The sequence below is a fragment of the Trachypithecus francoisi genome, unplaced genomic scaffold (genome assembly GCF_009764315.1).
Source record: "Trachypithecus francoisi isolate TF-2019V2 unplaced genomic scaffold, Tfra_2.0 Lachesis_group9, whole genome shotgun sequence".
In the NCBI taxonomy this organism is placed as follows: Eukaryota; Metazoa; Chordata; class Mammalia; order Primates; family Cercopithecidae; genus Trachypithecus; species Trachypithecus francoisi.
In genome coordinates, this window is record NW_022681474.1 from 5,387,559 (window position 1) to 5,458,461 (window position 70,903).

General features: G+C 48.6%; 1 protein-coding gene and 1 long non-coding RNA gene across 3 annotated transcripts; both read right to left on the reverse strand.

The window, feature by feature from the left end:
• Nucleotides 1-8,604: 8,604 nt before the first annotated feature.
• Nucleotides 8,605-22,058, reverse strand: LOC117082762. The gene is made up of 3 exons (XR_004436767.1): nucleotides 21,961-22,058; nucleotides 21,809-21,844; nucleotides 8,605-8,620 (listed from the first exon to the last, which is right to left on the reverse strand). It is a non-coding gene; the product is annotated as an uncharacterized LOC117082762 (long non-coding RNA).
• Nucleotides 22,059-44,359: 22,301 nt separating this feature from the next.
• ECHDC3 (enoyl-CoA hydratase domain containing 3) lies at nucleotides 44,360-67,540 on the reverse strand. Of its 2 annotated transcripts, none has more exons than XM_033208791.1 (5): nucleotides 67,153-67,540; nucleotides 61,488-61,609; nucleotides 59,380-59,477; nucleotides 52,775-52,975; nucleotides 44,360-45,217 (listed from the first exon to the last, which is right to left on the reverse strand). In XM_033208791.1, exons 1-5 carry the CDS (start codon nucleotides 67,320-67,322, stop codon nucleotides 44,897-44,899), a joined length of 912 nt encoding a protein of 303 aa, XP_033064682.1. In that variant the 5' UTR covers nucleotides 67,323-67,540; the 3' UTR covers nucleotides 44,360-44,896. The 2 variants fall into 2 exon arrangements, with proteins under 2 accessions (XP_033064682.1, XP_033064681.1); XM_033208790.1 differs by lacking the exon at nucleotides 67,153-67,540 and adding an exon at nucleotides 63,810-64,784.
• Nucleotides 67,541-70,903: the final 3,363 nt, after the last annotated feature.

The following is a 70,903-nucleotide window of genomic DNA, read 5'->3' on the forward strand; positions in this document are numbered from 1 at the left end:
GCCCAGGGCCGTCCTGACCTAGGGGTATGGCTGGTGGCCAGTCCACCCTGTTGAGATGACCAGTGCCACTCAGACCACTCAGCACGGGACTGAGTGGGGCAGCGGACAGCACTGGTTGGCGGAGACGTTTCTCTGGGCAGTTCTCCAGCTCTAATAGATGCACTTCTCACTTATTTTTAGAAATTTCCAGAAAAGGAGGTCTCATTCTTTTCTTGCATGGGGAAAGGGAGAGAGCATGGGTTAGCAAAGGGTGCGTCTGGGAAACTCTGGAAACTGTTTTTTGGGAGGGCCCTGATGTGAAGAAGGCGTCCTGGAGGGCTGCTCCGTCCTGGTTCTGCAGGCGTCGGGCAGGAAAAGGGGGAAGGGACACTCCAGCTTGCTGCGGCCACCAAGGGCAGGTGATCGCGTGCATAGGGTACCCCGCGCTTTCTGGACTCTGAGAAAAGCCCAGTGTCGAGGGTGGTGGGTGAGGAACGGGGTGGGGTGTTGCAGGGGGCAGCGGGGACGTCTCCCATTTCAGCGCTGAGGGCTGAACTCTGCGGTTCCCAGAATCAGGGTATAAGTCAGGTGGCTGGGGAAGGTTCCCAGAATGAGGCTGTAAGTCACAAGCCAGGGAAAGAGGGGATGGAAGGCCCTGCGTTGCCGCGGGGAGTGGGGCCTCGGAGTGACGCGTGTGGGGAGAGCCAGGAGGGTTCCGCACAGACCCTGACCACCGGCCACCCTTTCGGGAGGGTGCGCACGGCCGATGATGAAACCTGCGCGGGGGCCTGGGGGGCTGCCTGCATCACAGATGCCGCCACGGCTGCCAAGACCGGCCTTCTCCAACCCCCGGGATCCAGCCAGGAGAGGAAACAAGGACTTTGGTTTTGATGGCTGTGGGGGGTGTCATTTTTTCCCTTTAATTCTGAGATGCTTTAACTGAGAGTTGGCTGCACAGGTTGGCGGCTCCTCCCAGGGCCTGGAGTCGCTCAGGAAATCCAGGAGAAGTCCCTCCCGGGGGCCTTGCAAGGTGCCCCACTCTGCGCAGCAGAACCCATTCCCGCCCTCCAACATCGGACTCCAAGTTCTTCAGCTTTTGGACTCTTGGGCTTACACCAGCGATCTGCCGCGGGCTCTCGGGCCTTCAGCCACAGACTGAAGGCTGCACTATCAGCTTCCCTGCTTTTGGGGTTTGGGGACTGGGACTGGCTTCCTTGCTCCTCAGCTTGCAGACAGCCTATTGTGGGACTTCACCTTGTGATCGTGTGAGTCAGCGTCCTTAATATACTCCTCGATGAACATATATCTATCCTATTAGTTCTGCCCCTCTACAGAACCCTAATACAAGAATTACTAGGATATGTAAGATAGTTAGCAAATTTTCTGGTGACAGAATACACAATGTCAACTGTATTTCTCTATACCAGCAACCAACAGAAATTCAGTTTTTTATATATATACATATATATATATAAGTAACAATGAAAAAAATAGGGTACTAAGGATACATCTAAATAAAAGACCTTTATGGAGAAAATTATTAAATTATTTAATTAAATTAAAGAAAGCTCAAATAGATACCATGTTTATAAAAAGAAATACTTAATGTCATAAAGATATCCTTTCTTAACTGACTTATAGATTTAATATAATTTCTTTTGAAGTTTCAGTAAGAATTTTTTCTGACATTGGACAAGATGAATCTCAAATTTAAAATAGAAGGGAAAAGTGCCAAGAATAATCTAAACCAAGGGTCCCCAACCCCTGGTACTGCTCCATGGCCTGTTAGGGACCAGGCCTCACAGCAGGAGGTGAGTGGCAGGTGACTGGGTGAACCTTCCTTTGTACTCTCAGCCGTGCCTCATCACTCTCATCATCACCTGAGCTCCGCCTTCCCTCAGATCAGCAGCGGCATTAGATTCTCATAGGAGTGAGCCCTATTGTGAACTCTGTGTGCTGGAGATCTGGGTTGCAGGCTCCTTATGAGAATCTAATGCCTGATGATCTGTCACCGTCTCCCATCACACCCAGGTGGGACCATCTAGTTGCAGGAAAACAAACTCAGGGTCCCACTGATTCTACATTATGGCGAGTTGTATAATTATTTCCTCACATATTATAATGCAATAATAATGGAAATAAAGTGCACAATAAATGTAATGCACTGGAACCACCCCAAAACCATCCCCCACCCTCCTCCCTAGAAAAATTGTCTTCCGTGAAACTGGTCCCTGGTGCCAAAAATGTTGGGGACCACTGGTCTAGACCTCTTCTTCCGCAAAGGAAATACTCAGGCAGGGGCCACACTCTGGAGAACAAGACTTATGACAGAGCCGTAGTCAATTAGAGCTGTGGAATTAGCCAGGTGGTGCGGTGGCTCACACCTGTAATCCCCGCACTTTGGGAGGCCAAGGCAGGCGGATCTTTTGAGGTTAGGAGTTTGAGACCAGCCTGGCCAATATGGCGAAATCCCGTCTCTACTCAAGATACAAAAATTAGTCAGGCATGGTGGCGGGTGGCTATAATCCCAGTTACTCGGGAAGGTGAGGCAGGAGAGTCGCTGGAATCTGGGAGGCGGAGGTTGCAGTGAGCTGAGATCGCGCCACTGCACTCCTTCTGTTCATCAAAAAGTGCATAAAGAGGGCAAAAAGACTAGGCATGCACTTGGAGAAGATATTCGCAATACACGTACCTGTCAGTGGGTTAGAATCTAGGATATACGAACTCCTAAAAAGTAATGCAAAAGTCTCAAACAACATGCATAGGCATTTCTAAGAAGGAACACGAGTGACTCATAAACAAATGAATATACGATCTGTGATCAGCGTCATCAATAATCAGAAAAATGCAGCTTGAAACCACCATGAGAGACCTTTCACCTCCACCCAGTTGGCAAAAATGGACGAATCACTTGGAGAAGGTGCGGAGCCGCTGGAATGCATGTGGATTGCGGGAAGGAGATGGCTCAGTTTGGCTTAACTGCCACAACAAAGCACCTCGGACCACGTAACTTAAACAATAGATATGTGTTGTCTCACAGTTCTGGAAGCTAAGAAATCTGAGATGATGGTGTTGGCAGTGCTGGCTTCTCCTGAGGCCTCTCTCCTTCTGTAGTTGGCTGCCTTCGCCCTGTGACTTCCCGTGGCCTTCCCTCCGTGTCTGTGTTTTTTCAGGAGGACACTCGTCCTATTGGCTTAGGGCCACCCTAAGACCTCTCTTTAACTTAACGACCTCTTTATTAGGTTGGTGCAAAAGTAACTGCCGTTTTGACATTTTAAATGGCAATTACTTTTGCACCAACCCAATATTTTAGTACTTATTTATTTTTAAATGTTATTCTATTTATTGAATATATATTTTTTTATTTCAATAGCTTTTAGAATACAACTGGTTTCTGGTTACACAGGTGAACTGTCTCGTGGTGAAGTCTGAGATCTTAGTGCACCCATCACCTGAGGGGCATACATTGTACCCAGTAGATAGTTTGTTCACTCACCTCGCACGGTCCCTCCTTCTGAGTCTCCAGTGTCCACTGTCCCACTCCATAGGCCTTTGCGTTCCACGGCTTAGCTCCCACTTCTAAGTGAGAACGTGCGGTATTCGCTTTTCATTCCTGAGTTACTTCACTTAGAATAATGGGCTCCAGCTCCATCCAAGTTGCTGCAAAAGACATAATTTCATTCTTTTTCATGGCTGGGTAGTATTCCGTGGTGTTTATGTACCACATTTTCTTAACCCACTCATTGCATGATGGGCACTTTAGTTGGTTCCATATCTCTGCATCAATTACCTCTTTAAAGGCTTATCTCCAGCCGGGAGCCATGGTTCACACCTGTAATCCCAGTACTTTGGGAGGCCGAGGCGGGTGGATCACCTGAAATGTGGAGCTTGAGACCAGCCTGACCAACATGGTGAAACCCGGTCTCTACTAAAAATTCAAAATTAGCCGGGCATGGTGATGCATGCCTGTAATCCCAGCTACTTGGGAGGCTGAGGCAGGAGAATCGCTTGGACCTGGGAGGCAGAGGTTATAGTGAGCCAAGATCGCGCCATTGCACACCAGCCTGTCGACAAGAGTGAAACTCATCTCAAAAAAAAAAAAAAGGTCACATCCCGAGGTCCTGGGAGTGAGGGTTTCAACATATGACTTTTGGGGAGACTAATTCCACCCACAAGAGGAGGGTACATTTGTACTGTCACTTTGGACTTTTGGGCATTAGCTATAAAACTGAGCCCTAGGAACTCCATTCCCACAGAAGTCTTGCCTTGTGGACCAGGACACATTCAAACTACCTTTATGGCACTATTATTTATAATAATAAGGGGGAAAAGCTAGAAATGGGAACAGATAAACTGACTTATGTTCATAAATACAATACTACAGGAGTGGAAATGAACCGCAGCTGCACGCTTCAATACGGGTGAAACATAATTCTCAAAAACTTAAGAATTGATTGTAGGCCGGGCGCGGTGGCTCAAGCCTGTAATCCCAGCACTTTGGGAGGCCGAGACGGGCGGATCACGAGGTCAGGAGATCGAGACCATCCTGGCTAACATGGTGAAACCCCGTCTCTACTAAAAATACAAAAAACTAGCCGGGCGAGGTGGCGGGCGCCTGTAGTCCCAGCTACTCTGGAGGCTGAGGCAGGAGAATGGCGTGAACCCGGGAGGCGGAGCTTGCAGTGAGCCGAGATTGCGCCACTGCACTCCAGTCTGGGCGACAGAGCGAGACTCTGCCTCAAAAAAAAAAAAAAAAAAAAAAAAAATTGATTGTATATAGAAGTTAGAGAAAAATGAACACAATATCATTCCAGTTATAGAAAGTTCAAAAATAGGCAAGACTAAGAGCTGGGCATGGTGTGCAGGACTATAGTCCCAGCTACTCGGGAGGCTGGGGTGGGAGGATCACTTGAGCCCAGGAGTTCGAGTTTAACCTGGGCAGAGTGAGACCCTGCCTCTAAATAAAAAAGACCAGGCTCGGTGGCTCACATCTGTAATCCCAGCACTTTGGGAGGCTGAAGCAGGCCTCCTTCACGAAGTCAGGAGTTCAATACCAGCCTGGCCAACATAGTGAAACCCCGTCTCTACTAAAAATACAAAAAATTAGCTGGGCACGGTGGCAGGAGCCTGTAATCCCAGCTACTTGGGAGGCTGAGGCGGGAGAATCGCTTGAACCCGGGGGGTGGAGGCTGCAGTGAGCCAAAATCGGGCCACTGCATTGCAGCCTGGGTGACAGTGCAAGTCTCTATCAAAAAAAAAAAAAAAAAAGCAAGACTCAGTTCCTGCAGTAGGTGGATGTACAATGTAGAATTCAGGGAACACCCGTCAGTGTTTAGAGTAGCTTCGGTCAGCTTTACCATTGGTTATCCTATCAGTGACTGGTGGAAAAGAAAAAAAACAGTAAGGAAAATGGATGAAAACTTTATAATTACCAAGAGTCTTTCCTACAATGCCCCAAACATAGTGCCTCTGATACTTCAAAGGCAGCTGCCTCAAGTGGACCCATTTTGTATTGGATCAGGGAACGGTGCCACTGGGGGAGAGAAAATGGATGTGAGAGAAACTCTGAGAAGCACTCCTGGTGTGGTACGACTCAAATCGAGCTGCCACACTGCGGGCTTCGGCAAGCCTGTCCACAGCCAAAAGCACAGGCCTGGGCACACAGGGTGGTTGGCTGCGTTGGATTTTGTCTTCTCCAAAGTCCTTTCAGTGCTATAGAGTCCATCCTCTGCATCTGATGCCATCGTCCCTGCTGAGTGACTTGGGGGCTCATAAACACGGCAGTGGCATTGAGAGATGATAATAGTCACAGCCTGTGACTGTGGAATGTGAGAGTTGCCAGCCTGGGTGCTTGGTAACCCTGGTAACCTAGGTCTCTCCATCCTCTTGCTCCAGGCGGCATAAGCACATTAAGCATGAGGCCAGCCAGTTGAGGTGGCTCATGCCTGTAATCCCAGCACTCTGGGAGGCCCAGGTGTGGGGGGGGCCCGACAGCTTGAGCCTAGGAGTTGGAGAGCAGCCTGGGCAACACAGAGAAACCCCTCTCTACAAAAAATACAAAAATTAGCCGGGCATGGTGGCGCACGCCTGTAATCCCAGCTACAGGGAGGCTGAGGTAGGAGGATCACTTGAGCCCAGGAGGTTGAAGCTGAAAGACCCTGTTGGCCACTGGGCCCTGCCTCTTCTATCCTTGGCACAGGTGCCTGTCAGGCACGTTGCTACCTTAGCCCTGCTGGGGCTGCTTCTTGGTAAAATGCTTTAATTTCAAAATGAACACCAAACACAAATGTTTTGGGAGTTCAAATAAAAACGCTCACTCATCCTGGGTGGATTCCTTCTCCACCTTCCGAGAGAGAGCATAAGAAAGGCGCCCGCCCGAGAGAGCTTCAATAGCTCCTCCATGATCTCCGAGGGCCCTTCCTATGCAGGGATTAAGGACTCCCTGGAGGCACACAGGAAACATCCCCTGTACTTTTGCATTCAAATTAGCTAATGAGATAAGCCTCCTGCTTCAGCTTCCTGTCTTTGGTTATAATTGGTCTTGCAGGCTTGTTAATCATTTCCTGCAGTTTTTCCTTCTTTGGCTATGATAAATATGAATGCCTTTAATCTGCCATTACTTCTTCAGGCCTGGGATTCTGTTAAGAGTGACATTTTCTTGTTTTCTAGTCTGCCTTTCTTAGTGTGGAACCATTTTGTTTTCTTTTTTTTTTCTTTTAGTTTTTGAGACAGAGTCTCTCTCTCCCACCCAGGCTGGAATGCAGTGGCGTGATCTCGGCTCACTGCAACCTCCGTCTCCCAGGTTCAAGCGATTCTCCTGCCTCAGCCTCCCAAGTAGCTGGGATTACAGGCTCCCACCACCATGCCCGGCTAATTTTTTGTAGTTTAGTAGAGATGGTTTTCACCATTTTGGCTAGGCTGGTCTCAAACTCCTGATCTCAAGTGATCTGTCCACCTCGGTCTCCCAAAATGCTGGGATTACAGGTGTGAGCCACTGCACCCAGCTCCTTTTTGTTTTCTATAACACATTTGTAGGTCTAGTTTTTTTGTTTTGTTTTGTTTGAGACAGTGTCTTGCTTTGTTGCCTAGGCTGGGGTGCAGTGGTGCAATCTTGGCTTACTGCAGCCTTGAACTCCTGAGCTCAAGCGATCCTCCCACATCACCCTCCGGAGTAGCTGGGACTATAGGCATGCACCAGCACCACCGACTAATTTTTAAGTTTTGTGTTTTTTGTAGAGGCAGGTTCTTGATATGTTGCTCAGTCTGGTCTCGAACTCCTAGGCTCGAGTGATCCTCCTGCTTCGGCCTCCTAAAGTGCTGGGATTACAGGCGTGAGCCACCATGCTCAGCTGTAGGTCTAGTTTTTAATCCAAACGTTCACTTTTCTCCCTCTGACTGTTCTAAAAAGAATGAGAAGCCCACTGGCAGAGCCGAATCCTAGAATCCAAAGCTCCCTGTGGTCTCCTTTTCTGTGTTTGCCCTTGAGAGTCCTTAACGTGGGTTTCTGAGTGGTGCCGGTTCCCTGAGGTTGTGCACAGCATTTTGTATGTAGGGGAGAACGTGACTTTTTCCGAGATCAATGTCATAACTTTCATCAGGTTTTCAAAACAGTACACTAAAATAAATGTTAAAATATTCAGCTTCCCCATTCTGGGGATTAGCTGCTTTGGGACACTCTGGGTGTCCAAGCTTGCCCACACGTGGTAACATCAAAGGTCATCATATGGCTCGGCGCAGTGGCTTACATCTGTAATCCCAGCACTTTGGGAGGCCAAGGCGGGTGGATCACTTGGAACCAGCTTGGCCAAGATGGAGAAATCCCATCTCTACTAAAAATATAAAAATTAACTGGGTGTGGTAGCCTGCACCTGTAGTCCCAGCTACTTGGGAGGCTGAGGCAAGAGAATTGTTTGAACCCGGGAGGTGGAGGCTGCAGCGGGCCGAAATTGTGCCATTGCACTCCAGCCTGGGTGACAGTGAAACCGTGTCTCAAAAAAAAAAAAGATCATCATATCTTCTAGGGATCGTATGATGCAGCAAAAAGGTTACCTTCTGCTCCCTAAGAACACACAGTATTTGAACTAAAAACGATTTCCTCTTTCCCCACCTCTTCCTTATTCTTTTCTAAAAAATTTATTTAGTTATTTTAAAGACAGGGTCTGACTCCATTGTCCAGGCTGGAGTGCAGTCCTGCAATCACGGCTCATTGCAACCTTGAACTCCTGGGCTCAAGTAATCCTCCCGCCTCAACCTCTCAAGTAGCTGGGACTACAGGCACTTACCACCATACATACCAGTTAATTTACGTTTTGTACAGAGGGTGGGTGGTTGGGGGGGGGGTCTTGAAATGTTCCCCAGTCTGGTGTAACTATCCAACAGGTTCTTCCTGCCCACTGCACAAATAAAGACCATGGCATTGACGTAAAGAAAGAGTTTAATTGATGTGGGCCGGGAGATGGAGCTATTAATCAAATCAACTCACTGAAGGCTCGTAGGTTAGGTGTTTTTCAAAGGCAGTTTGGGGCTGGGTGTGGTGGCTCAGGCTTGTAATCCCAGCACTTTGAGAGCCCAAGGCAGGTGGATCGCTTGAGCTCAGGAGTCTGAGACCAGCCAGCCTAGGCAACATGGTGAGACCCCGTTTCTGAAAAAAAAAAAAAAAAAAAAAAAAAAAAAAATTAGCTGGCTGTTGGGGTGCACACCTGTGTCCCAGATCACCTTACCCCAGGGGCTGAAGGTTGCAGTGAGCTGTGACTGTGGCACTGTACTCCCTCCAGCCTGGGCAACAGAGTGAGACCCTATCACACACAAAAAATAAAAATACAAATAAAAGCAAAGGCAGTTTGGGGGAAGGGGTGAGAGTGGTTAGGCCTTGCTGCTGATTGGTTGGGGTGGAGATGAAATCATAGGGGTCAAAGCTGTCCTCCAACCTGGACCTCCCAAAGTGCTGAGATTACAGGCGTGAGCCACTACACTTGGCCTCACCTCTTCCTTATTGCACAGATGCAAAAGCTGATTTCTCAGAACGGTAGATGATCTGCTCAAAGTCAGGTAGCATCATCGTGGCAGTGCTAGGACCAAACCCCACGTCTTTGGGTTCTCCATCCAGTATTCTTTTCACTCTCTACCTTCAACCAACAAGATGCCGTCTAGCCGTCCAGAGCATTCCGCACCTCAAATTCTCTCTTTTGTAGGATGCACCTATTTATTTTCTCTAACGGAAGCGATTTCATTCCACGTGTTTAAGTACCTAATTCATGTTTAGTATTTGGAAAGGAACCTTCCAAGCCATTCGCAGGGTCTGTATGTATTCACCGGAAGAATCTCACCCTTCCCCACCCACAGAGAACACACGTGTGCCGACCACATGCTGCAGGCATTGCACTCAATTATGGCTATGTGTTCCCGCCCCTCATTTCCCCCAGGATTTCAGAGGCCTTGAAGACAAGGATCTTCTATGCTTTTCTCTGTGCGGGGATCTAGCACAAAGGCCTTGGAGAATGGTGGATGTTCGTGGAAGGATTCTCGCTAATTACAATTCCAGTACAGTTTTTTTTTTTTTTTTTTTTTTTTTGAGACGGAGTCTCGCTCTGTTGCCCGGGCTGGAGTGCAGTGGCGCGATCTCGGCTCACTGCAAGCTCCGCCTCCCGGGTTTACGCCATTCTCCTGCCTCAGCCTCCCGAGTAGCTGGGACTATAGGCGCCCGCCACCCCACCGAGCTAGTTTTTTATATATATATAGATTTTTAGTAGAGACAGGGTTTCTCCGGGTTAACCAGGATGATCTCGATCTCCTGACCTCGTGATCCGCCCGTCTCGGACTCCCAAAGTGCTGGGATTACAGGCTTGAGCCACCGCGCCCGGCCTCCAGTACAGTTTTTTTTTTTTTTTTTTTTTTTTGAGACGGAGTCTCGCTCTGTCGCCCGGGCTGGAGTGCAGTGGCCGGATCTCAGCTCACTGCAAGCTCCACCTCCCGGGTTTACGCCATTCTCCTGCCTCAGCCTCCCGAGTAGCTGGGACTACAGGCGCCCGCCACCTCGCCCGGCTAGTTTTTTGTAGTTTTTAGTAGAGACGGGGTTTCACACTGTTAGCCAGGATGGTCTCGATCTCCTGACCTCGTGATCCGCCCGTCTCGGCCTCCCAAAGTGCTGGGATTACAGGCTTGAGCCACCACGCCCGGCCAGTACAGTTTTAAGACCATGTCCTGGTGCTGTTCCTGTCCGCCGCGGTTCAGAAGCTCAAAAGCCTTCCAGGGCCAGGCAGGTAATGTACATTAAAGATGCAAGACAAGGGTAGTGCCAGAGGGGTGGTGGAAACAGTGAAAAACTGGGAAGTTCATGCCTGATCACATTAAAGAATGTAGAAAGCCCACCAGCTGCAGTGGCTCACACCTGTGACCCCAGTGCTTTGGGAGGCCAAGGCAGGAGGATCGCTGAAGCCCTGGAGTTCAAGACCAGCTTGGGCAACATAGTGAGACCCCATGTCTACAAAATGTTTTTAAAAAATTAGTTGGACATGGTGGTGCATGTCTGTGGTCCCAGCTACTCTGGAGGCTGAGGTGGGAGGATCACTTGAGCCCTGGAGGTTGAGGTTGCAGTGAGCTATGATCACGCCATTGCACTCCAGCCTGGGTGACAGCGTCAGACCTCTCCACCCTAAAATTAAAAAAAAACCCTTAGCAGCCAAATATATAGCTATGGAGACATGAAAATGTCAGCAAGTCCTTCCCCCTTCCCCAAAAAGACTAGGATCAAATTGCAAAAAAAAAAAAAAAAGTCAAAAACGACCATTTCAGGGTTTTGGAGATTGGCCAAAAGCAGAAAACAAATTGAGAAGCGTTTACTCATGAAAATGAGCTCAAGCTTCAGGCCGGGGCAGCAGGAGTCTGCAGCCTTTGCTCTGCTCTGTTCCTAGCCCCTCCCTCTTCCCCGGTTCTGGCAGTGGTTTTATTAGCAAGGGGCTGACCGGAAAAAAGTACCAACTTTGCTGCTGAAGGGGGCACATTGATTTGGGGCACAGTGTTGACAGTGAAAGAGAGGACTCAGTAGGAAACAAGTAGGAGGAGCCCATGGCTCTGGGAGTCTGCTCTTGTGGGGGTCAGTGGTTGGCCAGCCATACATTTAACAGAACCTCCTGGGATGAAGGGGCCTCCAGGGGACCGAGGGGGGCTCTCCCCACATCCCTGTGCGCTGGTACTGTTGTAACAGTGGTGGCTGGGGCTGCTAAAGAACTTAATTCCCAATATTCAAACTAGTTTTGAAGTTCAGCTCTTTTTTGGGGGGAGGGTGCGGGGATACAGTGTCTCATTCTGTTGCCCAGGCTGGATTGCAGTGGTAAGATCACAGCTCCCTGAAGCCTCCAACTCCTGGGCTCAAGCAATCCTCCTGCCTCAGCCTCCCCAGCAGGTGGAACCAGAGGCAAGCCACCACACCCGGCTAACTTTTTTGCACAGATGGGCTCTTCCTATGTTGCCCAGGCTGGTCTCAAACTCCTGGGCTCAAGTGATCCTCCCCGCTCAGCCTCCCAAAGGGCTGAGATGACAGGTGTGGGCCACCTTGCCTGGCCTCAGCTCTTTTCTTGAGTTCACTGAGCCATGGTAGAAATGAACAGGAGCCCATCACCTGAGTACCAAATTATTTCCCTGAAATGTGATGAAATTCCCTCGAGCAACTCTTAGTCATGGCCTGATCCCACCTACGTGCATCACTGACCTTCAGTTTGGTGTGATGTTGAGTACATATGTGTGAGCATCTGTGTGAGCATCTGTGTGTGTGTGTTGTGTGTGTATGTGGGCATGTAGGTGGGTGTGTATGTGTGAGCGTGTGTGGGTGCCTGTGTGCGTGCATATGGGTGCGCATCAGTGTGCACATATGTGAGTGCATGTGTGTGTATGTGGGTGTGTGTGCATATGTGGGTTTGTGTGTGCATGTGTGCGTATGTGGGTGTGTGTGCATATGTGGGTTTGTGTGTGCGTATGTGTGTGCGTATGTGGGTGTGTGTGCATATGTGGGTTCGTGTGTGTGCAGGTGGGTATGTGTGTATGTGGGTGCGTGTGTGCGTATGTGTGCGTGTATGTGGGTGCGTATGTGGGTGCATGTGTGCACGCCTGTGATGCGCATGTGTGCACGTGTATGCGCATGTGTGCGCGTGAGTATGTGTGGGTTTGTGTGTGTGCGTATGTGGGGATGTGTGTATGTGGGTATGTGTGTAAGTGGGTGCCTGTGTGTGTGCGTATGTGAGTGTATGTGTGCACGTGAGTGAGCACATGTGGGTGCGTGTGTGGGTGCGTCTGTGTGTGCATATGTGGGTGCATATGTGGGGTGAGTGGGCGGGAGGGAGTTATCTGCCAAGAGTAATCTGATTTCGGCCGGGCACGGTGGCTCAAGCCTGTAATCCCAGCACTTTGGGAGGCCGAGACAGGCGGATCACGAGGTCAGGAGATCGAGACCATCCTGGCTAACACGGTGAAACCCCGTCTCTACTAAAAATACAAAAACTAGCCGGGCGAGGTGGCGGGCGCCTGTGGTCCCAGCTACTCAGGAGGCTGAGGCAGGAGAATGGCGTGAACCCGGGAGGTGGAGCTTGCAGTGAGCTGAGATCCGGCCACTGCACTCCAGTCCGGGCGACAGAGCGAGACTCCGCCTCAAAAAAAAAAAAAAAAAAAAAAAAAACAAGAGTAATCTGATTTCATGACTAGATGAGCGATCTGCCTTGGAAGCTGAGAGATTGGGCATTTCACTGCCTTCCTAACCCTCAGTCCCATACAAACACAGCGATGACAGACCTGTAGAACCGGCTACATAATTTGTGGGGCCCAGTGCAAAATGAAAATGCTGAGCCTCTTGTTCAAAATTGATTACTGGCCGGGTGCAGTGTGGCGCATGCCCATAGTCCCAGCACTTTGGGAGGCCAAGGCGGAAGGATCACCTGAGGCCAGGAGTTGGAGCCCAGCCTGGGCAACATGGTGAGACCCCATCTCTGCAAATACTAAATAACTAGCCAGGTGTGGTGGTGTGCGCCTGTAGTCCCAGCTACTCGTGAGGCTGAGGCAGGAGAATAGTTTGAGCCTGGGAGGTCGAGGCTGTAGTGAGCTGTGATCACGCCACTGCACTCCAGCCTGGGTATCGAGCAAGACCCTGTGTTTAAAAACAAACAAAATGACTGATTACTTTAAGATGACAACAGCAGACTATTAAACCAAGCCTGAGGCCCTGTGACTGCGTGGGTCACAAGCCCCTGAAACCGGCCCTTGGAACCTGCTAGTGCCCCTCCAGGGCTAAGACTGAAGAGGACCTCTCTTGGTTAATTATCACCCCTCTCCTAGATGACTAACGAGTCTTCATTCACCTCTAGTTACCATCAAGCCTTTTCTCAACTGGCTTTGGCAGAGACTTCCTCCGTGCTCTCAGGGAGCTCCGACTTCAGGCTCTGCCATTATTCTTTTTTTTTTAAATTTTTGAGTTAGAGTCTTGCTCTTGTCGCTCAGGCTGGAGTGCAGTGGCGCGATCTCCACTCACTGCAACCCCTGCCTCCAGGGTTCAAGCAGATTCTCCTGCCTCAGTCTCCCAAGTAGCTGGGACTAAGGGTGCCCGCCACTATGCCCAGCTAATTTTTTTTTATTTTTAGTAAAGACAGGGTTTCACCATATTGGCCAGGCCAGGAGTCTCAAACTCCACCTGCCTCAGCCTGCCAAAGTGCTGCTGCCATTATTCTTGTCAGTTTGCCCAGCGCTGGGGAGGGACAGGGGAGGCTTGGCTCAGGGGTCACAGTTCACGCGCTCCGGCATCGCGTCTCCCACCTGGCTCTTCTCGGAGGCTCACAGCCTTCTTGGCCTCTGCTGGTTGTAGGACAGTGGTCAGTGACACCTCTGGAATGTTATCATTCCAGCAGGGAGGACAGTCATTCTCTCTGGAGGGAGAATGACTCTCAGGCACACCCACCAAGGCATGCAGGAATTCCTGGTGCACGTATCTTTAGTCGGAAGCCCCTTGCGTTTCCTCTTGAATTCATCCTTGTTGGCCTAGTGGGCTCTGAAGTGTGACGGAGGCGACTCAGCTGGGTGGTGCTGGATGCCAGCCCTTCGCTGCTCCTGGGAGCCCTGGCCTGTCCCGGCAGCCTCCCTGATCCTGGTATCAGACAGACCCACGGACGCCAGCGGCCCAGCCTGCCTTCCTCTTCCCATCCTGGTTCCTGTGTTTGCTGATTTCTGATCAACACAAGTGGTGGGGATTTGTACCAAGCCTTGGGGTTTGAAAGGAAAATAAATCTTGGACCCGTCATCACTAAGCCAAAGGGAAACGTCAAGCTGGGAACTGCAGTCAGGCAAACCTGCCTCTCATTTTATTCCTAAAGGAGGTAGCTACAAAAGAAGAAGAAGAAGAAGAAAGAAGAAGAAGAAAAAGCTGCCTACCTCTCTCACAATTTGCGCACTAGAAATCCCCTGTGGCCCTGAGGTCTTCACCCTGAAACAGTTGTTGCGTTTCACCCTGATCATGTAAATGGATAGCTTATCTACACAGGTGTGGGACAAAGGACTGAACTCAAAGTCATGCCCCTGCTCATCCGAGACAAACGCATATCTGATTGCTTCCTCTGCCCTGTTTATTTTATAATCTCTTATGTAAAAATGCAGATTCACTGAGCTAGATGAATGCCTAAGACTGTTCCTCTATCCCTCCTCACATGTGAACGGCTGACCAAAGACCCCCAAAAATGCAACCATTTGCCTCTTGTCTACCCACATTTCTTAAAAGTTCTTACTCTTTCCCCAGTATACACCCTTTTTCCTTTAAATATATATATGTTGAGACAGTCTTGCTCTGTCACCCAGGCTAGAGTGCAGTGGCATGATCTCGGCTCACTGCCTCCTGGGTTCAAGCTCTTCTCCTGCCTCAGCCTCCTGAGTAGCTGGGATTACAGGCACCCGCCAACACGCACAGCTAATTTTTGAATTTTTAGTAGAGGTGGGGTTTCACCATGTTGGCCAGGTTGGTCTGAAACTCCTGACGTCAAGTGATCTGCCTGCGTCGATCTCCCAAAGTGCTGGGATTACACATGTGAGCCACCTTGCCCGGCCCCCTTTAAATATTGAAACCCTCAAAATCATCTTTGGAGAAAGGCACAGTCCTGCTTCCTGAGCACGTGTCTTTAACCTCAGTAAAACAAACATGCAAACTGATTGAGACCTGTCTCAGACACTTTTTCATTTACAGGCTGCACTCAGGGACTCATGGACACTGGGGTGGTTCGTCCCCCCTTCCCTAGGTTCCCAAGAAGTCACCAGCAGGTGAGCGGCACTTCCTTCCTTCCTGGATAAAAAGTCTTCGCCCTAACCCTTCTCAGTGGATCACCAAGATGCACTCTGACCCCAAGGGGCAAACGCCCTGCCTTCTGAGGAGTTAGGTAATATGGGGCGGGGTGGGTGCTATGGAGTCTCTGGCGGTACATGCACTGCACACAATACCAAACCACCACTTCAAGGGGCGATTCTCTGCTGCTGTCTCTGAGCCACAGAGGTGACCTTGAACTCCGAGGGGCCCAAGACGACAAATGGGGCAGTGAGGACCTGAGAGCCGTAGGGATACCTGGGTTGGGGGCCAACAGACCTGGATTCTGGTTCTACGTGGTAAGCAGAGTAACGGTTCCCTGAAGATGCCGATGTCCTAATTCCCAAAACCCGTGAGTAGCTTGACTCACGTAGCCAAAGGCTCTCTGCACACGTGATTAAGTGAAGGCTCGTCAGCTGGGGGAAATTGCTTGGATTTGCCAGGTGAATTCAATGGAATCACCGGCGCCATTGCAAGAGGGAGGCAGAGAGCCAGAGAACAAGCAGCTGTGAGTGAGGAGAACACTGGCTGGGACCACAGGTCAAAACCACCTGGGCAGCAGCAGGAAGCTGGAAGAGACGAGGAAACAGGTTCTCCCCTCGAGCTTCCAGAAGGAATGCAGCCCCGCCAACACCTTGATTTTAGCCCATTTGGAGACCCATTTTGGATTTCTGTTTTTTGAGATGAGGTCTCACTCTTGTTGCCCAGGCTAGAGTGCGGTGGTGTAATCATAGCTCACTGCATCCTTGACCTCCTGGGCTCAAGTGATCTTCCCATCTCAGCCTCCCAGGTAGCTGGGACCATAGGCGTGCACCACCATACCTGCCTAATTTTTTGTAAAGCTGGAGTCTATGATGGTCAGGCTGGTCTTGAACTCCCGACCTCAGGTGATCTGCCCAGCTTGGCCTCCCAAAGTGCTGGGATTGCAGGCATGAGCCACTGAGCCTGGCCCCATTTTGGGCTTCTGATCTCCAAAGCTGTTAGGTACCACATCTGCGTTGCTGGAAGCCACTGCATGGGTGGTAATTTGTTACAAGAACCCTGGGAAGCTAACAAGTCCCACCTCTGACATGGATGAGCTGCGTGACCCCTGGGCAGGTCATTCTTCTTGGCCTAAGATACTCCTCTTTACTCTGGAAAGTGCTACACACAATGGCTTTCAAACTTTTCCTTTTATTTTTTTGAGCCGGAGTCTCGCTCTGCCGCCCAGGCTGGAGTGCAGTGGCCGGATCTCAGCTCACTGCAAGCTCCGCCTCCCAGGTTCACGCCATTCTCCTGCCTCAGCCTCCCGAGTAGCTGGGACTACAGGCGCCCGCCACCTCGCCCGGCTAGTTTTTTCTATTTTTTATAGAGACGGGGTTTCACTGTGTTCGCCAGGATGGTCTCCATCTCCTGACCTCGTGATCCGCCCACCTCAGCCTCCCAAAGTCCTGGGATTACAGGCGTGAGCCCCCGCGCCCGGCCTACTGTTCCTTCTTTTGAGACGGGTTCTCATCCCCATTGTCTAGGCTGGAGCGCAGTAGCACAACCATAGCTCACTGCAGCCTCTACCTCCCAGGCTCAAGCCATCCTCTTGCCTCATTTTTTGATTTTTTTGTAGAGACAAGGTCTCACTATGTTGCCCAGGCTGGTCTTGAAGTCCTGGGCTCAAGTGATCCTCTCACCTTGGCCTCCCAAAGTGCTGGGATTACAGGAATGAGCCACGGGACCTGGTTGGCTTTCAAATATTTAAGAATATTGAAAGCAGCAGGATGCTTCCATCAGCGGAAATCACTTGTGGAAGTCCAACGTGAAACAGAGGAAAGGGGGGGATTCGTTGAAGCTGGGGATCCGCTGCTGAGCAGAGCAGGCAGGGGCGGCACTGGCGGAGGTGGGGCTGGGTTCCCAGGCTATTGCTGCCAGCTTTCTTTTTGAGAGGGAAGGCGGGCACGGCGTATTTGATTGCTTGGCACCTTCTGGCCCACAAAGAGTCCATTGGAACGGAGTAGAATTTAATCTGCTGTTCTTAGGAATGAGGCTTTATCAGGGCATTTTATTTGGGGTGTTCTACACAACTCCTAGGAATGGACCTCATCTTCAAGACATTTATGTTGTTTCCGGGATGTTCTTTTCATGTCTCTTTGCCTCTGGGAGCTTAAGCAGGGAGGCAGCGTTCCTGTCTCTCGCGGACAGCCACGAATACCGCAAGCTGGTTTTAACATCTAGCAAGATCCAGATGTTATTGAAATTGACTTTCATAGCCTCCTTGAGACCTCAAAGTGTCCTTGGTGAAGGTCCTCTTTGCATGGACTTTTCCTTTTGATTTTCTCCTGTTGCTCTTGAAGTCTAGCCAGGGTGTAAACTCACGGGTCTCTACACAGCTCTGAGTTCAGATGTCTAAAGCTGGGGACATCCTAAGACATCCTGCTCACGTCATCCAAGGGTAAAATAAGGAGGGCGGCAGACACCCAGATTTTCTTATTGGCACTAAAATTCTCTGGGAGGATGCCAAGGGTAACATCAACCCAGCCTGCCTGAGAAATCAAAGCATCGTTTATAAAACAAATAAGCTCAATGGGCTAGGATCACTACTCCCTTATTAAAAGCAACTTTAGGACTAGACAAAACAAACTCAGAACTGGAGGAGGATTATTAAATGTGAATTTGTGCTGTACAGGAAAGTTTTTTTTCCTTGCTCACTTCGTGAAGGATTGCATAGAGCAAAATGAAAGGATATATATGTGTGTGTGTATATATACATATATATACTATATATCTATAGTTTCTCCTTAGTGCTAATATACTAAGCATCAAGGAAGAGCTTGTTAAAAATGCAAACGCCGGTATTTCTCCAAACCCAGAGATTCTACTGCAGCAGAGCAGGCCTGAGACTTTCCAGCTGGTTCTAATACGAATGGTTCCAGAGAGAAATTTTGAAAGGCACTGAGGCTTGTATTTGAGCTGCCAAAGTGAAGACAGGAGTATTCCAGGGACTTAATGCTTCTTTTTATTTTCTGCAATGCCTTCCCTCCACAAAGTTTTATGAAGTTAATACATAATCGTTCTCTCATCACAACAAAAGTAATTATTGTTAGTGTTGTGTAGTGTTATGTGGCGTTAGCTCTCAACATATTGTAATCCAATTAAATCATTTATTTCTGAAATTAATAAGCCCTCTGTTTTCTCTGCCTGTATCAAATTGCTTGAGGAGGGCTGGGCGTGATTGCTCATGCCTGTAATCCCAACACTTTGGAGGCCGAGGTGCGAGGGTTGCTTGCATTCAAAAGTTTGAGACCACCATGGGCAATATAGTAAAATCCTGTCTCTACAAAAAGTCAAAAAGTCAAAAAAAAAAAAGCCAGGTGTGGTGGCACATGCCTGTAGTCCTAGCTACTCAGGAGACTGAGGTGGGGGGATCATTAGGGTCTCGGAGGTTGAGGCTGCAGGGAGCTGTGATCGTGCCACTGTACTCCAGTGTGGGCAACAAAGTCAGACTCTCCAAAACGAATGAATAAAAATAAAAATTGCTTGAGGAGTCACAGGTTCACATATTTCTCAGATGCCAGCATAGGTGAGGTTGAGAGAACAGTCGGATTTTTTCACTTGTCCTTTGACTATTCCAGAGCCTCTCCTCCCATGGCTCCTTCATGTCCTCCCGCAGCCCACCCTACGCAGGGTGGCCGGAACTTGACCACTGGTGCACCAGGCTGCACGGGACACATTCTGAGTTTGCAGCAAGTGGCTTACGTTCTGGTAATAAACCTTGGTCTCTCCAGGCTTACGCCCCCTGCCCCCACATTACTCACCCTCTCCAGCCCGGGAGCTCTTTTCGTTCTGCGTCTTCTCTGGCTCCTCTTGCTGTCAGTCCCCCATGTCTGTGGGGTTCTCCATGTTGCTGGGTTACATGGAGGAAGCGGCTGGTGTTGCAGAGCTGACCCACTGGGCAAAGGCCCTGGTCTCGCGGCATTCCCTCCTCTGAGCAGGTGCAGCTCTGTGCCAGGGCGCCAGATTGGCTGGAGCGGCAGGTGGGACCTGTCTCTGTGTCCCTCTATCTCTGTCTCTCAGAGCCAGGTGCACCTGGGCAGGGCACACACCACACTGCCCCAGCCTTGCTGCCTCCCAGCCCTGTCCATGCACTCAGCCTCTTTCTCCGCAGTCTTTCTTACATTCTGTTGGAATAACTAATCAGTGGGCTGAGACTGAGGCTGCACCAGGGCCCTGGGTTCCTATGTCAGCAAACCCAAACCCAACTCAGCATTCAGGGCTGTGTTCTAGGCCCATCAGAAACTGCCTGCTGCCCCGTAACTAGGGACTGTGTGCTGGGACGCTTGTATAAGGCTCCGCTCTGCTGTGATCAATCAATATACTCTTTGCTTCTGTGTTCAACTCAGGGAACCTTTCCTGTGCGCTCCTTCCTCAGACCTCAAACCACTTGCCGTCTGGGGTTGCCCGATTCACGAATCACCATTTGCTCAAATAATCTCTTTAATATTTTCATGGGCCTCAGTTTACCTTCTGGTGGTTCCCATGCTAATCTGGGCTCGCTCCACCTTCCTGGTAGGAAAGAAACTCCCTTCTTCCCTGTGGATGGGCTCCTCATCCGGCCCTTCAACAAGGAGAAGGGGTTTTCTTCCCCACCTTGGGGTCCAGGAAAAGGGAACTGGGGTTCTCCCATCTTCATGATCACTTCGAAAGCATTCCTTTTATTTTTTATTTTTTTGAGATGGAGTCTCACTCTGTCACCCAGGCTGGAGAGCAGTGGCGCCATCCTGGAGTATTGCTTTGTCATTCCTTTTATATTAAAAAAAAAAAAAAATTGAACATCTTTCTTTGTAACATGTAGCTTTGGCATGTGATGAGATGCAGGAGGTCTCTGTCTTCCTCCTCTGCCTTCTCCCTGCAGGATGCTTCCTGCTTCACCCCAAGATTCTTCCGCCTGCTCAGCTGTCCATTTTTTTTTTTCTTTTTTTGAGACAGAGTGTTGCTCTGTTGCCCAGGCTGGAGTGCAGTGGCGCAATCTCTGCTCACTGCGAACTCCTCCTGGGTTCAAGCGATTCTCCTGCCTCAGCCTCCTGAGTAACTGGAATTACAAGCATGCGCCACCACACCCGGCTAATTTTTGTGTTTTTAGTAGAGATGGGGTTTCACCATGTTGGTCAGGCTGGTCTCGAACTCCTGACCTCGTGATCCCGCCCAGCTCAGCCTCCCAAAGTGCTGGGATTACAGGTGTGAGCCACCGCGCCTGGCCTATCAGCCGTCCTCTTTCATGGGGACCCGATTCATTCTTTCCACTTCTGCTCCTGCCATAGTCCTAGGAGCCCATCTGTAAAGGCAGCCCAGTTCATAACCCTGAACTCCTTATCCCCAAAGACCTTCATGTCCACACCACTTCCCAGTCACACCCAGAATCCCACCATCTCCTAGACCTTCTATTCCACCTGAGAAATTCAAATTACCACCACCCTAAGCTGGTCCCATGGTTCTGTGATCCCGGCTGTCCCGGACCTAATGAGTGAAAAATGTGATGGGAGTGGGCAGGGCGTGCGGTGGGTCACACCTGTAATCCCAGCACTTTGGGAGGCTGAGGTAGGTCGATCGCCTAAGGTCAGGAGTTCGAGACCAACCTGGCCCAGCATGGTGAAACCCCATCTCTATTAAAAATACAAAAATTAGCCACGAGTGGAGGCGTGCGCCTGTAATCTCAGCTATTCGGGAGACTGAGGCAGGAGAATCGCTTTCACTTGAACTCAGGAGGCGGAGCTTGCAGTGAGCCAAGATTGAGCCATTGCACTCCAGCCTGGGCAACAGAGTGAAACTCCGTCCCCCCCCCAAAAAAAAGAAAAATGTGATGGGGTGACCAAATGATTTTACACTGGGCCACTAGGCAAGCAAGGGCTGTCCCAGATTAAATATCTGAGCTCTGAATGTCAAGAAATCATGAACATGAACATTGGAAGGCAGAGGGTTTTCAGGCAAGAGGGAAGATGTGCTCAGGGGATAGAAATTCAAGATCCGACCAAACATAATGTAATTAGCAGTATAATTTGTGCCCTGCCAAATAGATTTTTAAGAAACATTATTATTCATATCTTCACTCAATGGACTATTTAAAATCAGAGTCGACTGTGGAGAGATACAGCTTAGGGGTGACAGACGGGACTGAGGGATGTTAAGCTGCTGAATGGAAGAGTCAGCGCAGATGACATTTCTTTCCTAGGCAATTAATTTGCCATCGAGGCTGGGTGAGGCCTGTAATCTCAGCACTTCGGGAGGCCAAAGTGGGCAGATCACCTGAGGTCAGGAGTTCAAGATCAGCCTGGCCAACATGGTGAAACACAGTCTCTACCGAAAATACAAAAAGCTATCCAGGCTTGGTGGCGGGCACCTGTAATCCCAGCTACTCAGGATGCTGAAGCAGGAGAATTGCTTGAACCTGGGAGGCAGAGGATGCAGTGAGCCAAGATCACGCCACTGCACTTCAGCCTGGGTGACAGAGCAAGACTGTCTCAAAAAAACAAAACAAAAAACCTTGTCATCTTCTCCAGGCAGGAATCATTCCTCTTCCTATTCTCAGGGTAGGAAAGAAGAAGAAAAAACCAAACGCATCAAATCCAAACTAAGAAACTGAACCAAACTCCAAATATCCACCTCACCTCAAACAAATAACCACTGTTACTCACCCGTTCCAGCTATTAGAGGAGCAATGGCCATCAGGCTATCACGTCATCATACTCTGCAGTCACTGGAGCAAAAGATCAACGAGGAGGTGAGGTCTAGGAATGAATACTCACAGGACTCCACCCTTCCTCCTTGATTGTTTTTTCAGACCAGCCTTGCAATTAAAGGCTAAAAATACGCCATTGTTTGGCCAACTCACCTTCTATGGACTGAATTGTGTCCTGCCCCTAATTCATAAGTTGAAGCCATGACCCCTCATGTGGCTGTGTTGGAAATGGGGCCTTTCAGGAGATGGTTATGGTTAAATGAGGTCAAAAGAGTGGAGCATTGATCCCATAAAACTGCTATCCCTATGAAAAGAGGAAGAGCATCAATGAACTCTCTACCACGTGAAGACACACGGGGAAGGTGGCTGTCTGCAAGCCTACGTGAGAGCCCTCACCAGAAGCCAACCATGCTGGCACCTTGATCTTGGACTTCCAGCCTCTAGAACTGTGAGAAAATAAATGTCTGTTGTTTTAGTCACCTAGTCTATGGTATTTTGTTTTGACAGCCCAAGCTGACTAAGATGTCACCTCATCTCTAGTTGTCACAGAGAGGCTGCAGTAAGATGAGGAAAGAAAGGAGCTTGATTTCTTCCCTCACCTCCAAATCCAGTGTGGGAAAAGTAGCTGTGGTGGCTTAAGGATTTAACATAGAATTAAAAACAATTCTCCCTTTTTCATGATTTGGAATTAAGGTATTATTTAAACCCAAAGTTGAGCAATATATTTAAAATTTTTATCTTTTTTCTTTCATGTATACCTGGCTATTTGAATGTTTGATAAGTGAATAAATGAATATATGGAAATGATGCAATGGACCCCGTAATAGAGAAGACCTGTGCTTTGCCAGTTTTCCCTGGTGTTGAGGTTAGCTCTATATTTAACCAACCAAGACTGGGCCTGTATGAAGTGTGTGTGTAACACCTAGACCCTCACCCAAAAGGCAGTGCAGCAGAGTTATCAGGGCTGAAGGGTGACTTTAGTGGGCCTTGGGAACCTTTGCCTTTAAGGGCTCCTTCCTCCATTAAAAAAATTAAAAATGATCTTCTGACGACTGCATTCTTCTGATTGGAAAAGAAACATGAAAACGTCTTCAGGCCGGGCGCGGTGGCTCAAGCCTGTAATCCCAGCACTTTGGGAGGCCGAGACGGGCGGATCACGAGGTCAGGAGATCGAGACCATCCTGGCTAACACGGTGAAACCCCGTCTCTACTAAAAATACAAAAAAAAACTAGCCGGGCGAGGTGTCAGGCACCTGTAGTCCCAGCTACTCGGGAGGCTGAGGCAGGAGAATGGCGTGAACCCGGGAGGCGGAGCTTGCAGTGAGCTGAGATCCGGCCACTGCACTCCAGCCTGGGCGACAGAGCAAGACTCTGTCTCAAAAAAAAAAAAAAAAAGTCTTCAGGAGCCCATGAAAATATCAGGAGCCCTGGGCACTGTGCCTCAGGGCCTGCGGGGAGGTCGACCCAGCCAGAGGTCAGCTCCCTGCTTCTGGGGCCTGAGTCCTGCTTGAAATCATAGCAGGATCCGGCATTATGCGTTGCCTGTGAGATGTGGGGACAATCACTTAGTATTCTTAGCTATAAAAAATGACAGAAATGCAGCAAAACACACTTGAGAGAAAGCCTCCTTGTTAGCCAGAAACTTCTTTGAATGAGGGGAGAGTTTGCTAAGCTTCTTAAGATGGGATGTGCCCGAGGAACACGAGGGTGCCTTGTGGGCGGGGCAGGGTGAGCATCTGAAGGAAGGTGGTCGAATTCCTCCGCCCCGCCCTGCCAGAGGCTGGGCGGAATCGTGGGCGTTGAGAACAGAAATGTACGAGGGAGAATCTTATTAAGAGGCCTCTCTCCTGTCCCAGGACATCCTGAGTCATACACCCATTGCTTCCTGAGAGTGGGGTCTTGTCAGCGAAGCTTCCAGGTGCTGATTCTGCCCCGAGGTGGCCTTGGGTCTAGAACACATGTGATTGATTGCATCTGAGTTTTGTGAGCAGCTCTTGGCTCAGGGCTTGAGAACTCCCCAAAACAGCCCAAGGCAGGAATACAGCGGGACTCCGGCATCACCTGCGTGTTCTATGCAATGTTTAACAGTAAACTCACCTGCCCAGATAATCATCTAGGACAGTGGTCTCACCTGCGGGGGAGCCTTTCTCTCCCAGGGGACGTATCTCAATGTCTGGAGACATTTGTGGCTGTCATGGCTGGTGAGGGGAGAGGCCAGGGGCGCTGCTCAGCATCCTGCCAGGCCTGGGACAGCCCCCACAACAAGAAACCATCGGGCCTAAAAGGTCCACGGGGCCAAGGTTGAGAAACCCTGCCCTGGAGCCCAGGACTGAGCAATCGCGATTTCATAGCAGGCTAGGAGGTCAGCCGGCTCTATTTCAAAAAATAAAAAGCAAACAATTATATTTATGAACTTCTTTCTCCCCACTGACTCCGCTGAACTGACATCTAACTAACTTTGCTGTGTAAGTTGCTAAACGAGTTACTTTTAGTTTCAGGGCTGAAAAGCCAGTATCATTTTACAGTCAAAGGAACCAGCAGCGGGTTACACAGCTAACTTTATCTAGAGATAAATACCTATTGCCCTCTGCTGGAGAATTTTATAACTGCTGCATTAAGTGTTGAGAAAAGAAATAATTGTTCCAGATCATTCTAACTTAACAGAATGTCTGGGACCACTGACTTTTTCCTTTGAACATGTGATTGATTACAAGGGTGGGGAGTATATTGGCTTATATGACCAATTTCCTTCTGTTGTGGTACCCTCTACATTCAGAGGTTATTTGGTAATAATGAGTTATTCCTGCACAGAAGTCATGAAACAACAGCAAAGCTTAATGAGAGAAACAACAGAAGCAGATCCTAGGCAGTGCTTTTTAGATTTTTGATTACTTAGGAATTATGGGCCATGGTGGGTGTGGTGGCTCACGCCTGTAACCCCCTCACTTTGGGAGGCCAAGGCAGGCCGATCACCTGCAGTCAGGAGTTCGAGCCCAGCCTGGCCAACATGGCGAAACCCCGTCTTTACTAAAATACAAAAATTAGCCAGGCATGGTGGCGGCAGCCTGCAATCCCAGCTACTAGGGAGGCTGAGGCAGGAGAATTGCTTGAACCTGGGGGGCAGAGGTTTCAGTGAATTAAGATTATGCCACTGCACTCCAGCCTGGGCGACAGAGCAAAACTCAGTCTTAAAAAAATTATAGACCAGGCACAGTGGACAGTGACTCATGCCTGTAATCCAGCACCTTTGGGAGGCTGAGGTGGGAGGATCGTTTGAGGCCACCCCAGGATACAAAGTGAGACCCCTGTCTCTAAAAAAGTTTTTTAAAAAATTAGCCGGGAGTGGTAGCTCACTCCTATAGTCCCAGCTGCTCTGGAGGCTGAGTCAGGAGGAATGCTTGAGCCCAGGAGTTTGAGGCTACATTGAGCTATGATCCCACCACTGCACTCTAGACCGGGTGACAGAGCAAGACCCCATCTCTAAAATATAAATAAATAAATAAATAAATAAAATTATGGAATATATTTTCTATGATTTTTAAGACTTTGTTTCACATCATCATTATTGTACTATAGATACACATGTGCTCTGCTGGCCAGGCGTGGTGGTGGCTCACACCTGTAATCCCAGCACTTTGGGAGGCTGAGGTGGGTGGACCACCCGAGGTCAGGAGTTCGAGACCAGCCTGGGCAACATGGTGAAACCCCCATCTCTACTAAAAATACAAAAATTTAGCCGGGTGTGGTGGCGGGCACCTGTAGTCCCAGCTACTCAGGAGGCTGAGGCAGGAGAATCACTTGAACCCAGGAGGCAGAGGTTGCACTGAGCGGAGATCACACCATTGCACTTGAGCCTGGGCGACAGAATGAGACGCCGTCTCCTCACCGCGGCCAAAAAAATATGTGTTCTTGTTTTTCTCTCTAACCGTCTCTCCATGTTATCATGGGCATTCTTTTGTTACTTTGAGGGGTGCACCGATGCCTTTTAGGGGAGGACTTGTGAGCCCAGCTGCTGCCTCAGCTGCCACCCATCAGGGATTATCTCCGTGCCACAGAGGCCGGGGATGGAGGCCTGGTCATTCCGGCCCAGTATGGAGGCATTCCAATGGGCCGTTTCAGCTCCAGAACTCAGGGGTGCGCTTCCCAGAGGTAAGCGCCACTATCTATCTTGTGTGACTCTTTCCAGAGCTTGGCTGTGCCTCTACCAGCATGGATACTGTGCCAGTTCATTTTATGTGACAACTTGACTGTGCCACAGGATGCCCAGCAACAAGCTGGGCTCACTGCAACCTCCACCTCCCAAGTTCAAGTGATTCTTGTGCCTCAGCCTCCCGAACACCTGGGATTACAGATTTCTAAGTGTGTCTGGGAGGGTGTTTCCGGAAGTGCTTAGCATTTGAATCAGTGAGCTCCTAAAGCAGAGGGCCCTCCCCACTGCGGCGGGGTGTCATGCAATCCACTGAGGGCCTGAAAGGAACAAAAAGGCAGAGGATGGAGGAACTTGCTCTCTGCCTGGCTGCTGAAGCTGGGACATGGATCTTCTGCCTCAGTTCTCCTGGTTCCCAGACACTCAGACCCCAACTGGAATCTACACCATAGGCTCTCAGGCCTGTAAATGACACTGCTGGCTTTTCTGGGTCTCTAGTTTGCGGATGGCAGATTGTGAGATTTCTCTGCCCCTATAATCCCATTTTTTGTGGGTATTTGTTAGAGAGATGAGGTCTTGCTATGTTGCCCAGGCTGGTCTTGGACTCCTGGGCTCAAGCCATCCACCCGCTTTGGCCTCCTATAGTGCTGGGATTATAGGTGTGAGCCACCACGCCCGGCCTCACACATCACTTTTAGTGGCTGTGTGGTAATACCCCTTCCAGTAGATGTCCTGGAATCGCCCCTACACTTGTGTTGGACTCAAAGCGGTACTGCTTTTTTCTTCTTCTTTTGAGACAGAGTCTTGCTCTGTTGCCCAGGCTGGAATGCACTGGTGTAATCTTGGCTCACTGTAACCTCCACCTCCCAGGTTCAAGTGATTCTTGTGCCTCAGCCTTCCGAATAGCTGGGATTACAGGTACCTGCCACCATGCCTGGCTAATTTTTGTATTTTCAGTAGAGACAGGGTTTCACCATGTTGGCCAGGCTGGCCTCGAACTCCTGACCTCAGGTGATCTGCCCATCTTGGCCTGCTAAAGTGCTGGGATTATAGGTGAAAACAGTACTTCTTTTAAAATTTGATAAAAGAAAAAATTTAAGAGACTGTCTCCCCGTATTGCCCAGGCTGGGGACAGTGGTACAATCATAGCTTGCTGCACCCTTGAACTCCTGGACTCAAGTGATTGTCCCACCGCAGGCTCCTGAGTGGCAGGGACAAGAGGCGCATGCCACCACAACTGGCTGTTTTTTAATGTTTATTTTATAGAGATGGGGGTCTCACTATGTTGCCCAGACGGAATTACTGTCTTTTTTTGAGACAGAGTCTCACTCTGTCGCCTAGCATGGAGTGCAGTGGCGTGATCTCGGTTCACTGCAACCTCTGCCTCCTGGGTTCAAGCGATTCTTCTGCCTCAGCCTCCCAAGAAGCTGGGACTATAAGCGTGCGCTACCACGCCTGGCTAATTTTTGTATTTTTTAGTAGAGACAGGGTTTCAGCATATTGGCCAGGCTGGTCTTGAACTCCTGATCTTATGATCCGCCCACCTCGGCCTCCCAAAGTGCTGGGATTACAGGCATGAGCCACCGGGGCGCCCAACCTTTTTTTTTTTTTTTTTTTAATGCTAATAAAATATTACCTGATTCAGTTTTTTGTGAAGTTCTCTCTCAATTTCAGATTCTTTCCTAAGAGTATGGAGGACAGCCACTTTTTTTTTTTTTTTTTTTTTTTTTGAGACGGAGTCTCGCTCTGTCGCCCAGGCTGGAGTGCAGTGGCCGGATCTCAGCTCACTGCAAGCTCCGCCTCCCGGGTTTACTCCATTCTCCTGCCTCAGCCTCCCGGGTAGCTGGGACTACAGACGCCGCCACCTCGCCCGGCTAGTTTTTTTGTAGTTTTTAGTAGAGACGGGGTTTCACCGTGTTTGCCAGGATGGTCTCCATCTCCTGACCTCGTGATCCTCCCGTCTCGGCCTCCCAAAGTGCTGGGATGACAGGCTTGGGCCACCGCGCCCGGCCGACAGCCACTTTTAAGTCTACTGATTTATGTGACCAGATCTCTCTCCTACAGAGCTGGGCCTTCCACCAGGAGCACATCCCCGGGCCGCCTTGTCGGCAGGATGATCTTTGGTTCAGCCTAAATAGGTCGTGTGCTCTTCTAGTCCCCTTTCCCCGCCGCCTCTCAGGACAACCCTCCGCAAGCTCAGTTATGTCCAATGTCAAATCTGCGAGTGTCTGTTTCTTTCTTGGAGACACCTCCTGGCCTCCCTCTTCCTCCTTCCGGGGCTGGTCACTGTCCAAGCCTCCTGCCCCAGGGCCACCCTTTGCCCCTCTCCCGGGTTGGTACCGGATATGGTCTGGCTGTGTCCCCACCCAAGTCTCACTTTGAATTGTAATAATCCTCACGTGTCAAGGGTGGTGACAGGTGGAGATAATTGAGTCATGGGTGCTGTTTCCACCATACTGTTCTCGTGGTAGTAAACAAGTCTCATGAGATTTGATGGTTTCATAAGTGGGAGTTCCCCACACAAGTTCTCTTGCCTGCCACCATGTAAGACATGCCTTCTGTCATGATTGTGAGGCCTCCCTGGCCCTTTGGAACTGTGAGTTCATTGAACTTCTTTTATTTTTCTCTTTTTTTTCTTTTTTTTTTTTCTTCTTTTTTTTATTTTTGAACTTCTTTTCTTTATGCATTACTCAGTCTCAGGTATGATGTGGCCTTGCTGTGAGTCAGTTTTTTGTTTTTGTTTTTGTTTTGGTAGAGTTTCACTCTTGTTGCCCAGGCTAGAGTGCAATGGTGTGGTCTCAGCTCACTGCAACCTCCGCCTCCTAGATTCAAGCAGTTCTCTTGCTTCAGCCTCCCAAGTAGCTGGGATTACAGGCATGCGCCACCACACCTGGCTAATTTTCCTATTTTTATTAGAGATGGAGTTTCACCATGTTGGCCAGGCTGATCTTGAACTCCTGACCTCAGGGGATTCACCCACCTCGGCCTCCCAAAGTGCTGAGATTACAGGCGTGAGCCACCAGGCCTGGCCCATGAGCCCCTTTCATCTGGAAACACCTTTCTGTTCTGAGACATTTCCTTGAATTATTTCATTAATGCTTTCTTCCCTTCTCTTTTCTCTGCTCTCTCTTCTGGGAATTCCTGTTATTTAGCCGTTGGTTCTCTTGATCTGGTTCTTTAAAATACTTCTCTTCCGTGGTGTCTGTTTCTGCTTTATTTTCTAGGAGATTTTCCTCAGTTTTAACACAAATTCCTTTATTGAGTTTATGCCCTAAAAGCTCTTTGTTTGTATATGTACATACATATATTATATATAACAGATAACATATGAAATGTATTATATGTAACTTATACGATTATATATACATACATATGCATACTCGTGTGTATGGTCACACATATGTGTATGTCAACCTGTTCGTGTTTCATGAATGCCATTTCTTATATCTTTGAGAATATTCCAATGATAGTTGTTTTTTAAGTTTAGACTGGGTGCAGTGGCTCATGCCTGTAATTCCAGTGCTTTGGGAGGCAATGCAGGAGGATCGTTTGAGCTCAGGAGTTCAAGACCAGCCTGGGCAACACAGTGAGACCCTGTCTCTACAAAAAGTAAAAAATGGCCGGGCGCGGTGGCTCAAGCCTGTAATCCCAGCACTTTGGGAGGCCGAGACGGGCGGATCACGAGGTCAGGAGATCGAGACCATCCTGGCTAACACGGTGAAACCCTGTCTCTACTTAAAAAAAATACAAAAAACTAGCCGGGCGACGAGGCGGGCGCCTGTAGTCCCAGCTACTCGGGAGGCTGAGGCAGGAGAATGGCATGAACTCAGGAGGCGGAGCTTGCAGTGAGCTGAGATCCGGCCACTGCACTCCAGCCTGGGTGGCAGAGCAAGACTCCGTCTCAAAAAAAAAAAAAAAAAAAAAAAAAAGTAAAAAATTAGCTGGCATGGTGGTGCGCACCTGTAGTCTCAGCTACTTGTGAGGCTGACGGGGGAGGACTGTTTGCGCCTAGGAGTTCAAGGGTGCAGTGAGCTGTGATTGTGCCACTGCGTGAGCCCCTGTCGCTAAAAAGAAAAGGTTCTTTTTTCCTTGTGTAGTTTCTGCTTCTTCCAGATCACTTTGTTTTGATACCGACCTTCCACGTTAGAGACTTTCCTCAAATGTCTGGCAATTCTTGGTTGACTGGGACCCTCGGAGTCCTTGAGAAATAAAGGAAAGTATCATAGAATACTGTATAATGTGTAACATAAAGGAAAGTATCATAGAATACTGTATAATGTGTAACATACAGTAATGCGTGTTTCAATATGTAACTGATTGCCTATGACGAGAGGAGAAACGACGTAGTCAGATGCTATTCCTCATGGAGTATCCCTGTGAATCTAGAAGTACAAACGCAGATGGGTGGGATGTTTTAGGTGAAGCACACTCTGGCAGGAAAGGCATGTCTCAATAAGCAGTAGTACTGGTTGCTAAACAAACAGCTTAGGCAAGAAGTGTTCTACGAATCAAGAGGAGACCTGGTGTAGTGGCTCCTATCTGTAATCCCAGCACTGTGTGGGGTGGAGGCAGGTGGATCGCTTGAGCTCAGGGGTTCAAGACCAGCCTGGGCAACATGGTGAAACCCTGTCTCTACCAAAAATACAAAAATTAGCCAGGTGTGGTGGTGCATGCTTGTAGCTACTTGGGAGGCTAAGGTGGGAGGATCGCTCGAGCCTGGGAGGCAGAGGTTGCAGTGAGCCGAGATTGCACCACTGCAGTCCAGCCTGGGTGACAGAGTGAGACTCTGCCCATAGCTCCCCACCCCGCCCACCAAAAAAAAAAAAGAAGAGGAAAAAAAATATGCGTTTGACTCAGTGAGCAGAAGCTTTTGGGGACACAGTTTTCCAAATGGTGAACAATTCTTGGTCAAGTTCTGAACAACAAGAAGAACCATTTTCTTTCAACTTATGGAGTTAAATTGCTGAAACATTTTTGTACAGCACAACTGTGCAAATACACATTGTGTTTATGTGCCAAATGGAGTGACTTTCTAGGCTTACGTCATTAGAAGCAGGTTTTCGTCTACCTGAGTACACAGTCCTGTAGAATGTGAGATACTCACGTTTGCAGAACTGTCTCATGGCTTATGAGACATCTGGCATTCCTGGCCCCTGACTGCTAAGTGCCCGCAGTGTTTCCAATTCTTTTTGACCATAAATAATGCTCCCACAAAGTTTCAAAATGGCTCTAGCATTGGTATTCCTCCAGCAAGAACTCTGGGTATCAGATCTGGTAGATAAAAATGAAGCCTGCCTCTCAGGGTGCTGGTGGCACAGGCAAAGTTCTAATTGGATGTTATTGATGTGAATCTTCTTAGGTATAAAAGGAGACAATGTCACTTGGGAGAAAAACCATGGTTAGACTGGGTCTGTTCATCAACCTCATCCTCATAGGGCTGAGAAACCAGGGCAGATAATAGCATTATTACTTAAAGCTGCTTGAGTGGAAAATAAACTGTCTTTGCTGAAAACTCTTTGACCTACGTCTTTAGGGTCCTGAATCTTTCAGTTGCTGACCTATAAAACATAATTTAATTGGGTTCCTGGCCAAAGGAGTCCTCCAGGTCCTCAGCCAAAATTACTGTCCAAACAGTGACATCATTTGAATGTCTCAAGGCCTCCACCGGCAGCCCTGTGGGAAACTGTTTCTGGTAGAGACTCATTGTTAAGCTGTACTCGAAGAGTGCTAAAGAGTTAGTTTCCTCTTATAACTAACATTCAGATGTCATCTGGGATTCACTTCAAAATAGTCTAGAGAGTGAGGAGGCGTGGACCGGTGGGGCAGATGAACCCAGATTGGCCATAAATTGATAATTGTTCAAGCTGGGTAATGTATAAGTGGTTATTACACTTTTGAATTTCCCATATTTTTAAAATTGTTTACAATAAAAAGTCTATGAAAATGTGCCATTCTAGGCTGAGCGCGGTGGCTCATGCCTGTAATCCCAGCACTTTAGGAGGCCAAGGTGGGTGGATCACTTGAGGCTAGGAGTTCGAAACCAGCCTGGCCAACATGGGGAAACCTCATCTCTACCAAAAATACAAAAATTAGCTGGGCATGCTGGCACATGCCTGTAATCCTAGCTACTTGGGAAGCTGAGGCAGGAGAATCACTTGAACCCAGAAAGCAGAGATTGCAGTGAGCTGAGATCATACCATTGCACTGCAGCCTGGATGACAGAGTGACATTCTGTCTCAAAAAAAAAAAAAGTGTCATTCTAGGTTATATTCCTTTGATGTCAAGGTGGAGGAGGGCATATTAATTGATATGATGCTAAAGAATTGGCCGGGTGCGGTGGTTCACACCTGTAATCCCGACACTTGGGGAGGCTGAGGCAGGCAGATCACCTGAGGTCGGGAGTTTGAGACCAGCCTGACCAACATGGAAAAACCCCGTCTCTACTAAAAATACAAAATTAGCCAGGCGTGGTGGCACATGCCTGTAATCCCAGCTACTCAGGGGGCTGAGACAGGAGAATCACTTGAACCCGGGAGGCGGAGGTTGTGGTGAGCCGAGATCGCGCCATTGCACTCCAGCCTGGGCAACAAGAGCAAAACTCTTTCTCAAAAAAAAAAAAAAAAAAAAAAAAAGAAGGAAAGAATTGATGATACCTGTAATGCGAGCACTTTGGGAGGCTGAAGTGGGTGGATCGCTTGAGCCCAGCAATTTGAGACCAGCCTAGGCAACATGGTGAAACTCCATCTCTACAAAAAATAAGAATATGAGTGCGGCATGGTAGTGTGCATCTGCAGTCTCAGCTACTCAGGAGGCTGAGGTGGGAGGATCACTTGAGCCTGGGAGGTCGAGGTTACAGTTATTATGCCACTGCAGTCCAGCCTGGGCGACAAAGCAAGACCCTGTCTCCAAAACAAAAAGAAAGAATTGATGATATTGAGAAGAGTTGACATTGATGCTAAAGATGCTAATAACTTCAGGATACCCTCTATACACTCTCTGTACCATAGCTGTTTTATTTTATTTTATTTTTTTTTGAGACGGAGTCTCGCTCTATCGCCCAGGCTGGAGTGCAGTGGCTGGATCTCAGCTCACTGCAAGCTCCGCCTCCCGGGTTTACGCCATTCTCCTGCCTCAGCCTCCCAAGTAGCTGGGACTACAGGCGCCCGCCAACTCGCCCGGCTAGTTTTTTTTTGTATTTTTTAGTAGAGACGGGGTTTCGCGGTTTTAGCTAGGTTGGTCTCGATCTCCTGACCTCGCGATCCACCCGTCTCGGCCTCCCAAAGTGCTGGGATTACAGGCTTGAGCCACCGCGCCCGGCACCATAGCTGTTTTAAGACAGTGCATCTGAGAGCTGAAATAAACAGCCCATTAAGGCAACTGGACATGTCCTTCCAGTACCTGCTAGCTCCAGACTCTTCCAAGGCAGGCTTGTCATTTGTCATAAGCATCTGTCATCTCTAAAACGTAAGTCTTAGCGATTACTTCACCAACAAGTTCCCTATAACTTATTTTAAAAAGAAACAGAATCAAACTTGAAATAGGTCTTTAAAGGAACAGCGCGGCACACTGCCTGCCCACAAGCCCTACATTAGGGCCCTGCATCTGTCTGAGCACTCAGTGTGTGCCCCAGGGCAGCTGTCGGAGCAGGAGTATTGGAGTGGGATTATCTGGGCCTTTGCTGTTGTGAAGATGAATGGTTTCTAAGTGGAACCTCTTCTCCTCACAGTGACCAGGCATGATATTGAGTAAAATAATGGTCAGAAAGAACATCACCAGGCCCCTAACGAGAAGCTGTTGACAGAAAAATTGCTCTAACATTCATCAAAAAGCCACTAAATGCCAAAGAAGGAAACAGAGATGCAGCGGCTCATAAATCCCTTCTCCAGGCACCTCTGCAGGGGAGTTTTTGGGAAATGCACCTGCTGGGCCTATTCCCTGAATGCTGCTAAATGCAATTCCGGAAATCCTAGAACATATACGGGGCGGCTCACGCAGGGAGTTGTTGGGGAGTGTCAACAGAGGCCACTCCAGCCTTTGGTCAGGGCGGCCTGGGCTTGGTACCAGGACTGGCTGGGTCTAAGTCTTTCTAGTCATTTTCCACTCTGTAGTGTCTCCATTTGTAAGTTAACTGAGAGCTGAGATCCGCAATGGCTTAAAAAGTCAAAGCTGCCGGGCGCGGTGGCTCAAGCCTGTAATCCCAGCACTTTGGGAGGCCGAGACGGGCGGATCACAAGGTCAGGAGATCGAGACCATCCTGGCTAATACGGTGAAACCCCGTCTCTACTAAAGAATACAAAAAACTAGCCGGGCGACGAGGCGGGCGCCTGTAGTCCCAGCTACTTGGGAGGCGGAGGCAGGAGAATGGCGTAAACCCGGGAGGCGGAGCTTGCAGTGAGCTGAGATCCGGCCACCGCACTCCAGCCTGGGCGACAGAGCCAGACTCCGTCTCAAAAAAAAAAAAAAAAAAAAAAGTCAAAGCTTTCCATGGATGGTGCCATTTGCTTGCTAATGAGCCGAAATGGATTTTTTCCCTCTTGATTCCTGCAATACTTACGGCCTGTGCTCTTCACTGAGCAACCAATACCGTCACTTCACGGGAGCATCGTTTGCGGCTAAAGCTTGTTCCACTTATTTGCTGAGGCGGGGGTGTCTACTGAGTGCCAAATGCGAACCAGTGTCTCCACTTAGTTTGGGTTCCCTGAACAGCAGACATTGGATGCAGGACTGGTGGGAAGGTGGTTAATTTGGAAAGTGGGATGGGGGGAAGGAAGGGAAGGAGGAAAGCCAGTCAAGCCTGCATGTACCAACAGGTCATGGCTGTGGGCGAATAGTCTTGGTCCTGCTGGGGACCTTCTGAGAAAACACAAGCAACACCTCAGTGTTGCTCCCTCAGCGCACTGGAGGTGGGGCGCCATCCATGGACTCTGTCTTCTGCTGCCTGGGGGTGCCCCTGGGGGCCTCACCTCCTCCCTCCTCTGGGTGGGCCTGGTCTGAAGCCCTGCAAGGAACACAAAACACCTTTCAAAGTCAGAAAGACAGAAGCTCAGAGGAGGAAGAGCTGCCACCTGGAGAAGGTGCAGGTGAACTTGGATGTGGCCAAGGAGCTCTGAGCAGGTCACCAACATCTGCTACACATATCACTTCATCTTGTCTCATTTAACCCTCACACCCACTTAGGAGAGAGGCATTATCATCATCCAGAGTGCAACTGTGAAGAGGCTGAGACGCAGAGAGGGTCAACGACTCACCCCACGTCACACAGCTAGTCCTTAGCACAGGCTTGGAGGGTAATCCTGTCTCTGTCTCAGGACGACTGTTTTGAATTTGAATTTGAATGTGGGCATGATTTATTTCGCCTACTCAACTATGTTCTGGAGGGTTGGAATTGTCTTATACTTAAAAACAAAACAAAACAAACAAAAAAAACCATCCCATAGTGCCCAGCACATTGCTTTGCAATGTAGTAGACGCTCCATAAATATGTGGTTTTACATTTGAAAAATCGTCTCGGGACTGTTTCTTTTGGAAACAGACCAGAAAAAAATAAAAAAAAAAATTGCATGTAACGAACATAAAGGAAATTAAATTTGCTTTCATGGGAACATAACAGCCCGTGGGTCACAGGTCCCCAATGGGGTCAGCAGGGGGAGGGGAGTGAGGGTCCCTGTGGGGTGAAGGCTGAGGTGGGGAGCACAAAGACCCAGGCAGGCCGGGCGCGGTGGCTCCAGCCTATAATCCCAGCACTTTGGGAGGCCGAGACGGGCGGATCACGAGGTCAGGAGATCGAGACCATCCTGGCTAATACGGTGAAACCCCGTCTCTACTAAAAAATACAAAAAACTAGCCGGGCGAGGTGGCGGGCGCCTGTAGTCCCAGCTACTCGGGAGGCTGAGGCAGGAGAATGGCGTAAACCCGGGGGGCGGAGCTTGCAGTGAGCTGAGATCTGGCCACTGCACTCCAGCCTGGGTGACAGAGCAAGACTCCATCTCAAAAAAAAAAAAAAAAAAAAGACCCAGGCAACTGTCCATCCCTTGGGCCTTAAAGACTTGGTGAGCTGGCTGGGCGTGGTGGCTCACACCTGGAACCTCAGCAGTTTGGGAGGCCGAGGCAGGTGGATCACTTGAGGTCAGGAGTTCGAGGCCAACATGGCAAAACCCCATCTCTACTAAAAATTAAAAAAATCAGTAGGGTGTGATGGTGCATGCCTGTAGTCTCAGCTACTTGGGAGGCAGAGGCACTAGAATCCCTTGAACCCTGGGGGCGGAGGTTGCAGTGAGCCAGGATCGCATCGTTGCACTCCAGCTTGGGCGACAGACTGTCTCAAAAAAAAAAGACTCCGTGAGATTCAAGGATCCTTTATTAAAATACTATCCCAGGGACAGTGTTTCTCAAACTTCAGGTCTTTGCATGCCACCTTCATCATATTTTGGTCATATCTATGTAATGCTTATATATATATGTGCATATATATATATATTTTTTTGAGACAGAATCTAGCTCTGTCGCCCAGGCTGGAGTGCAGTGGCGCCATCTCGGCTCACTGCAAGCTCCGCCTCCTGGGTTTATGCCATTCTCCTGCCTCAGCCTCTTGAGTAGCTGGGACTACAGGGGCCCATCACCATGCCCGGTTAATTTTTTTGTATTTTTAGTAGAGACGGGGTTTCACCGTGTTAGCCAGGATGGTCTCAATCTCCTGACCTCGTGATCTGCCTGTCTCGGCCTCCCAAAGTGCTGGGATTACAGGCATGAGCCACTGCGCCCAGCCTTATATTTTTATTTATAATATTTTTTCGTTAAATTGACCCACTTATAAAAGCTTCATTTGCAAGAAATTAGAGCTGTATAATCATGAGTTTGATGTGTTAGTTGATTTTTCTGATTGTGTTAAAATAATTAGAAAATGTTTTATAAAAAGATTCTCCTCTGTGCCACCTAAGGTTGTTGTGTGCCTCAGAGTTGGAACCCCAGGCTGGGAAACACTGGCCTGAGAGATGTGGGTATATTATCAGATGCAGTTTTCAGCTTCAATCTGCAAATATTTGGCTTTTAGTTGTTAACTATTTAATTCGTCCACGATTCCTCTTGGTCTTTACCTTCCCTGAGCATTCTGGAGCTTTGATACCATCAAAAAATACCGTAAAAAACAGCCTGGGTGGGCTGGGCGCGGTGGCTCACGCCTGTAATCCCAGCACTTTGGGAGGCCCAGGCCGGCGGATCACAAGGTCAGGAGATCGAGACCATCTTGGCTAACACGGTGAAACCCCGTCTCTACTAAAAATACAAAAAATTAGCTGGGCGTGGTGGCGGGCGCCTGTAGTCCCAGCTACTCGGGAGGCTGAGGCAGGAGAATGGTGTGAACCCGGGAGGCAGAGCCTGCAGTGAGTCAAGATTGCGCCACTGCACTCCAGCCTGGGTGACAGAGCGAGACTCCATCTCAAAAACAACAACAACAGCAACAACAACAAACAGCCTGGGTGTAGAAATGGTATCTATTTAATTTAAGAAAAATGTAAACATTTGAGCATATAAAGAAAATAAAAAGCACCAGCGCAGCCACTTTGGGAAACAGTCTGGCGTCTCCTCAAAATGTTAAACATGGAGTCACCCTATGACAATGAATCCTCTCCTAGGCATTTACCCAAGAGAAAGCAGAACTTACATCCACACAGAAACCTATGCACGAGTGTTCACAGCAGCATTACTCATAGGAGCCAAAAAATGGAAACAACCCAAATGTCCATCAACTGATTAATAACGAAATCTGGAATAGCCATGCAATCAAATAGGATTTGGCAATAAAAAGGAATGAACTGTGGATTCATGCTCCAACATGGATGAATCTTGAGCACTATGCCAAGTGAAAGAAGCCAGACACACAAGGACATGTACGGCATGATCCTGTTTATGTGAAATGTCCAGAAGAGGTAAATTTAGAGAGACAGGGAGTAGATGAATGGTTGCCTGGGGCTGGGCGGCTTGGGAGGAAATGGGGAGCGACTGACTGCTCATGGGTAGAGAGTTTCATTTGGGGGTGATGACAATGTTCTAATTTTTTGTTGTTGTTATTGTTTTTGAGACAGAATCTCCCTCTGTCACCCAGGCTGGAGTGCAGTGGCACAATTCCAGCTCACCACAACCTCTGCCTCCCGGGTTCAAGTAATTCTCCTGCTTCAGCCTCCCAGGTAGCTGGGACTACAGACGTGCACCACTATACCTGGCTAATTTTTGTATTTTTAGCAGAGATGGGGTTTCACCATGCTGGCCAGGCTGGTCTTGAACTCCTGACCTCAGTTGTTCTACCTGCCTTGGCCTCCCAAAGTGCTAGGATTATAGGCGTGAGTCACTATGCCCGGCAGTAATGTTCTAAAATTGATTGTGGTAAATCACATAGCTCCACAAATAAACTAAAAACCACTGAATTGTATACCTCAGGTGGGTACATTGTATGGTATTTGAATTATATCTCAATAAAGCTATTATTTTGAAGAAAAAAAAAAAAGCACCAGTAATTCCTTCACCCAGAGTAATCCCATCACCCAAATGATAGTAGTTAAAACCCTTTTCTCCACCCATATCCCCACTCTCTTACCCAGAGATAGTACCAACATATTGCAGTTAATTACATGACCTGATTTTATAAACAATCCTTTCATTCATAAGGCAAACCTGGCGCCTGTCTTCACATGAGATTCTAGTTCATCATGTGCTCTTGCCTGTTTGTTTCATAAAGGTTTTCTAGAACTTACTGTTAAGACAAGCGAGGCCTCATGTGTTTTGCATCACTTTGACACACTTTTCTTCTGTGATATTGGTCTATTTATATTTTCTAATTCTTCTTGTACCACCAAAATTAGAATTTATTCCCCTAGGAAAGCATCTGTTTCGTTCAGATTATCAAATATATACATACATATATATATATACACACACACACATACATAATTTGCGATGGAGTCTCGCTCTGTTGCCTAGGCTGGAGTGCAGTGGCACAATCTCGGCTCACTGCAACCCCCGTCTCCTGGATTTAAGCGATTCTTCTGCCTCAGCCTCCCAAGTAGCTGGGACTATAGTCCAGCTACCACCATGCCCGGCTGATTTGTTGTATTTTTAGTAGAGATGGGGTGTCAGCATGTTGGCAAGGCTCGTCTCCAACTCCTGACCTCAGACACTTTTTATTTCAAAATGATGAAGCCATAAGCCTCCTGTCTGTTGGGTTGAGGGAAAGTAGTCCTCCTCTCAAACACTGGGATTCCCACCTTTGGATCCCAACTCAATAACCAATCTTAGGCAGCTCCCTACTACTTAGCAGTTGGCTTCAACTCCCTGGCTTTTGCCTTTGAAATCTGGCCCCAGTGTAATTTTTTCTCACTGCCCATCGTGTATCAAACACACCAGCAACCCCTCCTCACCTCTGTCTTCCATGGCCTTCTCCCCTTGGAACATCCTTTCACATCTTCCCTCGTCTAGACTTACCTTTTCTTCAAAATGTCCTTCATGAAGTTTCTTCTGGCTCTCCAGCTGGAAGGAAACTCCTCCTTGTCTGGACTCAGACAGCACCGTGTACCTCTTTGCATCTGAGGACATTCTAATGGGTTCATTAGTTATTTATGATTTTATTACCTCCACCAAAAGCATCTATGATAGAAAATGCTTTAGGTTGAAAATACAAAAAACGCCATTCAAAATGGCTTAAGCCATAAGGATTATCTCATGTAATTAGGAGTCCAAAGATAGAATGGTTTAGTCACATTATCAAAGACCTGGCTTCTTTCCATCTTTCCACTCTGCCATCTTCATTGGGAAGGCTTTTGCCCTCTGCTTTGTCTTCTTTTGAGTACAGATGTCTGCAGCCACAACTCCAGAGAGAAGCCATTACTTCTATAGAGGACAGCGTCTAGGGTGGGCTTCATGAGCCCCAGCTCTTGGCATCACCCCTTGTTGTGATATGGAACCTGTGACTCGCTTCTCATCAGTGGAATATGGCAAAGGTGATGGGCTCTCTGTGATTACACACATGTGCTCATGATACATACAATTGTAACAGCCATGTCACTAGGAGACCCTCTCTCTCCCTTGCTGGCTTTGGTGAAGCAGCTTCCATGTTGTGAGCTGCCACATGGAGACAGTCACATGTCAGGGAACTGAGTGTGGCTTCTGCTCAGCAGCCAGTGTGACACTGAGGCCTCAGTCTGGCAGCCTGCAAGGAACTGAATGCAGCCCACGGCCATATGAGACTGGAAGCGAACCCTTCCTCAGTCAAGTCTTGGATGAGACTGCGGCATTGGCTGACCCTGGGATTCCATCTTTGGTGAGACCCTGAAGCAGAGGATCCAGCTAAGCTGTCCCTGGACTCCAGATCCCCAAAAATTGTAAGATTAAAGAACTGGTGGGGCCGGGTGCAGTGGCTCATGTCTGTAATCCCAGCACTTCGGGAGGCTGAGGCGGGCAGATAATGAGGTCAGATGATCAAGACCATCCTGGCTAACACGGTGAAACCCTGTCTCTACTAAAAATACAAAAAATTAGCCAGGCTTGGTGGCTCGCACCTGTAGTCCCAGCTACTCAGGAGGCTGAGGCAGAAGAATCGCTTGAACCTGGGAGGTGGAGGTTGCAGTGAGCCGAGATCGCACCATTGCACTTCAGCCTGGGTGACAGAGCAAGACTCTGTCTCAACAAAACCCAAAAACCAAAAACCCAGTCTCACATGGCCGTGGGCTGCATTCAGTTCCTTGCAGGCTACCAGACTGAGGGCCTCAGTGTCACACTGGCTGCTGAGCAGAAGCCACACTCAGTGCAATCTTTGCTCACTGCAGCCTTCGTCTCCTGGACTCAAGCAATCCTCCTGCCTCAGCCTCCCGAGTAGCTGGGACTACAGGCGCCCGCCACCTCGCCCGGCTAGTTTTTTGTATTTTTTTTAGTAGAGACGGGGTTTCTCCGGGTTAGTCAGGATGGTCTCGATCTCCTGACCTCATGATCCGCCCGCCTCGGCCTCCCAAAGTACTGGGATTACAGGCTTGAGCCACCGCGCCCGGCCGCCAAAAACTATTTCAACACACACACAGAAAGATTAAAGCAAATATGGAAAAATGTTAAATGTTAATTGACTCTAGATGGTGGCTATGGTTGACAGTTGCACTATTTTTTTTTCAACCTTTCTAACATTTTTGATCATAAAAATGTGGACACAGACTCACCTCCTTGGGCTGGTATCTTGGTCTATAGATTCAATGCAATCCCAATCAACATCCCAGCAAGTTACTGTGTGGATATCAACAAACTGATTCTAGGGTGGGCACAGTGGCTCACACCTGTAATCCCAGCACCATGGGAGGCTGAGGCAGGAGGATTGCTTGAGCTCAGGAGTTTGAGACCAGCCTGGGCAACACAGTGAGACCTTGTCTTTACTAAAAATAAAAAATTAGCCAGGCGTGGTGGCATGCACCTGTAGTCCCAACTACTTGGGAGGTTGAAGTGGGAGGATCACTTGAGCCTAGGAGGTGGAGGTTACAGTGAACTATGATCATGACACTGCACTCCAAATTGGGTGACAGAGCAAGACCCTGTCTCAAAAATAAATAAATAAATAAATAAATAAATAAAAATTAAAAAAAAGAGAAGGCGGCCAGGTGTGGTGGCTCACGCCTGTAATCCCAGCACTTTGGGAGGCTGAGGCCGGCAGATCACGAGGTCAGGAGATCAAGACCATCCTGGCTAACACAGTGAAAACCTGTCTCTACCGAAAATACAAAAAAGTAGCCAGGAGTGGCAGCGGGCACCTGTAGTCCCAGCTACTCAGGAGGCTAAGGCAGGAGAATGGCGTGAACCCGGCAGGCGGAGCTTGCAGTGAGCTGAGATCGCGCCACTGTACTCCAGCCTGGGCGACAGAGCGAGACTCCGTCTCAAAAAAAAAAAAAGAAGACCACCTACTAGGCCTACTTCCTAGGGCTGCCTGGACAGTTTCAGGCTCACTCAATCACCATGTGCTTTTGCCTGGTAACCGACCTCAAGTCACTGGCGTACAATCGGTCAGGGAGCTGGTGTTCTCTCATTCGCTGCGTCTATGTTTTCCAGGGTCAAGCCAGCTCTCCAAGGATCTTTCAGCCAGGGCGGACAGAAACGAATACCCATGTCACCACGTAGCCCCTGAACCTGATGGGGTATGACCTGCTGGGTGGAGCTCAGCTCAGCTACCCCAAGGAGTAAACAGCGCAGAGAGAAAGATAAACACTAGGCTTTCCAAAAGCAATTATCATGTGTGGTTATTAGAAAATTTGTATTCACTATCCCGGGGGAAGGAAGCAGAGATACAAATAAACCCAGAATTGACATTTGCCTGGGGATAAATTATATGACATTGCAGAGTGGGGAGCAGATTTTGTTTCTGGATTACTTTCTGCACAGGCAGCCATTAAAATGTATAGCTAGTCCCTGAGTGCGCATCAGCTTGGGGCCGGGAAGCCAAACTGGAGGCCAGGGGAGTTCACGGTTTGAGGGCACAGCGCTCATAAGGAAACGGGAAAGTCAACTTTTGATTTTCTTTTGTCACGTGTTTGAGAAGAGTTTGTTACTTTCTCCAAGGCCCTGAGAGGTGATATCACCCTCTCCCCTACGTGGTGTGAGCTGGCAACCACAAGGTGGTGACTTCCATAGCAGATCCCCTGAAGGGGAACAGACAGCAGGTGGCCCCACGGACCCGCAGGATTCTTGAGCTGCCCACAACAGCCAGTGCATCATGTCCTCGTCTAGAAGCTGCAGCCGGGTGTTTACGAGCTTAGCAGTAAAAACTCCACTGGTGGTCTGAGGATAAGCAAAGTTGGTGTCCCTTCCCTTGCACACTGGCAGTGTTCTGTTGCAAGGGGTTCAGCGCTGAGGCCATTCCTTTCTCTTGGGAAACTGTCACGGGTAGGGCGGCCATTTCTTCAGGCTTGCTGACCCCAGGCTAGCCTCACACCAGCCCAGCGGCCCCCTTCGGCGCAGTGTGGCCGGGGGAAGATTATCTGTGGCTTTATCAGACAGATGGTGTCTGGAATCCTCAATCTATCATCTCAGCTGTTTGACCTTGGACAAAGGTGGCCTCAACTACTCGCCCATGAGCTGGAGGTCACTGTGGTACCTACGGCACTGGGCTGTCATAAGGATGAAATGAGAATGTACAGAGGGTACCCAGCACACAGCGATCGTCCAGGAAGTGGCAGCGCTCATAGTTTTCTGCACGTGAGTAGCGGTAACAAACTCCTCTTTTTCAAGAGCACACTCTGTGGTTTCTAAAGTCTAGGAATGAAACAAATTGCCTTTCTCAGCAGAAACCTGTGAAAACAACTCAGGGATACCCATACCATGAGACCCTTGCCCCGGCTATTTGAAGAAGCGCAGGTTAGAGCCTTACAGCTCTTCATCCCCAGCGTGGTACTACTCATTCCGTGAATGGGCACGTTCTACTTGCAGGTGAAATAAACTGGTTTTAAACAATCAGCCTTACGACAATCTTGAGGACAAGAGATTTGGGACATTTCTCGGGCCGCATTAGACCTGAAGCCAGCAGGTCATAGACTTAGGACCCAAGTGAAACCCTTGCTCAGGTGGGAAAGCTATGCCCCTGGTTCTGGTCTGTGATCTCTCCTGGAGGCCGAGCATCATTTGCAAGTGTGTCCGTAGGAGGTGTGGCTTTTTTTGTGGTTGTTGTTGAGGCAGAGTCTTGCTCTATTGCCCCAGAGCTGGAGTGCAGTGGCACCATCTTGGCTCACTGCAACCTCCACCTCCCGGGTTCAAGCGATTCTCCTGCCTCAGCCTCCTAAGTATCTGGGATTACAGGCACGTGCCACTGCACCTGGCTAATTTTTGTATTTTTAGTAGAGATGGGGTTTCACCATATTGGCCAGGCTGGTCTTGAACTCCTGACCTCAGGTGATCCACCTGCCTCAGCCCCCCAGAGTGCTGGGATTATAGGCAGGAGCCTCCACCCAGCCAGGAGGAGGTGCTCTTAATGCGTAGGACGTGTCCACTGCCTCCCGCCTCCTCTTCCCAGTGTTTTCATCCTCAGGTTGAGCCTGGAGTCTGGGTTTCACAGAAACGTGGATAACAACGACATTGGTTATAGAAATAGGAGGCACCTACTCTATGTCCATCAGCGTGAGCATATAGAAACAGTTGATATTTTTTTCTTTTCTTAGACAGTTTGCAGTATAGCTTGGGAGATAAAACATACCAGTCTCTGTAAAGATTACATTTATTTAAATCACATAAGATTATTCAAAGCCATAGGCATGATTACATCGCTATAGAATCAAGAAGATTTTCTGCGTGGAGAATATCTCATGGAGATTTGAAATGTGCTGCCTCCTCCTGAGCAGCCAGGATTAACTCCGCCTAGGAGGAGGTTTTGGGTAAGGGTCAGGCTGGTGTCCTTCTTTCCTGCCTCCACGGGTTGTCACCTTCTTATATGTCAGGGGGGTCGCTTGCGTAAGCTGTTGTAAGGAGCACCCCAAAGGCCAGGCTTCCCGCCATAGCTGGCCCGCTGCAGGGCTCACCAGCCTTGCACTGAGGTCAGCACCTCAGTCACTCCTCCTTTTGTCTTTCACCATGAAAGCGTGGCTTTTAATGTAGGCCAAATGCTGTGACACCAGTATCAAGTCACAAAAGCCGCTCGTCTGTTGCCTGTTGAAGCTGAGAGGCAGTGTGGGGTTGGGGTCAGAGGGGAGGGTGGGGTCCTGGGCACTGCCCATGGGCCTCATTCCTCTGCCTCCACTCACGCGGGCTCGTGTGACCAGATGGGTTTTCTCTTCTGGAGGAAGGCCGTGATGCCCTCCTGCCCATCCCGCAGGGCCAGGTTGTCCACCATGGCCTGCGAGGTGAGGTAGTAAGCCGTCCCCAGGTCCTGGGGCAGCTGCTTGTAGAAGGTGGCTTTGCCCAGGGACACCACCGGGCGGCTCAGTGACGCGATCTTCCTCGCGATCCGCATGGTCTCCTCCTGCAGCTCTGCCTCTGGCACCACTTTGCTGAGCAGCCCGTGGAGCAGGGCCTGCTGGGCAGAAATGGGCTCTCCAGTAAAGAGCATCTCCAAGGCCACCTACGGGGAGACACGGGAGGTCACGGAGGTGCTCTCCTGTGACTCCCCCCAACCTGAGTCCCGCCTCGGCTCGATGACCTGCTTCCTCAAATACCACGTCACCTGCCAGCCCTGATGTCTTCAGCGCCCTAACTCCTGCCTGGAGGAGAGCGGATCTTTCCAAGAGCGGAGAAACCACACCAGCCCCGGGGCCGTGACTGTCCGGTGTTGTCTTGCTCCTGCACAGACCTGGTCACTGAGCCCTGCCACGGCTGGGGATTTCGTCTACCTCTTTTGAGGGCCAAGCACAGGATGGAATCCACATCAGCTGGGATGACCCACAGACACTGCAGCGTGGGGTGAGGGGGGCGGAGGGGGGGTTCCAGTACCTCTCAGAACCCACTGGGGCCACTTCCCACAAGCACTCACGGGGCTGCCAGCTCGGCTTGATTGGAGAGAGCGGCCCCGGCCTCCTGGAGAAGCGAGGATTTACAGTGTCTTCAGGGACCAGACGTGGAGCCCAGCGTGGTTTTAACTCACCAATGGGTAAGAAGTGGCAAGGAGAGGATGCCCTCTCCCCTCCTACAACTCTCCCCCGAGGTTCCAGGGCTGCTGAAAAGCGGGGAGCCCAGCTCCCTCCCTCCCCACTGTGTCCTCTGCTTCAACAACGCTGCACCAACCAGTTCGGTCACGCTAGCAAGCCGGCTCCTCTAAAGTCAAATTTACGATGGAAAAGAGGGATCCCCAGGGGCACAAGGACACACAGGCAGGGGCCTTCCCTCCGCCACCCCTCACTTAGGCTCTCACAGTCCTGGTGGCATCCCTGGTGTGCCTCAAACACGCCCGTGCGCAGTCACCTCAGGGTCCTCGGACTCGCTGGTCCCTCTGCCTGGAGTGACCTTTCCCTGGCTGTTCTCCTGGCACACGCCCTCATCGCAGGCCTCTAGTCCTGCGTCCCCTGTCACTGAGGTCTTCCATGGCCGCCCTGCTCCAAGTGTAAAACAAACTCTGAAGCGACCCCGCCTGGTTACATTTTAAATCATTTGCGCTTCTCTCCATTTAACACCCTATATATTTCATGTTTGTTTACAGTATATGTCCTTTGTAGCACATAAACTCCAGTAGGACAGGATTTCTTTTTTTTCCCCAAGATGGCGTCTCACTATATTACGCAGGCTGGTCGTGAACTCCTGGGCACAAGTGACCCTCCAGCCTTGGCCTCTCAAAGTGCTAGGATTACAGGCATGAGCCACCATGCCTGGCCATATTTTTAGTCTTCTGTTGATTTCTCCAGCACTGGAAGACTATCTTGCACATAGCAAGCAACCTATTAAATGTTTATGAAGGAGGGAAGAGAGGGAAGAAGAGAGGGAGGAAGGCAGTAGGCAGGAAAATAGAGTACAGCACAAGGGGCAGGCTGGTTCCTTTGAGAAGAGGGCAAGGAGGTGATACAGCTTCCAGCTGGCTGTGGCTCTTGCTCTTGGGACCTGGCCTCCATGCTCTGCGGAAGCCCAAGCCACACTGTCAGGCCAGGTGCAGTGTGCTGCCAACCACCCTTTGGGGGGCCCAGCTCAGAGGCAGCCTCCACAGCCAGACACGTGAGCAAGCAGCCTTCACATGAGTCCCCAGCTGAGGCTGCTGATCCTGTGGAGCAGAGAGAAGCCTTCCTCACTGAGCCCTGTCCAAATGGCAAATTCTGTTGTCTTTTGCTATGATACTGTGGGTGACCTGTTGCCTGGTAATAGATAGCTGCACTAGCTGGAGACAGACATAGGAGAGGCATCAGCATGTAGAGTGGGGTTTCTCAACCCTGGTGATACTGACGTTCGGATAACTTGTTTTGGGTGGGGGGCTGAGGGCTGTCCTGTGTATTGCAGGACGTTCTGCAGCATCCTTGACCTCCACCCTCTAGTTATCAGTAGTACCCATGCCCCCACACCAAGCTGTGACAATCAAGAATGTCTCCAGGTATCGCCACATATCCCTGGGCCAATACTGCTCTCAGTTTAGAACCATGGATCTAGAAGGTTTTTAAGTCATAGGACTAGATTGGATCCCCCTGGATTGAGCTTGGATAAAGGAGAGACCAGAAGCCTGGCCTGAGGCCCCTCCTGCCACCATGGGTGGAGATGGAGCCCACAGGCACTGGGCTGGCAGCCAGGGACAGGTGATGCGGAGCCTCCTTTTCTCCTCTCTAAAGTTAAAGGCATGGACTAAATCATCACCTCTGTTTTGGAACTGTACTGATTTTACGTTGGAGGGAGCAGGAATATGACAGCTGTGGGGGTTTCAGGGCAGACCATTTTTAGTTGACCAGGAAGAGCACTTCACGCCAAAGTGTGTCTGAAGCCCTGGTTGAACCAGGAGCTAAAAAGCAGATCCTGTTGTGAACAGCTGTGAAATAGGACCCTGCTGAAGACACCTAGCGGGTCACAGCATGGGGCCAGGAAGGTGCTCTGCTCCATCTCTGCCCCTGAACCGCATGTCAGCTGGGATCAGAAGCCAAGGTGAGACGGTGTTACGGCTCCTCCCAGCCACTTTCCCTCTACTGATACAGGCGGCCCTTGGGGAACTCACAGGGACCAAATGTCAGGAAATGGCCAAGCCTTAAAAACTGATGCAACATGAAAAAACAAAAGCCACCCAAGTCAACCTTATCGATCTCTTTGTCACTTGCAATGATCAAGTCCTAGATGACTTTCAGAGTTGTTAAGAATGGAGTCAGAGCTGGAAGGAGGAAAGAGTAAATCCAAAGTAGTCAATGTTCCTTCCTGGCCGGCTCAGCAGATGGACATGTATCCATCCCAGGTGGGGGACCTGCGGCCTGGGCCGGCGGTGTGTGGGTGCAGAACTGCATGGAATTCCAAATGCCCCAGATGTTTTGGGGCCAACTCCTTTGGAGTTCAAGCTTCACAGGCGGGGCCTGGTCCCAGGCCTGCTGGGCACTGGTTCTCCTGGGACCAGTTTCTCACCTCTCACTTCTGCAGCCAGCATGCTCAGGTACAAATGACGGTCACCAAGGGACACAGCGAAGAAGCCACTAACTACTGACAGCAGGGGACACTGTCACATTGAGTACAATGGAAAGGCTGGGGAAAAAATGGTCCATCTGAGCCAGACATAAATCAGGGAAGTCACTATGAAGATTTTGCTTGCAGAAGAAAAGCTCAGGGACCTGGTTTGAGCTCAAGGGACCTGGCTGAGCCAGATGTACCTGAGTTCCAACCCCAGCTCTGCCACTTACTAACCACAAGACCTTCAACTATTTAATGCCTTGGAGTTTGTTTCATCTGGAAAACAAAAATGAGCGTCTCCTGCAGTATTGCAAGGATTAGGGATAGCAGGTGCGAGGCTCGTATAATAACAGTCCTGGGCACTCAGTAGGCACCTAGTAATGCAATGCCTATTTTTAACACACCTAGGCCAACTACAGATGGTTCATGATCTCTAATGCTGGCTTTTAAATGGTCACCCCAGCTTTGGAATGGGGGCGATTATTTAAAGCAGAGGGGTCTTCTGGATCTCACAGGCCACCCAAGTGGCAAGAATCGTGTGCCACAGGCCACAGGGGACTCTCCCCACGTCATGCCCCTTTGCATGGGTGTGCTGTCTTAGTCCATTCAGCCTGCTGGAACACAGCACCGTAGCCCAGTGGCTTATGAACAACAGACATTTATATCTCACAGTTCTGGAGGCTGCAAAATCCAAGGTGAGGGTGCCAGCTCTGCGACTGCTGAGGACCTGCTCCCTGGTTCATAAACGGGGCCTTCTAGCTGTGTCCTCACATGGAGAAAAAGGGTTAAGGCAGCTCTCTGGGGCTGTTTTTCTGTTTTTTGTTGTTTTTCTTTTTGAGATGGAGTTTCGCTCTTGTTGCCCAGGCCGGAGTGCAGTGGCACAATCTTGGCTCACTGCTACCTCTGCCTCCCGGGTTCAAGGGATTCTCCTGCTTCAACCTCCCAAGTAGCTGGGATTACAGGCATGCACCACCATACCCAGCTCATTTCTGTATTTTTAGTAGAGACGGGGTTTCGCCATGTTGGCCAGGTTGGTCTCAAACTCCTGACCTCAGGTGATCCGCCTGCCTCGGCCTCCCACAGTGGTGGGATTACAGGCATAAGACACCACGCCCAGCCTGGGGCTGTTTTTATAAAGTCACTGATCCCATTCACAAGGGCTCCATGCTCATGATCTCATCACCCCCAGAGGCCCCACCTTCCAACACCATCACCTTGGAGGTGAGGATTCAACACAGGAATTTGGGAGGACACAGCATTGAGACCGCAGCACACGGCATCTGTCTCCCAGGGAGCACCAGCAGCAGGGTGAAGAGCTGCAGGAGGAGCACTATGGAAAGAGTCAGGCCTGAGCAGAACCCATGGCGTTCTTGTGCACATACATCACCGAGGCACCGGCAGGGTCTGTCCCTGGGGCTGCCACGTGGCCGGGCTCTGAGGGAAGCACACTGGAGTGAGGGTCATGGGTCCCATCTCACTGGCTGGACACAGGACACGAGGCCCTGAAACTCCCAGGTCCTCTTGCAAACTGGGTGTGGAACTGTGCTTCCTCTAAAACTGCACTCCCAACCTCTGGCCACACAAATCACTGCTAAAACACAGCCCGTCTGGGGCAGGCTGGAGACCCAGCCTTTCTCCCAGGCTCTCTAACGTCTGCACCAGTTTGAGCAGCGGGCTTTAACCATCTTTCCAGCTTAGAAACCCCACTCTGTTCTCATTAGCTGATTGGAAATCAGAGTCCGCCTGCCTCAGGAAAATGACTGTTCTGGGAGGAAGGGCTTCTCATTTCCCACGTGCTCTCCAGTGAGGCCGGCTGCTTGAGGCACTGGCTTGGGGTCTGAGCAAGGCCAGCTCTGCCTGGGAACGGAGCAGCTGCGCCAGGCAGGGTGTTTTATAGGGTGCTGGGAACATGCATTATTTAGATCTTGCCCAAGGAGAGACGCTGTTTACAAATGGGGAATATTATTCATGTCCGGACTTGGTCTGGAATGAAGAGACAGGCTTGATTCCATTGTTTCTGCCCATCTCCAGCACAGTCAAGCAGGTCCCTGTGACGGCCGGGAGAGGGCACTAGTGACCCACACATGTTGTCTTAGCCAGCGTGAGACAAGCCCAACTTCCTGTCCAGGCCAGTTTGCAAAAGTACCTGCTAGCTTCCCTATAGGTGTACGAGGTGTACGAGGAACACGCACCCCCACCAAAATACTCGGTGGGCCTGTGCATGGATGTCCACGGATGGGTTCACATGCACGCAATCGGCAAAGACAACGGGCAGGTGGTTTGGGTCAGGTTTATTATATTGTTATGAATCCCAGTTTTTCCTCCTAAAGCAGGCCCACACAATTAGATCTGCAAATCCAGAAACCTAACAAAGGCCTTAAGTTCCAAAATACTTTTTCTTCCTACAAAATTCCCTTCATCAGTACTGTGATTTCTGCTTTTCAGTGTTGACCCCAAACCATGTTCCTGAGTCATGGCTCCGTGTGGCCCAGCATTAATAAGCCCAGCATGCAAGGACTTGTTGACAGAACTCTGAACCGCTTTCAGCCACCTGATTAGAAAAAACTGGCGAGTCTCCAGTCGAGTGATTTAGAGGCCTCCTGGGGGTCAGAACATGAGAACAGAGACCAGGAACCTGAGCAGGGCCGTCCGGAGATTTTTTGCCCCATTTTCTGAGGTCTGTCCTTGGGAGGTAAAAGCTACTTTGGTTCATCCAACTGGGCGATTATGAAATGGGGTTTCTGAAGACTGGACTTCCTTGGAACTTAAGGCCTCTTTTTTGTCATATTTTCCCCTTTTTCTTCTCAAAAACTTTAAATTTTATCAATTTAAAACTTGATAAATATAGTCTAGCATTAAGTTTCTAGGAATCAAATCTAATAAGCCTTGATTTCAAAAGTTTAAGAGAGAATGGGTTCTTATCCAGACAGTAGGGCTGACTTCAAGGTTTCAAGTGCTTTACTGTGGAACCTTCCAGCATGTCAAGTGTTGAAGAGGACAAGCAGCTGTCAGCACAGCTGTCTTTTATTAAACAAAGGCCTTGTGATTTGATTTGCACAGTTATAAGATAGTTTATGAACAAGCTCTGACAATCAATTTGTAATACACAAAGTAGAGTCTTAAGAAATATTTACTGAATGGTGGCTCACACCTGTAATTCCAGCATTTTGGGAGGCCGAGGGGGATGGATCACTTGAGGTCAGGAGTTTGAGGCCAGCCTGGCTAACATGGTGAAACACCATCTCTACTAAAAATACAAAATTAGCCGGGCATGGTGGCACGTGCCTGTAATCCCAGTTACTATGGAGGCTGAGGCAGGAGAATCCCTTGAATGTTGCAGTAAGCTGAGATTGCGCCTCTGTACTCCAGCCTGGGTGACAGAGCGAGACTCCGTCTCAAAAAAAAAAAAAAAAAAAAAAAATTACTGAATGAGTTTAACGTAAGTGTCGATCTTGACAGAGTCGAAAACATCCTTTTAGTCTGAAGACACTTTAGCCAGCCGTCACCTACTGTAGTGCGGAGCCCACTTCCAGCCCACTGTCCTTAGTGTGTGTGTTCACAAGTATCTGTCTTCTTCACAATTTCCCCACAAACACACATTTCTGCAAAAACTAACAAAGGGGCACTGCAAAAGAAAGGAATACTTCCCTAAACTTCTTGGTCCTACTACTGGATTTCCCTTGGATCTTATTTCTCTTGCGTCGTAGGCATGTGAGCAACTGCTAATTTTCATAGTTGATGCTAAAGTAGATCATATACATTAGAAAGCAATAGCTTCTTTACTTGGTGTGGTCTAAGACTCTGCCCCCCTTTTACAGATTTCCAATTAAGAACAAGGAGGCACTTTTTCTGCAACAAGAACACTGTTGGTTTACACTTAAGGAAGGTTTAGGAGATATTATTTTATGATGTTACAGGAAGGAAGAAAGTTTTGTGACAGAAACAGACTTCACTGTAGTTAACAAAACCACTTTGCAACACGGCTCCTTCTTGGGCAGATTCAACATACCACGCACAGGAGATTCATGTTCTTGAAATGCAACCATTGTAAACCCAAGACACTCCAAAAATCACCTACTCTAAATCCGTTCTAGAACAAGACAGACTGTTGACAAGGAGTGAGCCAGCGACACTACTATCCTAGGCTCTTGATACTGGCATTATGTCAGCACGCTATTCTATCTCACGGGCAACCATTCAGTGCAACAAAACTGAGTCTCAATTGTGTTTCAAATAAGATTACAAAATATGTGCCATTAGGAAGACAGACAAAACCAATCGGCAAACCTACCCAGTGGTACTGAGGGTACACATGATGGAAATGCAGTGATTTCACAAATTGACGCCCTGCGTCAGAAGCTACAGAGGAACAGGCAGGCGGTTGGCTCTTCCCTCCCTGCCATTAGAGGGAAAGTCATGGCCCATTTAGCCAGAGGCGCTCTGGGCAGAACGTCCTGATAGGAAAGGCACTTTTAACAAGCGGGATCTTGAATCCCCGCATGCATTGGAGGAGGAACTCCAGAGAAGGCTGGGAGGCAGAGGTGGGTGGGGGAAGTTAAATTACCTTTCTAGGCACTGCTCTTGCCAAGGCAACCCCAGGGGTAGAACAGAAGAGCCCGATGTTCACTCCAGGAGTGGCAAAAGAGGACTTGTCGCTGGCCACAGCAATGTCGCAGCTGGCAACCAGTTGACAGCCGGCAGCTGTGGCCAGGCCATTGACCATGGCAATGACGGGGACAGGGTGGTTCCGGATGAGCATCATGACCTGCAGGACAAACACACCCACTTCACTTCCACCCAGAGGGAGGCAAGACATTAATGCCTATCTTTTTTTAGACAGAGTCTCGCTCTCTTGCCCAGGAAGGAGTGTAGTGGTGAGATCTTGGCTCACTGCAACCTCCTCCTCCCGGGTTCAAGCGATCCTCCTGCCTCAGTCTACTGAGTATCTGGGACTACAGGCATGGGCCACCACACCCAGCTAAATTTTTTTGGTACTTTTAGTAAAGATGGGGTTTTACTATGTTGGCCAGGCTGGTCTGGAATTCTTGACCTCAAGTGATCCACCCACCTTGGCCTCCCAAAGTGCTCAGATTACAGGCATGAGCCATCACGCCCAGCCAACGCCTATCCTTTTATATGACTTTCCTGTTTCCAGAGCACTTTCCATATGTGTGAGTTTATCAGATTCTGTGGAAAAAGGGTAAAAAAAGGCACAGAAAGCACTAACTCCTATGAAATATCTACTCTGAACCAGGCAGTGTCATTTGGTCTTTCTGAGAGCCTCATGGAGACAGAGCCCTATTGCACAACAAGGACACTAAGCTTGGTGGGGGCTGCTGCAGGGGGTGGCCCCAAGCTTAGCTCTTGAGAAGTGACAGACTCCCACCTGCCTTCCTGGCAAACACGCTGAAGAATAGTGTGGATGTTTATCTCTGGGGAACAAATCAAACCCTTCAGAGACAGTTCTGTTTTCACCGCGCCTGTGTGAGGCTCTTGTGTTAAAAGTCTGAAGCTGGTATTTGGTGCTTCCTTGAAAAATTAAGGTGGAAAGGACCCTTGAAGGCAGTTTTCTTCATAATTACTTCTCAAATTACCACCATGAAGACTCTCTCAATTCTATTAAAATGGGGGCGGGGGGACTCTGCTGTCATCAAAGTAAATAAAATTCCTAAAACAGAGCCATTGGCACAGAGAGGAGAGACAGAAATGTGCTAATATGACCCCTCCAACCAATACATTTCCAGAACTTTAACTTATTTTTGCAGCTTATGTTTTCATGCCACAGAGTGTGTTGCTATGGTAACCGCAATTTCTAAAGTGCTGCTCTTTGAACCTTGGCAGGGAGAGAGGATGGGAATGAAATCTGGGTTACTTTCCCCAAGGCCGGGATTCAAAGACAAACGACCTTCATTGATTTGAAGATTCTGTCTAAGAAGCTTATCTTTTATATCCATAAACATTTGATATTCGTTAGCTTTCTTCTAAAATAACCAATTGTATATTTAAGGCTATGGTATCCTATCCTATAGTAGTGCTTTTTGACTTTTTTGGGGGGAGGTTTCCTTTAAAGAACCTGATAAACACTAATGACATTCCCTATAATGAGGAAATGCATCCTCCTCAGAAGAACACAGACGGGTGGATCACCTGAGGTCAAGAGTCTGAGACCAGCCTGGCCAATATCATGAAACCCTGTCTCTACTAAAAAAAAAATACAAAAATTAGCTGGGCGTGGTGGCGTGTGCCAGTAATCCCAGCCTACTTGGGAGGCTGAGGCAGGAGAATTGCTTGAACTTGGGAAGTGGAGGTTGCAGTGAGCTGAGATTGCACCATTGCACTCTAGCCTGGGTGACACAGTGAGACTCTGTCTCAGAAAAAAAAAAAAGAAAGAAAAAGAAGAAGCAGAAGAAGAATGCACAGATAAGTAAACACCTGTACACAACACTGTTCGTGGATTTAGGGGGTTCCTGCACTGTAAGGCGAGGCTGGGGATGGGCCAGCGAGTGCTCATTACCAGTGAATTGGAATGAATAACAAGGGGAAGAACTCCCAAGAACTTCTAAAGTCCTGCTGCAAAGAAAGAAAAGATTTTGTTTTTGTTCTGAGCATTGTTGCACCACTCAAGGAACTGAAGTTACTGATGAAAAGCCAATTGACTGGGATTAGAGTTGAACAGTCTACCTTACTGTCCACCATCTGTGAATGGCTAGGATTTCATAAAACTTGGCAGAAAAATAGGTAATACAGTATATATTCAGCATAAAAAACACATATAATTATTAATTTTTTTTTTGAAACAGAGACTCGCTCTGTCAAGCTGGAGTGCAGTGGCGTGATCCTGGCTCACTGCAACCTCCGCCTCCCGGGTTCAAGTGACTCTCCTGCCTCAGCCTCCCAAGTACCTGGGGTTTCAAGTGTGCACCACCATATCCAGCTAACTTTTTTGTATTTTTAGTAGAGACAGAGTTTCACCATGTTGGCCAGGTTGGTCTCAAACTCCTGACCTCAAGTGATCCGCCCGCCTCGGCCTCCCAAAGTGCTGGGATTACAGATGTGAGTCACCGCGTCCGGCCTAAAAATGCATATTCACCTTTGATCTAGGAATTCTACTTCTAAGAAATAATGTGAAATAGGTAAAAAGCTCTATGCCAAAGATGCTCACCAAATCATTATATTATAATAGTAAAAAAAACTATAAATAATATAAATATACAAAATAAATAAATGGCAATGGAAACTAAACTACATCCATTGACTAGGATGCTGTATTCTCACTGAAATGAAAATTTCCAAGAGAAATACCAGCATAGCACTCTGGAGCTTATGCAGTGGTCTGAAACCAGGCTGCCAGGGTCTGACGCTCAGTCTGTCACTTACTCACTGGGTAATCCTGGACAAGTCATTTAATCCCTCAGTTTTCACATCTGTAAAATGGGCATGGTAATAGCACCATTCTTATAGAACATGACAGTTATATCAATTAACATATCTAAAGTACTTAAAATATTACCTGGCATATAGTAAGCATTCAATGCTATAATCACATTATATAATTTTATACTGTAATCTCATCTATATATGATTATTTAGGAAAACAGGTTCACATGAAAAAATGATCTAAAAGGAAATATAGCAAAATATTAATCACAGTTCTCTCTGGGAGGTATGAATATGGTATAACATAGGTAATCCTTTATTTTTCTAGACTTTCAAAACTGTTTATAAGTACTTATTACTTTCATGATTAAGACTGTGTTAGGCCGGGCACTGTGGCTCATGCCTGTAATCCTAGCACTTTGGGAGGCCAAGGTGGGCGGATCATTTTGAGGTCAGGAGTTTGAGACCAGCCTGGGCAACATGGTGCAACCCCGTTTCTACTAAAAAAACATAAAACCAAAAAAAGTTAGCCAGGCATGGTGGCGCATGCCTGTAGTCCCAGCTACTCGGGAGGCTGAGGCAGGAGAATTGCTTGAACCCGGGAGGCAGAGGTTGCAGTGAGCCGAGATCGGGCCACTGCACTCTAGCCTGGGCGACAGAGCGAGACTCTGTCTCAAGAAAAAAAAAAAAAAAAAGACTATTTAAAATATAAAGTTAGAGAGAAGTTCAGAAAATACAAAGGGAATTTAAATAATCAACAGGTTAGAATAATCAAACACTTGATGGTCAAGAACTGATTATACCTATTTGACTTGCCTGAATTAGGTAGTGTTTTGGGTCTGCTGACCCCAAAATGTGACATAAATAGAACTCTGCCCTAACCTCCTTTAACAGCATCGCTAAGGGTTTCGCGTTATTTCCCAAAGCAAGAAACCTTGTCCCATTGTCATGTGATTGACAGGGTATGACAGCAAAGAGCAGACTCTTCTCCTGAACTAGAGTTCCATCTCCAAACTTCCACAGGATATAAGCAGAGAGACAAAGAAGTCTCTAATATGAGCGCCATGGAAGGTCATTTTCACTCTTCCAGAGTGAAGTTCTTCTCATTCTTATTCTACTCATTCTTAATTTGCCCTGCTCCTGGTTTGTATATAATTAACTATCATGCAGTACTTGTGGTCTGTAACAAATTGGTATAGTTTTTAGATGCTTAGCTAATTCAGATACCTCTATCCTCCTTTCTAAAATCAAATTTTCTCATGCATGAACTGAACAATGAAATATCTAGCTCATTCTGTTCCAATCTACCTGTTGATTTCACTTGGAAATTGAAATCTTGCACAAGTCCATGGCACTCATATTTAGCCAACACAATGTGATTTTCTTAGAAATGGTTTACAGAGGCCGGGAGGCCGAGATGGGTGGATCGCGAGGTCAGGAGATCGAGACCAACCTAGCTAACACGGCGAAACCCCGTCTCTACTAAAAAATACAAAAAACTAGCCGGGCGAGTTGGCGGGCGCCTGTAGTCCCAGCTACTTGGGAGGCTGAGGCAGGAGAATGGCGTAAACCCGGAAGGCGGAGCTTGCAGTGAGCTGAGATCCGGCCACTGCACTCCAGCCTGGGCTACAGAGCGAGACTCCGTCTCAAAAAAAAAAAAAAAAAAAAAAAAAAGAAATGGTTTACAGAAATCAGTACACTTTCGGTCCTATTTTACTACTTTGGGGTAGGCCCTGTGTATGCACTGAGTCTTTTTCAGGAAGTCAGAGGCCTCCAAGGGTTAGGGGCTTCCAAGAAATCTGGGCTTTATCCTCTGAAGAAGGCCTGCTCCCCTGTGGCCCATGGCTACGCTGTTTAGATCCCAGTTCATGAAGTTGCCAGAGCAAAGCGATAAAAGCAGACCCTTAGGGAGGATAACAGGGCTTTACTGGTTCTCTTTGATGCTTTTCAACTTTAGCCAAACATACTGGGTACTGGTAGAAAAAAACTTTTTTTTTTTTTTTTTTTTGAGACGGAGTCTCGCTCTGTCTCCCGGGCTGGAGTGCAGTGGCCGGATCTCAGCTCACTGCAAGCTCACTGCAAGCTCCGCCTCCCGGGTCTACGCCATTCTCCTGCCTCAGCCTCCCGAATAGCTGGGACTACAGGCGCCCGCCACCTCGCCCGGCTAGTTTTTTGTATTTTTAGTAGAGACGGGGTTTCACCGTGTTAGCCAGGATGGTCTCGATCTCCTGACCTCGTGATCCGCCCGTCTCGGCCTCCCAAAGTGCTGGGATTACAGGCTTGAGCCACCGCGCCGGGCCGAAAAAAACTTTTAAAGCACCAAGCCTTGGCAAACCTAAGAGTGGAATGTTACATAAACATCATTAATGTAGGAAACAAAAGACCCAGGTCTCGGCTCTAACTTGCTCCCACTTCCCCATGAAGCTTCAAGTAAATTGCTTTTCCTGTTTGTCCTTCCATGGAGTGAGAAAAATATAACCTGATCTCTTTATGGGTTTCTGGAAGGGCAAGGAAAACAAATGGGGATGTCTTCATCATCTTCCCATTCACATCCGTGTTGCTCACTTGTGTCTTGTATAATTAAATATCTGTGAAATCATTAATGACCAAATACATGAATGAATAAGTCGATGAATGAATAAAAAATTAGGTTAAACCATCTTAGAGGCAGGTTATGAAATCGTTTTATATGTGTTGTTTCCCAAACAGATTTTCAGTTTCAGTTCGGCAGAAAGCAATTTTTTCTTATGTTTCCCTCAACGCCTTGCAGGTATTATAATAGGTGCTCAATAAACGGTCATTAGATGAACAATGTATTACTTAAAGCTGGATTCTCTATTCAATTTTTCATTACCCAAGGGGTTGATTTCATGCATTTATAAATCATCCAGAACTTTTTGTACCTCTTCTTCCTCTGTGGCTGTTGGTATTTTTCCTCCTTAATATGGTGAAAGAGGCAGAAAAGAAGCAACAAGGAAGAGGTTAATTTTCCTACTTGGAGGGGGTGATTATAAAGGCTGGTTGAAAGAAGCATTTGAAAACAATTTAAAAAACCATTATTGTTATTCCACTTATTAATGTTCTTTCCCATTTAACAGAGTTGTTTTAGTTTAAATTTTTAAAAAAATTATTATAATCTTAGATGATTCCTCTCTAAAGACACACATTTTCACCTTTTTCCTCTTACTCCAAACTTCTACATGAAGACATACTCCCACAATGCTAGACATGGCAACCATGAGTACCATCCTATATTCCACTTTCTTTGGTACAAAACAAAATCAATAGCAAATTATGGTCGCTTCTTAAAAGTCTAAACTAGGCCGTGCACGGTGGCTCACGTCCGTAATCCCAGCGCTTTGGAAGGTCGAGGCGGGAGGATCACCTGAGGTCAGGAGTTTGAGACCTGCCTGGCCAATATGGTGAAATCTCATCTCTACTAAAAACACAAAAATTAGCCAGGTGTGGTGGCGCATGCCTGCTAGTCCCAGCTACTCAAGAAGCTGAGGCAGGAGAATCGCTTGAACCTGGGAGGCAGAGGTTACAGTGAGCCAAGATTGCACCACTGCACTTCAGCCTGGGTGACAGAGAGAGACTCTGTCTGGAAAAAATTAAAAAAGGTCTAAACCAAATAATTGCTTGGATAAATGATATGATGACCAAACAGTTTCCAGTTGCTCTGGGTGGTTGGGTCTCATGGATAAAATCTTATCCACAAGCTAGAAGGCGAACTCAACATTTAATACAATGATCATTTGCAGGTTTGTACTGTCGACTGTCGTCCCGGCTTACCTTGGAACAGGTCTGAAATACTTCGGCATGGTAATCACAGCCTTGCTCCTCTGTCAGCTCCTTTAAATCATGCCCAGAAGAAAACACAGGCCCCTCAGCTGCAAATGTTTCCAATTGAGAAAAGAAAACAAAAAGATGTAAACACTCAGAGTTGGACAGTTAGTTCCCTTCCTTGTCTACTGAATAACTTCAGCAAACTTTCAAGTTAACAAGTTAATGGCCTAATTTTGAGAAGAATAATTCCAGTTTGAAAAGTTCCAGCCAGAATTTTGTGATGAAAAATGCAAGGTGAGGCATTTTTTAGGTGCCTCTGTGTCCTAAAAGTCCTTGATGGAAAATGATAGAAATACACAATTACATAAGGAGAAGGTTCAGTTACCAAGGCAAAGGTATTTTATACAGAGCCTTTATTTGGGGACTCGCTCTGGCCTGAGTGTATTGAGTCACACAAGCTCATCAAAATCCCCCATGCCGAAGGCAGTGTCCAAGTCATTTCGTCTACAAGTGGTGGCCAACCATCATGGCTGAACTGGGAAGGTGAGGGTAGGGGAGACCTCGGAAGCCTTCTGGTCTTTTTACAGATGAGGGATCATAGGATGTGGCTGCTATCACTGCTGTCATCAACAAGAAAATGTCATCCTACTGATGAGCTGATAACATTTCCTCATACTTCCCTTTTGTTGCTGTTGTTGTTGCAGGAGACAGAGTCTTGCTCTGTTGCCCAGGCTGGAGTACAGAGGCAAGATCTTGGCTCACTGCAACCTCTGCCTCCTGGGTTCAAGCAATTCTTGTGCCTCAGCCTCCTGAGTAGCTGGGATTACAGGCACCTGCCACCACGCCTGGCTAATTTTTGTAGTTTTAGTAGAAATGGAGTTTTGCCACGTTGGCCAGGCTGGTCTCGAACTCTTAGCCTCAAGTGATCTGCATGCCTTGGCCTCCCAAAGTGCTGGGATTACAAGCATGAGCCACCATGCCTGGCTGTTGTAGTTACCTTGATTGATAGGCAATATTATTGTCTTTTTGTAAGTGAGGTAATTGTGTAGTTAAGAAGCTATAGGGAGACCCTGTCTCTGCAAAATAAAACCTTAAAAATTAGCCAGGCACAGTGGTGGCAGTGTTGCTTGAGGCTAGGAGTTCGAGACCAGCCTGGGCAACATAGCAAGTCGCTAGCTCCACAAAAAATAAAAAATTAGCTGAGTGTAGTGGCACATACCTATAGTCCCAGCTACTCAGGGGACTGAGGCTGGAGATCACTTGAGCCCGGAAGTTTGAGGCTGCAGTGAGCTATAATCATGCCACTGCACTCCAGCCTGGGCAACAGAGCAAGACTATGTGTCAAAAAAAAAAAAAGAAGTTAACTGCCTTTGTTGTATCCAGGTGACATCCCACATGGCTGCTGGATTGTACTAGTTCTAATTTCTTTTCTCTTCACCATATAAAACAGTTGAACACTTCTGATTAACCATGGATAAGATGGTAACATTCTGAGTTTCTGCCTCCGGAAACCCTGATGCTTGATTTGTCAAACAAACATAGCATCACAAAGTATCATTGTCATATTTTTTTGTGCACACTTTAAAATGCTAATATTACTAATATTTATACCAGTCCCATCATCACAAGAAAAAATAATTCTGTAAAAATTCTTTTCGGAGCAAGCAAACAAATGAGCAGAATATGGCATCCTTTCCAGCACCATTAAAGGCACTGCAGATATCAGTTCAAAAGCTTGGTAAGAAAAGAAAAATCAAACCAATCAAATGCCCCAAAGGATTAGTGGTTAAACCCATTTTATAAGGTCCATGAAGAAATCAATTCTCTGACTTTGAGGGGAAGACCAGTATAGCCAAGAATAGAAATGTTTTAGTATCTAACAAAAAGGAAAAGACAGATTTTCACTGAACAGTCACCTCTGCTATATCTTCTGCAGTTAATAGTGTCAGGACCAAATCACCAACTACACAGGTGTTTTCTGTAATTAATGTTCTTGTAAAGGAGCTTCAAAACAATTCTCCAGTTAAATGAAGGGATGCCCCAGTTAACTAAAGACTCTCAAGAAAGCTCTTCTGGGCACTGCAGAATACTGAGGACAGATATCAGGTACATACCCGAGATGATAATGACTTTCAGATCGTTGCTGTCAGCGTCATGAAGAATGTCACTCTGCAGAGACTTCAGCATTGCAAGTGACAACGCGTTCCTCTTCTTGGGATTGCTCAAGGTGATGTTCCTGTGAGGCACATTTTACCATCACAGGGTCACGCACCAGTCAAAACAAGTGAGGACCCCTGCGACTCCTGTCTAATTTAGGAGCTATTTTTAAAAGGCAAGAAAAGAGAATTGCTGGGGCTTAGTGCCAATTTAGAGGGTCTGTCAACTCTCTGGAGTTATAGCCAAGTCAAAACAAGAAAAAGGCGACCGGAAATGCAGGCTGGGTTTCCTCCCTCTTCCCCTGATTTGTTTCTCTTTTTCTCCATGTTTGCTGTCAGAACATGACTGCCCCCTCCACAGAGAGGGCAACGCACAGCAGTTCCAAAATCAACACCACCCAGAGAGGCTGCAAGCTTAGCATGACAGCAGCAGGCACCGGAGAAATCTGACAAACGGTGGCTACCTTCCACTGCTTTCTTTCCATTGTTTCTTAGAAAAAAGTGAGAAAAGAAACCCAGAATGAAAATAACGCCCCAGATCTCGGCTCACTGCAACCTCCACCTCCCGGGTTGAAGCGAGTCTCCTGCTTCGGTGTCCCGAATAGCTGGGACTACAGGCGCCCACCACCATGCCCAGCTAATTTTGTATCTTTAGTAGAGATGAGGTTTCACCATGTTGGCTAGGCTGGTCTTGAACTCCTGATCTCAGGTGATCCGCTTGCCTCAGCCTCCCAAAGTGTTGGGATTATAGGCATGAGCCACCGTGTCCGACCCAATTTTTTATATTTAATTTTTGTGAGTACATATAGTAGGTGTATATATATTTATGGGGTACCTGGGATGTTTTGGCACAGGCAAGCAATGCACAATGATCACATCATGGAAAATGGGGTATCCATCCCCTCAAGCATTTATCCTTTGTGGATAACAAAGGATAAATCAACAATCCAATGATACTCTTTTAGTAAGTTTCAAATCTACAATTAAATTATTATTGACTATAGTCACCTTGTTGTGCTATAGAATTGTCAGCCTTATTCATTCATTCAATTTTTCTGTACCCAGTCCATCTTTTTTTTTTTTTTTTTTTGAGATGGAGTTTCACTCTTGTTGCCCAGGCTGGAATACAATGGCATAATCTCGGCTCACTGCAACCTCCGCCTCCTGGGTTCAAGTGATTCTTTTGCCTCAGGCTCCCAAGTAGCTGGGATTGCAGGTGTGTGCCACCACGCCCAGCTAATTTTTGTATTTTTAGTAGAGCTGAGGTTTCACTATGTTGGCCAGGCTGGTCTCGAACTCTTGACCTCAGGTGATCCACCTGCCTTGGCCTCCCAAAGTGCTGGGATTATAGACGTAAGCTACTGCGCCTAGGCCCATCTTTTCTTACAGTGGCATCCTGTAAGTCTACAAAACAATTCGTGCTGTCTGCGAATGGGATAATACATGAAGAATAAAAGTACAAGTCACACAGCAAGAGGGCTCTTCTGGACATATCCTGTCACAAAAAGCTGCTGTCCAAAGGGTCTGCTCGCTCTTTTGAGGCATCCCATGTGCTGAATAAAATAATCTGTATTGTCATCTTGCTGCCTGTGCACAGAAATGTCTTATTTTTGGCTGCTGTAAGAAATGGGCAAAGAGCCAAACACCAGATTGTTATTATGTATTTTATGTGTTTCCTGTCAGTTTTCACCTACATGTTTCCTGCCTTTCTCAATCTTTTTTGAATCTGATATTCCTTCCATGGTACAGCCAACTTGGATCTTCCATAAATAGTATTCTGTGTCATGTTTCTCTGGAAAACAACTTTGATGACTGAATTTATTTCAATAAGAATAACCACTTTCTTTGGAATACCGTTTCAAGGTTGCTGCAGTCTTCAGGTGGCTGCGCTATTCATCTTGTTTCTTATAAACATTGTTCTCTCCTAAGTACAAAAATTACTTGTGCTGATTTGCTGATAGACTTCAAAACTTATATTTGGTGGGGGTGGTGGGAGAACGGCTTATAAACCTCTCCATGAAATAATGAGGGTGCTTCTTGTAGCAAATATATAAAGCTGCCATCCCATCGGTGACATATGCTTAAACTAAATGCTAAGGTCTCAGGCAAAATTGTATAAAAAGATTCCAGCCCCCAAGGCTATCGTGCACTGCGGAATCTGTTCATGCATCCCGTTAGCTGTTTGACTCCAACACTGTGAGTGTTCTAAACCGCAGAGTCCACTCTCCAACCCAGAGGAACCAGGTTCAACTCCTCCCGCTCCACCCAAGCTCTTCTCACCGACCATCTCCTAATTGCCAGATCCAAATCCACTGGCCATCTCGATCATTCCCTCCTTCTGGAGACAGATTTCTTCTCTCCTGGTTGTTTTGTACTTCTCTGGCCGGTCCTTCTTTGTAGGGTCCAGCCCCACAGAGTCGGTGGGTTTTTCTCCCCATGTGCGGAGAGGAGAGATTGTAGGAATAAAGACACAAGACAAAGACATAAAAGACAGCTGGGCCCGGGGGACCACTACCACCAAGACGCGGAGACCGGTAGTGCCCTGAATGCCAGGCTGTGCTGTTATTTGTTGAGTACAAGGCAAAAGGGGCAGGGTAAGGAGTGTGAGTCATCTCCAATGATTGACACGGTCACATCAATCACGTGTCCACTGGACAGGGGGCCCTTCCCTGTTTGGCAGCCGAGGTGGAGAGACAGAGAGAGAGGACACAGCCTATGCCATTATTTCTTCATATCAGAGGTTTTTAGTACTTTCACTAATTTGCTACTGCTATCTAGAAGGCAGAGCCAGGTGTACAGAATGGAACATGAAGGTGGACTAGGAGCGTGACCGCTGAAGCACAGCATCACAGAGAGATGGTCAGGCCTCCGGAAAACTGCGGGCGAGCCTGACTGATGTCACGCCCTCCACAAGAGGTGGAGGAGTAGGGTTTTCTCTGAACTACTCTGGGGAAAGGGAGACTCCCTTCCCCAGTTGGCTAAGTAGCGGGTGTTTTTCCTTGACACTGACGCTACTGCTAGACCATGGTCTGCTTGGCATCTTCCCAGACGCTGGCGTTACCGCTAGACCAAGGAGCCCTCTGGTGGCCCTGCCCGTGCATAACAGAAGGCTCATACTCCAGTCTTCCGGTCACTTCTCACTAGGTCCCCTCAGCTCCTATATCTGTATGGCTTGGTTTTTCCTAGGTTATAATTATAGAGCAAGGATAATTATAATATTGGAATAAAGAGTAATTGCTACAAGCTAATGATTAATGATATTCATATATAATCATATCTATTATCTATATCTAGTATAACTATTCTTATTTTATATATTTTATGACACTGGGAGAGCTCTTGCCCTCGATCTCTTGCCTCAGCACCTGGGTAGCTTGACGCCCACACTTCTTGATTTCTTTCGTGGGCTACTAGCCCTCTGTGAACCCCTGAATGCCAGCCATCCTGAATTCTGTCCTCCGCACTCTTCCCAGGCAGCTTCACCAATGACCTTGACGTCCACAGCCACCTCTGAGCTGAGCTCCAGGTGCACACGTTCATCCTGATGTCCACTGGCCTTCTCCATCTAGGTGTCCTTGGGCATCCCCCCATTCTCAAACCTGCCCCTCTTCCTTATTTGAGTGGTGTCACTCAGCTGCCTGAATCAGAGAAAAAGTCATTCTAGTTTTTTATCTCTTCCTAATTCAACTGGCACCAAAGCCTGTTAATAATACCTCCTAAAAAATCTCATCACTGAACCCTCCCGACGGCCATCTTGGTTCAAAACATGCGGTGCCTTGCATTGAGAGCTTCACCAGTATCACCTATCCGAAGAGGAAAATTTTAAGAATGAGGTTACCACCAGAGCATGTGATAAGTATCAAGGTAAGAGATGGTCCTTATAAATGCTCCCATGAGCTGTCTGAAGATCATTATCGTAAACCACAAGAAGGTCCCTGAAGTGAGGGACTGTCATGTTCTCACACAGAGAAGACACTCAATATCTGTTCTAATGACAAAAAATAGCATTTCTATTTTTTCACAGCCAATTCCACCGAATGCAGTGGAATGACATTGCATCCAGTTTTTTTGCCATCTCTTTTCAAACCAAGTGGTGAGTAGAAACAGAGTAGGAACCACTTTGGGGCAGAGGGACCTCTCTCAACCCTGGTGAGACCTACTGGCCGTGTGGCCCTGAACAGGCTGTCACCTCTCTGAACTTGCTTCCTCACTGTAAAGTGGGCATAAAATTATCCACCTTGCAGGCCATTGCTAAGAATTAGGGATCATAGATGCCGGGAGCCCAGCAGAGCTGGCCCTGGGTCCATGACAGCAGTGCTGCTGGGAGGAGCATGTAAAAGGGACACTTGAAGAGTGACGGGTGCTCAAGTTCTCGCACAAGTTGACCTGCTTAGTGCCTAACATAGTGCTGCTTTAATGCTTGGTTAAGAAGTTTCCTTTCCTACTAAACAACCCCAGCATTCGTGCGAGAGTGTTTCAGTCACCACCTTTGCTGATTCACGTTTAATTCTTGAGAACGCGACCAGCCTCCTTTTTGTCATCTGGCCTGCCCAGAAGTCAGGCTTCCAACCAGATGTGACCAGATTTACAGAAGCGGAAACTTAGCAATAGGCAAGAAAGGCCCTGGCCTGGGCCCTGCTCTGGCCTGTGCTCCTGTAGATGATGAGCAAGGGGTCCACAGGGAAGGGAACCATCCCCTTTCTAAACCCTGGGGCCATTACTGAGACCCTAGAATTCCCTGGCCATGCTGTGGGCACCCCAAGCCCAAAGGCGGCCAAGAGCAGTTGTCTTGGGGACAGACAATCCGGGCATGCTGGAAGGGTGTCTGCAGATCTGTGCACCCAGTCCCCTGCAGAGCAGCAGAAAGGATGGGTGCAAAGGTGGGAAAGGATGAGAGGAGGGTGAGGAGAAAAGGAAAACGCTGAAGCCAGGGGCTGGCTCTCCACCCCTGCGGGAAACCACCCGGTCATCTGATTATCAGTTCACCCGTGGCCTTCTAGGTCTTCTTCAGAAGGTAAACATCTCAGGGTAGGAGAAAACGACGTTTTATTTAACAGCTTGATTTAGAACTGAAATATGCTGCAACATGGTACTCAGGCCTCCCTTTGCACCCTTGCCCAGGCCAGGCAAGCACCCGGCTCAGGCCTGAAGTGGGCAGGGCCCTCCACCTTCATGACTCTATCGCCCAGTTTCCAGTTGGCACACAAGCACATTTTTAAGAGTTTTGGGCCTGTAGCCCACAAGGGCAGCGCTCAGGACGCTGTGTCCTTAGTACTATTTACTGTCCCGCCTCCAGCCCCGCGCCTCTGGGTGAGGGCCAAGGAGCAGCTCGGCCGTGCCCACACTCCCCCTGGAGCCGGGTCTGGGGCCCAGAGCCCTCCTCTCCAGACCTCTCCGCAGGCCCAGCGGCTGGAGGCCCAGTGATCCCGCAGGCGGCCCTGAGGGCTTCGGAGCCCCGGGCAGTCCCACCGACTCGCTACCAGGCCCGGGTCCGGGACACGGGGGGTTCCCTCCCCAGGGGCGTAAACGGGGCTCCGGCTCCCCGAGTCCTCGCGGCGTCAGTGGCGGCGCCCCGACCCCGACCCGGCCCCAATGCGAGAAGCCCGTGCGACCCGGGGCTGACCTTATGCCGTCCAGCTGCCGCGCGCTGGTGGGCCGCGGCTCCGACTCCCGCCGCCCCACTCCGGCCGCGTCCCGGCTGCAGAAGCGGGCGGACAGCTGGGCCCAGGGACCGCGCCGGAGACACATGGGCCCCCTCGCCCCGAAGGCCCGCAAGACGGCGACGGCTGCCATGGCATCCGGGACGGCCAGGCGCCGCAGGATCGCGCTGTCTGACCGGCCGCAGGTGCTGGGCGCTCCGAGGGCGCTGCTGTGAGCAGAGCCGGGACGAAACTCGACGGAACTCGACTGTGGCCGAGACCCGGACGGAACCGCCTGACAGGCCCAGGCTTCGCGAGGACGTCCCAGGCCGGGCCCAGTCCTCACTACGCCCCGCCCCGGCACGCCCCGTCCCTACTACGCCACGCCCCGGCACGCCAGGTCCCCGCGAGGCCCTACCCCGGCTCGCCCCGTCCCCCAGGGTGAAAGGCGCGCATTGAAAACCCGCAGGCCGGCTCCTGGGGTTGTTTGACAAGGCCTGTGGGAAAGTTTAAGCGAAGGGAGAAGTAGGATGATTTCTTTTTGCACCAACACCAGGAATGTGGCGTTTGCCTGCATTGGGAAAACGAGCATCAGGGTGAGTGGCGCTGCACTGTTAGCAACCGCTCCCCTACCTGCCTAGGAAACGCCTGGGGCCTGGAGGGCGAGTACGTGGGGGGCCTGGCTGCCCCGACGTTGACTTTTTAATGCTTTGTGTCCTCTCATCCAGACGCTGGGGTCCACACTTTAAGTTTCTGCCACCAGGTGGCTGGAAATGGAAAATAAGTTCATAAACAAAATAAAGTTAAATTTCTAGAACACCTGAGCCTGACCTCGCAGTCATGCCAAGTGCCACCAAAGAGGCCGAGCACGGGGGTAGCAGAGCCTGGTCAAAGTGACCGCCCTCAGGGCCTAGGGTTACTGCTGGTCTCTTACTGAGATGACTTTCGCTAGCTAGCAGGAGATGAGGGGGCCCCACTCCACAGGTGAGCTGGCGCAAGAGGGAACTGATACACGGGGTTTGGGGAAGACGAGAGCACTCCGAACCTGGACTGCGCAGATGAAAATGGAAAGGCGGCCGGGCCCGGTGGCTCACGCCTGTAATCCCAACACCTTGGGAGGTCGAGGCAGGTGGATCACCTGAGGTCAGGAGTTCGGGAACAGCCTGACCAACATGGTGAAACCCGTCTCTAGTAAAAACATAAAAAATTAGCTGGGCGTGGCAGCGGGCGCCTGTAGTCCAAGCTACTCGAGAGGCTCAGACACGAGAATCGCTTGAACCCGGGAGGCGGAGGTTGCAGTGAGCCGAGATTGTGCCACTGCACTCCAGCCTGGGCGACAGAGCCAGACTCCGTCTCCAAAAAAAAAAATGGAAAGGCTCAGAGGCCACTTCCACCTGCTGCTTCATATGATTTAATAATAACAGGTCACTCTATGGAGCCCCAGTCTGCCAGTGCCTGTACCTATGCTGTCTCTTTCAACGTTCAGGGTAGTCCAGGCAGGTATTATTTTCCCAGTTCCCACCAATTTCACCAGCCCTGTTTGCACCAGGCCCAGAGTCAGGACGGGGTGGAGGTCAGATGAAGGATGGCACTGTGAATGGAGGGTACCCTCTCATCTGAAGTCCTAGGCCTGCGTTCCCATTCCTTTCATGTCTGGCTGCTCCCTGGATTTCTTTCAGGGCCTGCAGCCCCAGTTTGAGCGTGGTTAGCAAAGAGGGACATGCAGGTGGACGGCCACCGCGTTACCTGGGTAGAAGTCGATATAACTTACTGAATCTTGAGTCCTTCCTCAAGCAGTGCAGGACTCTTTCCAAATTCAGGCTGCTTTTCAAATTCTGGCCTCCTCTGCTTCTAATGAACTTTTGTAGGGGCTGCCTTTCTTTCCTCTCTCTTGTTCACTGCCCTTCTAATCTATTTTCCACGCAGGCCTTCTCCCTGACACAATTTGATTTCCAGGTGGCTAGCAGGCTTCTCTCTGGCTTTGATTTTTGCACTTCTTTCCTGTGCCACATGTCTTTGCTGCACAGATGCGTCTTTGCTACCTTTTCACATTTCCTTTAAAGACCCGCAGATGCCTGATGGAACATTGCAGAAATAATGCAGGATGAAAACACGGTTCTGGGGAGGCTGGTGTCTCAGGCTTGATGTGGGAATGAATGAAGGAAGACTTAGACCTCCTCAGGGCTCAGGGAAAGAATGTGAAGTACAGATTTTCAGCTTCTTATGGAGTGGTTACTTTTATTTATTTATTTATTTACTTTTTACTACTTTTTAAAATTTTTATTTTAGGCCCTTCTAAAGTAGACATGTAATGACATGGTTCAGCGGTGCAATGGGGAAGATGGAGGGGCTTACTTTCAGTGAGAGCCCTGGGGCATGTAACATGATCAAATTCCAGCTTCCCACCCTCATCCTCCACTCCACATCTGTCCCCCCAAGCCCCGCAAAGCCAAAGGAGGATCAAGTACCCATAAACCAGAAAGGTTTCACATTTTCATTGGTCCACACAGCTGCAGATGCTTGGCCATGTCGTGGTTTTATTATTCTGTATTTTATTAATAATCCACCAGTCATTACCCAAGTGTCTCTTGCAAACTTAAATGTCTTCACAAGGACGCAGACCTCGAGTTGGGTGAAAATTAGTTTAGAAGCTAAATGGAGGTGTGGGGGCGAAATGAACGTCCTTTGCTCCCCACTTGGCATGGAGTTTTGAGTTTACTCATATCCCTTAAACAAAACAGACTCGGCCGGGTGTGGTGGCTCACACCTGTAATCCCAGCACTTTGGGAGGCTGAGGTGGGCGGATCACCTGAGGTCAGGAATTCGAGAACAGCCTGGCCAACATGGTGAAACCCCGACTCTACTAAAAACACAAAAATTAGCCATGTGTGGGGGGGCCCGCGCTTGTCATCCCAGCTACTTGGGAGGCTGAAGCAGGAGAATCGCTTGAACCTGGGAGGCAGAGGTTGCAGTGAGCCGAGATTGCACCACTGCACTCCAGCCTAAGTGACAGTGCAAGACTCTGTCTCAAGAAAAAAAAAAAAAAATCAAAACAGTAACTTCAGGTAAGGTCTGGAAGAGCTGTGTAAACTGATGAAGAGGTACACGTTTCATGGGATCCTGGTTACAGATAACACTTTAAATGAGCTTGGAAAGTTAAAGGATGCTGATAGTGGTAGTGATAGAGACTGTCCTGGGGGCAACAAGTCGCTTGGCAGAGGAATGTTTAATGTTGGATTCATTAACTGCTGTTAAAGAAGGACAGCTGTGGGGCAGCTGCAGAAACCAGACCGCTAATCACCATTCATGGTCCCTCAATGAGGACAGAGCAGGAGACCAAGGATCAAGCCAAGTCCCAAAGCCACAGCAGGGGCTGGTACCCACTCACCCCTATCTTCTACACCTCCTGCATCTGCATCTGATGTGATTTCGCTGTATGTCTCCACCCAATCTCATCTTGAATTGTTGCTCCCCTAATTCCCATGTGTTGTGGGAGGGACCCAGTGGGAGATAATGGAATCATGGGGGCGGTTCCCTCATACTGTTCTCATGGTAGTGAATAAGTCTCACAAGATCTGATGGTTTTATAACGGGAAACCCCTTTTGCTTGGTTCTCATTCTCTCTTGTCTGCCACCATGTAAGATGTGCCTTTTGCCTTCTGACATGATTGTGAGGCCTCTCCAGCCACGTGGAATTGTGAGTCCATTAAACTTCTTTTTGTTTATAAATTACCC

Excerpts from the sequence above, each read along its gene's own strand:
- ECHDC3 (XM_033208790.1), bottom strand. The coding sequence starts at position 64,141 with ATGACTCACACTCCTTACCCTGCCCCTTTTGCCTTGTACTCAACAAAT. Across the intron at positions 59,478-61,487 it reads GAAAGTCATTATCATCTCGG|CTGAGGGGCCTGTGTTTTCT; the intron begins GTATGTACCTGA and ends AAACATTTGCAG. Across the intron at positions 45,218-52,774 it reads CAAGAGCAGTGCCTAGAAAG|GTGGCCTTGGAGATGCTCTT; the intron begins GTAATTTAACTT and ends GTCTCCCCGTAG.